Raw genomic sequence first — 72,089 nt, 5'->3', positions numbered from 1 at the left:
CTTGATTTTGAACTTCTGGCCTCCAGAACTGTGAGAGAATAAGTTTTTGTTAGTTAAGCTACACAGATTGTGGGACATTGTTACAGCAGCCCTAGGAAACGCACACAGCTATCTACTAGCAAATAGAATTTTCTCCTTTTTCCATGCGGGAGCTCCCTACTCTACCTGACAGGGTCAGCAGAAACTTTCCTGCCCTCTGAGGCAGCACCCTGCCCACTATCCCCCCAGTCCTCAAACTCTAACAGCTCCTTCTCTGCCATGTCCCTTCTCCTCCATGCCCTCCTCAAATGCAGTGTCTCCCCAGAGATCTGCTCCAGCTTATTAAGGTACACACCCCTGTGGTGACAGAAAACACACTGAGGGGTCTGGTCCCTTTGTTTATAAATAATCATTTTGCTCTTGTCACTATGTAGTGCCTCAGCAAATTTTTATTGAACACCTGCGATGTGACAATAGCTATTCTAGGCCCCTGGGGCTCAGCATGGACAGGAAGACTCACAGTGCTAGTGACTATGGTGAAGAAGGGGAGGTAGAAGAGGGCGCAGGTCAGAAACAGAAAACACACTAAAGAAACAAACAAATAAGATCATTTCTGGTTGTAAGAAATGCTATAAAAAAATTGGGGGTGGTAGAGAATGGTATGCATTAAGAGAGCTCTCTCTGTGGAACTTTAACCTTTGATGTGAATGGTGAGGCCTCCTGAGAGGTCCTCTGCAAGCAGAGATCAGTGTCATCAACACACTTGAGGGCAGAAACAGCACGATTCCATCAAGAAAAGAGACTGTCAATAGGCTGGAGTGAAGAGCCTGAGTGGAGAATTTGAGAACATGCATTTGAAAGGTAGGTATTTGTAGTTTTTTCTGTTATTTTATTTTATTTTTTAATTATGAAAACTAGACATACAAATTTAAAACTACTGTAGATCAGTGGTTCCCAAAGAATGGTCACTGGACCAGCAGCAATCAGCACCACCTAGCAAGTTATTAGAAATGTAGATTCTTGACCCAACCTCAGACCTACCAAATCAGAAACTCTAAGGATAGAGCCCTGTAATTTGTGTACTGTGTTAAAGATCCTACCCCCAGGTGATTCTTATGCATGCTGAAGTTTGAGAAGCACTATGATTGTTTCCACCTGGTCTCCGTTACCCGCACCTGGGTTGCACATTGATGGAGTCGGCTGGAGAAGCCAGGATTTTAAAAATACTTCTCAACTGAGGTTGAATGTTTATTGACCAATAGACTAGATGTAGGAAGAGATATATAGGCAAGACCACAGGAAACAGTCACAGCGAGACAGTAGAGCACAGAAAATGGATAAGACCCAGCAGACAGAATGCCAGGCAAAGATAGGAACCAGACCCTCATGCAGTTGGACAGCTGGCAGTCAGCATTAAGAAAGCTTATTATCAAGGCTCAGAGTCTAGCTGGGGGATGCTGTTTATGCAAATCTCAAACAAGGACCTTAGGAAAGGTGATATATCACTCCAGGGTATAAATACTCTGAAGAGCAGTAATCTTCCACAACGATATTCAGATGAAGAGAAAATGCAATAGCTCAATTATGAAAATTAAGGCACTCTTTGCCTTGGGCTAGACTAGCTACAAAGCCAGTGTTGGTCTCCTTTATGTTGGAAAGAATTTCTGACCTTCTTCCTGCCTTACTTCAGGGACTGTTCAGTCCCTTCAATATTCTGCAGTAAGGTGTTCTTTTTCTATTCTAAAATAGTAGCCATAGCCCTCTTTAAACAGAGCCCAACAAAGGCTCCCAATAGTCTTCACAGAATGACAATGACATGATTTGGAGTACTGACACTTGATTCATTGGATGTTTCCCTTGACTTTTAGCCACTGTTTTTATTGTAATTGTCCCATAGTTCTGATTGTCTCAAAGCTTCCAGTCAGCTTTGAATCAGAAAATCATACACATAGACTGCCAAATAAAAGAAATGGTTGACTAACCAAGGGCAAGAAAAGAAAAGGAAAAGCTAGAAAATCCAAGATTAAAAGTTCTCAGACTATATTATGTGGGAGAAAAAATATGTATAACATTCACTAGTGGAACTGTGTTATAGTGGTTTTTGAAAGCTCAAGATGAGGGCAGATTATAATCCATCTTCAAAAGGGTCTTAGGGATTTGAAGATGGGGACATGAAACATTGCATTGTGAGAAACTCAGTAAACCCTCTCAGCAAGTCAATCATTTAACTGGGGAAAGTTATACAAAACAATTATTTAAAGTCTCTAGGAATTGTCCTATGGGTGTACAGTAGATAGAGAAACATTTTTTCCAGAAAATCTACTAAATACCAGTAATAACAGTGAAAGTTTGTGACATTTGAGTCAAAACCACCTCCCATGCCACCCTTAGTTCAGTATGATGTGGAAGCTCTACCTTATGTGGGTGTGGTCAAGAAGGTGTGATTCCCTTTCCCTCCAGATCCCAGGTTAGGGCTGTAGTTTTAACCCAGGCTAGAGAGATTGTTGGGAAATATTATTCCCTTCCCTGGCTCTGTCCTGCAAAAGCTCTATTCTGAGCAGGCATGCCTAAGGGAACTGGAGCTCCAATCAAAAGGTTAAGAATGCAGGACCCTGATCACTCCTGCCCCAGATCACTTGCAGGGTGGAAGCTCAATGACAGGAGAGACAAGAGGAGAAAACCTTTCATTTGTAGAGCATAGATGTCTCATCAGGAGAAAAGGGCCATTGTCCCCACCCTCAGCTGTGGTTTTTATGGTACAGAGATTCTACCCAAGGGGAGAAGTGGGTTCCAAAAACAGAAAGATCCTCAGATCTCCCTAAAGGGACTGACATTACTTATAAGAGTTTGAACGGGTTATGCCTAAGAGCATAGTGATGAAACTAGTAGCAGCAAGAAAGATGGTATACCAGCTAAAAGTTCAGCAGAGAGAACTAGTAAAAGAGATGACTAAGAGCCCTCTTGGAGTCAGTGAAAGATATAAAGACAGGGAACACCATGCTCCTGGAAAGAAACATGACTTTAACTGGTTTCGACTATAAAGGATTATATAACAAAGTTTTTTTTAATTAACAATTAATGAAGGCTAATATTTGTGTGAGAGTCCAACAGAGCAAACCTGTTAGAAGCTTAACAGATAGATTAGGAAAAGAGATAGTCCAAGAGTACCTAACTAAACCACACATATCTCTGGAGGACAGGAAGACCGTTTGCCTTCCCAAGGCTGCACCCTCAGAGAAGAGACATCAGAGGTACCACACTGCAGGGAAATAGACTTCACTGAGCTAAGTGAAAGACAAAAAAAAGCAAATAAAACATCTTGAACACAGCGCAGAAAAAAAATGACTCGTCACATACAAGGGAACTCTAAGGTAACCTGACTTATCAGAAACAATGGAGGCTAGAAGACAGTGAGATTAAAAATACAGAAAGAAAGCAATTGTCAATCAAGAACTTTTTAACCAGAAAAACTATTTCACAAATGAGGGTTACATAAAGAAAATCATAAATAATGTTTTTAAGGTGATAGTATTCAATGTTAGAAGGTATTTCTTTTTTTTTTTTTTTTTTTTTTTAGAAGGTATTTCTTGAAAGAAATACTAAAGTAATTTCTCAAACCAAAAGCAGGTGACTTCAGGCAGTAATTCAAATCCTCACAATAAAACAAAGAGTGCCAGTAATGGTAATTATGTAGATAATTATAAAAGGCAGTATAATTACATATATTTTCTCCTTTTATGTCCTAGAAGATTTTTTAAAAATAATTGCTTAAAGAAATTTGTATATAATTGTATCATTGGGTCTATAACACATAGAAATGTAATGTATTTGAGAATACCAAAACAAAGGAGATCCATAGGAGGAAAACTGTGTGTAAAAGAATATGGCACCAAATGGTAACTTGAATCCACAGGGAGAAATGAAGAAAACCAAAAATGACAATTAAGAAGGTTAATAACCCAAACTCTGTAAATATATTTCTTGCTTTATTTTCTCTTCTCAGATTAATTAAAAGTATATAAAATTGTATAAAGTAATACATGTAACAATGTAGCCTGTGTTTATAACATATATAGATGTTATAATATGTATAATAACAGAAAAACGAGAAGAAAAAAGGGCTATATAGAAGGGCTATATAGAAGCAAAAGAGCTATATAGAAGCAAAATTCCTATATTTCACTGAAATTAAATTACTTTAAATCTGAATTATTTTTTTTTTGTCAGATTCTCACTGTCATCCATACTGGAGTGCAGTGGCATGAGCACAGCTACCACAGTCTTACTCTGCTGGGCTCAGGCAAGCCTTTCATCTCATCCTTCCAAGTAGCTGGGACTATAGGTGTGTGCCACCATGCTGGGTAATTTTTTTTTTTGAGTTGGAGTCTCACTCTGTTGCCCAGCCTCAACCTGCTGGGCTCCAGCAATCCTTCCACCTCAGCCTTCCAAGTAGCCGGAATTACAGGCACGCGCTACCACACCTGGCTAATTTTTTATTTATTGTAGAGATGAGGACTTACCAAGTTGCCCATGCAGGTCTTGAACCCGCGGGCTCAGGCAATTCACTCACCTCAGCCTCCCAAAGGCACGGGATTACAGGCTGAGTCACTGAGCCCGGCTGGTAATTTTTAACTTTTACTATAAAGATGAGGTCTTGCCATGTTGCCCAGGCTGGTCTCAAACTCCTGGACTCAGGCAATCCTCTCACCTTGGCCTCCCAAAGTACTGGGAACCAACACTGAATTAGATTCTGATAAGTTAAGATGCATATTGTAAGCACTGGATAAATCTGAATTAGAATCTGATGAGTTAAGATGTATATTGTAAGCACTAGAGCAACAGCTAAGAAAATAAGTTAAAATTGATATAAATCATATTAAATGAATAAAATGTTACAGTACAAATTATACATTTAATGCAAAACAAAGTAGTAAAGAAGAAAAGGAATAAAAGAAATGAGATAAAAAACAAAAAGTAAAATGGCAGATATAAGTTCAACCATATCAATAATAACATTAAATGGAAATACTTTATCAATCCAGTCAAAGTGCAGATATTTTAAGACTGGATGAAAAACAAGACCCACCCATATGTTAGTATAAGAATATAATACATATATAATATTTATAAAATACATATAATATATATAAAATATAATAAAATCATTTTAAGAAGCTAGCATCATATTGACACCCAAGCCACGTAAAGACCCAACAAAGAACGAGAACTACAGGCCAATATCTTTGATGAACATAGATGCTAAAATTCTCAACAAGATCCTAACAAACCAGATTCAACAATACATCTCAAAAATCATCCATCATGACCACGTAGGCTTTATCCCCAGGATGCAAGTCTCGTTCAACATTTGTAAGACCATAAATGTAATTAAATACATCAACAGATGTAAAAACAAAAACCATGTGATTATATCATTAGATGCAGAAAAAGTTTTTGATAAAATTCAGCACCACTTATTGATAATAACCCTTGAACATCTAGGCATACGGGGAACATACCTCAAAATAGTAAAAGCCATCTATGAGAATCCCACAGCAAGCATACTCTTAAATAGACAAAAATTGGAACAATTTCCCCTGAAAACTGGAACAAAACAAGGATACCCACTCTTGGCCCTCCTGTTCAACATAATTTTAGAAGTCCTGTCTAGAATAATCAGAGAAGAGGTGATCAGGGGTATCCAGACAGGAAAAGAGGAAGTCAAGTTATATCTCTTTGCCGATGACATGATTGCATACCTTGAAAACCCAAGAGAATCGCCAAAAAATCTCCTGGCACTGATAAAGGACTTTGGCAAAGTCTCAGGGTATAAAATAAATGTATGAAAGACAATTGCATTTCTATACACCAATAATAAACAAACAGAAACCCAAATAAAAAACACAATTCCATTTACAATAACCACAAAAAAAATGAAATACCTTGTTATCTTCCTAACCAGAGATGTAAAAGACCTTTACAATGAAAACTACAAAACACCGTACAAAGAAATCAAAGATGACAGAAACAAGTGGAAAAATATTCCATGTTCATGGATTGGAAGAACCAACATTGTTAGGATGTCCATTTTACCTAAGGCAATCTACAGATTTAATACAATATCCATCAAATTACCAGCAACATTCTTCTCAGACCTAGAAAAACAATACAGGAATTCACATGGAAACATAAATGACCAAGAATAGCAAAAACAATCCTAAGCAAAAACAAAAAATCAAAAAACAAAAAACAAAGCAAGAGGTATCACATTCCCAGACTTTAAACTATACTATAAAGCTACAATAATCAAAACAGCCTGGTATTGGCAAAAGAACAGGCATATCAACCAATGGCATAGAATTGAGATTCCAGAAGCAAAATATCAATTTCTCAACCAACTCATCTTCAGCAAAGCCTCCACCACCTACCAGTGGGGAGAGGAGAACCTATTCCATAAATGGTGCTGGGAAAACTAGTTGACCACATGCAGAAGATTGAAACAGGACTCCTACCTATCTTCATACACAAAAATTAACTCTAAATGGATCACAGACCTAAATGTAAAACCTCAAACTGTAAGAACCTTAGAAAATGCAAGAGACACTCTTATGGAAGTTGGAACTGGCAACCAACTCCTGATCAAAACTTGAAGTGTCCAGGCCATAAAAGATAAGATAGACAAACAGGACCTCATTAAACTGGCAAGCTTCTGCAAAGCCAAAGAAACCATCAAGAGAGCAGGGAGACAGTCCACAGTTTGGGAAAAAATATTTGCCAACTCCATGTCTGACAAAAACCTAACATCAAGGATCTACAAGGAACTCAAACGTGCGAGAAGAAAAAAACAATCAGCCCCATTACAAAATGGGCTAAAGATATGAATAGATACTTCTCAAAAGAAGACATATGAGCAGTCAACAGACACATGAAAAAATGTTCAGCCTCACTAGTCATCAAGGAGATGCAAATTAAAACCACACTGAGATACCACCTAACTCCAGTCAGAATGATCATCATCAAAAACTCAAAAAATAATATTGGATACTGGAGTGGATACTGGAGTGGATGTGGTAAAAAGGGAACACTTCTACACTGTTGGTGGGAGTGTAAACTAGTACAGCCTCTGTGGAAATCAGTGTGGCAATTCCTAAAAGTTCTAAAAATCGTCCTTCCATATGACCCTGCCATCCCCATACTGGGAATATACCCCTAAGAACTAAAGTCACCTGCACACATTGTTTATTGCAGCATTGTTCATAATAGCAAGAACAATAGCAAGAACATGGAACCAACAGTGCTGCCCATCAAAAGAGGACTGGATTTAAAAATGTGGTACATATATACAATGGACTATTATGCAGCCATAAAGAAGAACAAAATCATGAACTTTGCAGCAACCTGGTTGGAATTAGAGTTTATAATACTTAGTGATCTCTCACAGAAACAAAGAACTGAGTACCACATGTTCTCACTCATTGAAGAACTACCGTATTACTATAGGAAAGGTATTGAAAGTAGTGGGAGACTGCAGGAGGGATGGCGGGGGGTGGGGTGATGGGATTGATAGTAGTCAATATCTACCTGGAGAAGGGGGAGCACAACTCATCAATAAGGGTACCTGCACAATGTATATTTATTTATTTATTTATTTATTTATTTATTTATTTATTTATTTATTTATTTATTTTTGAGTTGGAGTATCACTCTGTCGCCCAGATAGGAGTGCCGTGGCCGCTCTCAGCCACTGCAGCCTCGACCTGCTGGGCTCTGGCGATCCTTCCGCCTCAGTCTTCCCAATAGCTGGAATTACAGGCATGCACTACCACATTGGGCTGAATTTTTTATTTATTGTAGAGATGTGGTCTCGCTGCCCAGGCGGGTCTCGAACCCGCGGGCTCAGGCAATCCACTCACCTCACCCTCCCAAAGGCGCGGGATTACAGGCTAAGCCACCGAGCCCGGCTCACAATGTATATTTATATACCTAACCCTGAATCTTACCCCATAATTTCAAAATAAAAATTAAAAGGAAAACAAAAAAAGAATATAAATGGAAATCACTCTTTCTGTTAAAAAAAAAAAAAGAAAAAAGAAAAGGAAAAAAACACCCATATGTTAATATAAGAGACATTTTAGATAAAAAAAGATATAAACTAGTTGAAAGTAAGAGCATATAAAGTCATACCATGCAAGCAGTAACAATAAGAGAGCTGGAATGACTATACAAATATCAGACAATAGAAACTTTACAGTAAAAAAAGTTACTAGGTAAGAGAAAAATTCTATAATAATAAAAGGGTCCATTCATCAGGATAATGCAACAATTGTAAACATAGGCACTTCACAGATGGGGGTAGTGAATACACTTAAAGCACAGACTTCTTCATCACTATACAATGCAACCATGTAAACAAAAATTATTGGAACCTCTAAAGCTATTAAAATAAAATATAATAAATAAATAATAAATAAAAAATTTAAAAAACTATAGGCACCTAACAACAGAGCTCCAACATAGATGAAGTAAAAACTAACAAAATTGAAGGATGAAATTAGCAATTTGATAATATCAACTGGAGACTCTAATACCCCACTTTCAGTGAAGAATAGAATAACTAGGAAGAAGATCAAAAAGCACATAGAGGACTAGAAAACAGTATAAATCAACTAGACCTAAGAGATATCGCAAGAATAATCCACCCAATAATAACAAAATATACATTCTTAAGTGTACATGGAACATTCTTCAGAATTTGCTCAGTCTAAAACAGAGATTAATAAATTTAAAGAGATTTAAATCTATAGAAAGTATTTCTCTGATCACAACAATATAAAATCAATTAGAAATAAATAGAAATAGCCGGGCTTGGTGGCTCAACCTGTAATCCCGCGCTTTGGGAGGCCAAGGTCACTGAATTGCCTCAGCCCGCGGGTTCGAGACCCGCCTGGGCAACTTGGCAAGACCTCATCTCTAAAATAAATCAAAAATTAACCGGGCATGGTAGTGCCTGCCTGTAGTTCCAGCTACTTGGAAGGCTGCATAAATACTTGAAATAAATGAAAATAAAAATACAACATAAAAATACTTATGGAATACAACTGAAGCAGTGCTTGGGAAAAGAGGGATTTATGATTCTAAATGATTATAATTTGAAAAAGAAGAAAGATCACAAATCATGAAACCTAGCATGACTGGTGGTCTAGTGGTTAGAATTCAACACTCTCAAATCATTAAACTAACATTCCATCTTACAGAACTAGAAACAACAAGAGAAACTAAACCCAAAAGAAAACAGAAGGGAGGAAATAAAAAAAATAGAGAAGAAATAAATAAAATAGAGACTAGAACAAACAAGAAAAATTTATGAAACCAAAAGTTAGTTCTTTGAAAAGATTGACAAAACTGACAAACTTTTAACTAGACTGACCAATTTAGAAAGACACAGATTCATATAACTAAAATAAAAAATAATGCAGAGAACATCACTACTATTATGGAAATAAAGATTACAATGGAATTCTATATACAATTGTATGCTGACAAATTAAATAACCTAGGTAAAATGAGCAAATACCTAGAAACGCACAAACTACTGAGACTGACTCAAGAAGAAACAGAAAACCTAAATAGACTTACATAAGTAGTGAGATCGAATTAGTAACTCAAAACTATTCACAAAGAAATGCTCAAGCCCAGGTAGCTTCAATGGGGAGTTCCATCAAACATTTAAAGAACATTTGACATCAATCCTTTACAAACTCTTCCAAATAAATAGAAGGGAACACTTCAACATATTTTATGAGATCAGTATTATTACCCTAACAACAAAACCAGACAAAGACATCACACACAAAAAGAGAACTACAGATAAATATCACTTACAAATATACATACAAAAATTGTTTATAAAGTAATAGCAAACCAAATCCAGAAAATCCATAAAAAGAATTATACTCTGTGACCAAATATAATCATTCCAGGAATGCAAGTTTCATTTAACATCTGAAAATCCATTTATATAGTAATTCATATTAATAAAGACACAAATCATATGTTTATCTTAATAAAAAAAGAAAAAACACTTGAAAAATTCAATATCTTTCATGATAAAAAAAAAAACCTCAGTAAACTAGGAGTAAAAGGGAATTTTCTCAACTTGATAAAGATCATCTACAAAAAACTCTCAACTGACATCACAGTTAGTTATGATAAATTAAGTGCTTTTTTCTTCTGACTACTTCTATTCAACAAGCAATGAGATGAAAGGAAGGAAGAAAAGATACTAAGATTGGAATGAAATAAGTGAAACTATCCCCATTTGCAGATGGCATATCTTGTATATAGAAAATTCTAAAGAATACACTCAAAAACTATTAGATCTAATAAATGAATACAATATATACAAACAATGAACCACACAAAAACAAAATTAGAAAATAATAATTTCATTTATGATAACATCAAAAAATGAAATACTTAGGAATAAAATTAACAAAAAAGGTACAAGTCTCATACACTGAAAACTGCAAAACACTAAAAAAAAGAAGACAAAAATAAATTGAAAGATCACTCAGTATTATAAACTCTAATTCCATCCAAGTTGCTGCGAAGTTCATGATTTTGTTCTTCTTTATGGCTGCATAATATTCCATTGTGTATATGTACCACAGTTTTTGTATCCAGTCCTCTTTTGATGGGCAGCATGGTTGGAACAAAGATTTGAGTATCACATGTTCTCACTCATAAGTGGACCTTGAACAACTACTATAACAAAAGGATTGACAGTAGTGAGAAACTGTTCGGGGTGGGCAGGGAGGTGGGATTAGCAGTAGTCAAGATCTGCCTGGGGTGGGGACACACCTCATCAACAAGGGTACCTGCACAATGAATATTTGTATACCTGACCCTGAATTGTATCCCACAATTTTAAATAAAATAAAATATAAAAAATAAATAAATAAATTGAGAAACACCCCATGTTCTTGAATTGAAAGTCGTAATATTAATAATATGACAGTACTTCTCAAACTGATCTACAGATTCAAGACAATCTCTATTAAAATACCAACTGACTTTGTTGTTGTTTTTCTTTCTTTCTTTTTCTTTTCTTTTTTGCAGAAATGGCAAACTGATCCTAAAATGTATGTGAAAAAGGAAGTGGCTCAGAAAAGCCAAAATAATCTTGAGAAACAAAAATCAACTTGGAGAATTAATATTTCCTGATTTTAAGGCTTATTACAAAGCTACAGTAATCAAGTCAATGTGGTACTCTTACAAGGATAGACATATAGATCAATGGAATAAAACTGAAAGTCTAAAAATAAGCCCCTACATTTATGACCAAGTGATTTTCAACAAGGGCCAAGATAATTCAATGAGAGAAAGAATAGTCTTTTCAACAAATAGTTCTCAGACAACTGGATACCAATGCAAAAGAATGAAATTGGGACCTTACTTTATACCATATAAAAAAGTTAACACAAAATGGTCATAAACTTAAATGTAAGAGTTAAAATTATAAAACTCTTAGAAGAAAATGTAGGAATACATCTTCAAAATCTTGGGTTAAGCAATAGCATCTTGGATATGACACCAAAAGCACAAGTAACAAAAGTGCCCAGAACTACTTGGACACTGATGTTGATGCTTAAAATTGGAGCACCCAACCTCAGCCCATTCTGAGTAGGTTGGTACAAATTTATATCTATGGGTGTGAACTTCACCAACACTAAAAGCCTTTGTGCTTCAATGGACGTAGCCAAAATTGTGAAAAGACAACTCAAAATGAGATAAAAATATTTGAAAATTATGTATCTGATAAGAGTCTTATATCTAAAATACATAAGGTGCACTTGCAAATCAGTAACAAAATAACAAAAGACAAACCAATTAAAATGGGCAAAGCATCTGAATACATATTTCAACAATGAAGATGTACAAATGACCACATGAAAAATTGTTCAACGTAATTAATCACTAGGAAACTGTAAACTAAAACCATAATGAGATGTCATTTTGCACCAGCAGGAATAAGCATAATAAAAGACAGTCAATAACAAGTGTTGACAAGAAAGTGGAGAAATGGAAATTTTCATGTATCACTGGTAAAATGTAAAATGATACAGTCACTTTGAAAAACATTATGGTAGTTTTTCAAATAGTTAAACATAGAGTTACCATATAATCCAGCAATACCACTCCTAGGTATACATCCAAGAGAAATGAAAACATAATCCACACAAAATCTTGTACATGAATGTTCATAGCATCACTAATCATAATAATCAAAATGTGGAAATAGCCCCAATGTCCATCAGCTGTTGAGTGGATAAATAGAACATGGTATATACATACAATGGAACATCATTTGAAAGCAAAAAATAAATAAATAAAAGAGGAATAAAGTACTAATGTGTACTACAAAATAAACAGACTTTGAAAACATTAAACCAAGGGAAACACGCCTATCACAAAAGACCGTATAATCTATGATTCATTTATATAAATTGTCCAAAAGAGGCAAATTTATGAAGACAGAAAGTAGATTAATAGTGTCCAGCATGTGGGAGTTAGGAAAGATTAAGAATGATTGGCAGTGAATACAGAGTTTCTTTAGGAGATGTCAAAAATGTTCTAAAATTAGATTGTGTTTATGGTTGAATAACTCTGGGAATATAACAAATTATTAAATGTACATTTCAAGGGAGTAAATTATATGGCATGTGGTTTATATATCAATAAACCACATTAAAAATATTAAAAATAAAGGTGTGACAGGCCAAGTACAATAGCCTGTAATCTCAATACTTTGGGAGGCCAAGGCAGGGGACTACCTGAAGCCTGGAGTACAAGACCAGCCTTGGGAGCATAGCAAGACCTCATCTCTACAAAAAAATAAGTAATTAGCCAGGTTATGCCTACAGTCCTAACTACCAGAAGGCTGAGGCAGGAAGATGGCAGCTACAATGGGCTGTGATTGCTCCATGGCACTCCAGCCTGGGCAACAGAGCAAAACCCTGTATGTCTTAGTCAGTCAATCAACAAAGATATAAAGATGCATACTTGTTTTAAGAGAGATTTTGAACTGAAGGAATAAAGAAGAGGTAGACCTCTTGCATTTTGGAAACTTGGCTTTGTAGAGCATCATTCCACCTGGGGAAACAGAACTAAATGGGTGAATGCAGAGTGCAAAGCAATGCAGAGCTCAGCAGCTGCATTTAAATCTCAGTTCAGATGCTTGCAGGTATTTCCTCTTAAGTGACTTAACTTCTCTGAGTCTGTATAAAGAAATTAGTATCTATTTCATAGAGTTGTTAGAAGTGTTAAAATAGGCCCATGCCTAAAGTGTTTAGCACAATACCTGATAAATAATAAGATATGATAACTGATAACCATTCAATAATATCATTGTTATTATCATCATTAGTTACAGGGGCCATATTGGAACATATAAAACCTTTGAACACCCAGTGGCTACACATAGGTTCCAATCACCCAGTTACTTAGGATGGGATCACTCATACTTTTATTTCATACTAATAGATTTTGTCCTAGATTTTCTGGGAAAAGCTGAATGTCATTTATTTATTAAATTCTCAGTGTCTACAGATATTTTTAAAGCACCTAAAACTCTAATCCTCAAAGCAATATTATAAAATTATGAGAAAACATATTGGAATTTACTTCTGGTCTTGTCAACAGGGGATCTTGGTAGACAAAGGCCAGTCATGCATCCAGTCAAAATGAGCAATTGGATTTCTGGTAGCTCTCAGGGTAAGTACAACTTTTCCATATGGTTATCTGATCCTTGAGTAGCAAAGTAATTTGCTGCCTTGCTATTGGGAACATCAGAATAGAGAACAGTAGGGATTTGAGTGAGACCACACAGTGGGAACCAGTGTCAGATCACCAAGTAACAGCAAAACCTACAGTGCAGGCTCCTTCATCCTTATTCTTGGCACAGCCAAGAAGCACCTCCTGGAACTGACAGTTGTTAATAATTTCACTGATATTTTTCTTTAAAAGAGCAAGTTTCTCCAGCAGCAAACCTCTTCGGTGCCAGAACCATATCTTAAATAATTCCACAATTACCTAGAACAGCCTGCCCGAGGGTGATGCATAGATTAAATCTTCGAAATGACAGTGATGAAGTTATCATTGACAAGAGGTTAGTCAGTTTGTGAATTTGATTAAAATGGTCACACACTTAATCCCATCTGCATATAACTGATGAGATAGCATGAGCCCTGTGTCTCCTCTGGGGAGTCAGACCATTGCAGGACATGGGAGATTTACTGAGAAAACAAGGGCTGCAATTACTTCTCCAGGTAAATGCATGGGGTGAGGAGGGTTAGTCAGTTGGAGCTGATTTCCTTGGGGTCCAGATTAATCCAGCACCTCAGCAAGGGGGAGAACAGAACCGTGCTTCTAAGCGCCAAAATGTTTTTCAGGAAGGATGTGTCATTCCTGACTGTGAGAATAATTTCTCCCCAACTGTATTTGTCAAGGGGTTTATGACTGGAAAGTGGAGAGGATCCCTGTGCAGGAAGACTGTTGCTAGTCTCCCCAGTGTGGAAGCAGACACACTTAAGGGAGGTGATAAATGATGGGCACTTTCTGGCTAACAGATGTCCTCCCATTAGGTCACTTAGTATGATTTTTACCTAATAGTGTTCTCAGTGTGGGTTCTCAGATGCTGGAAGCACTCGTTTTCTCTCTCTAATTCTCTCTCTCTCTCTCTCTCTCTCTCTCACACACACACACACACACACACACACACACACACACATACACACACACATGATTCTTTGAGCTAATTTACTTTCACTTTCCTAATTGGCTGTTGGACTAGGTTAAACCATCTATCACCTTTATGACTAGTGAGTGGTGGCCTAAGCCTCAGCGTGCTGGAATCTTTTACTAATATCACATCTCTGTACAAACAACCTCTCCTCTACCCTCAGATTCACAAACCATGGAGCATGAAGGTTGCCTAACTCAACCTGTCCATTTTCCAGTTGGCAAAACTTCAGTCAGGAGAAGGTAAGCGTCTTGCTCATCAGTACAGTACAGATGGGAATGAGGCCACAACCTGACCAAGGTGGGTCTCTTGTCTTCAAACCTGCCTACTTCCTCCTATGCCCACTGCCCCAACATGCATCTGCTCCCTAGCATCCCAGAAGTGTCTGTGGCAGCTTGATTAGCCATAAATACTCTTTTAATAAACTTATCCTGTAATGGGCTGTTTCTGTTAGGAGGAATTATTATTGCCACAACATAAATTTCCTAGAAAAGATATGGCCAGGTCATACACTGTAGCCTATTAGAGAACCAGGATAATAAAAGAGCCAGATAATTTATGTGTCTCTCTAGGTTTCTTATGCTTATCTACAAGAAAGTAGCCAAGATGTTGAGACAAACAGAGAAGTAGTGTGTGTGGCTGGAAATACTATGTTCAATTTGTCTGGTACCTTTTTGTAAAGGCACTTTTAGGATTAAAGCTTGACATTGCTAATGATGAGAACAGTTTCTCTGGGAAGGGGCCAGATGTTCTTTATCCTTACTGAGGACAAAAAAAAAAAAACAGGAATAAACTGCAACAGAAATCATGTCCACTTCCTAATGAGGTAGGATGACATCTGTGAAGGGTTTGGGGTTCAATGGCATTTTAGTGCGGCTAGTGAATCTGTGACCCTTTCTTTGTGCTTGGCAGATGCACACATGCCCCCACTGCAACTCAGATGATTGGGGAGTGTGGCAAGACCTAAGTGCTCTGATGCCCCTTTCCTCATGGGGCATTTACCATGGCAGATGTGGTTGCTGCCATTCCCCACCTCACACAAGACACTGCATCAAGACAAGGGGATTGAAGGAGCACGAAGGCAGCCACCCATCCTCACTTGTTTCCTCCTGCTGCTGCCTAACAAGCAAGGGTCATTTACTGAGACTGAGCATCATCCTGGGCCTGACTTCTGCTCATGGGCATCTTCCAGGACTGTGAGTTGCTTTCAAGGCCAGGACTCTCTGAAAGTGTTTTTTTTATGATCGAGAGGAAGATAAATATGTGCCAGGCTTAAAATAGGTGAACTGATGCTCTGCTTCAGTCAAAGCATCAGTCCTTCTTTGGGAACCTCAGGGCCCAAATCATGGTGACTTGGGAAAAAGGAAAAGCTTCCCTTCCTAAAGAAAAATGCCTCCAGCTGGGCAAGTTGGCTCAATCCTATAATCCCAGCTACTCAGTAGACTGAGGAGAGAGGTTTGCTTCAGGCCAGGAGTTCGAGACCAGCCTGAGAAACATAGTGAGACACCATTTCTAAAAACAAAATAGGAAAGTGCCTCCAAAGGCACATCGAATTTACCATAGTTCAACCAGAACCTTCTTGATTAACTGGGATTTAATTATTTCAGTTCATTTCTGGACAAAGAGAACTGTGATTATCCATAGAGTCAGAAGTGAGCAGCAGCACAGCACAGGAGGAGGCACAACCTCCCATACCCCATGTCCTTCCAGCTCCCCCCACCCAGTAACACCCCACACCCACCCAGCCTCAGCAGGGCAATAGGACTGACCAGGCATGGGTTGATGAGGCTATGGCAGCTCCTGCTCTGATATGACACTCATGTTTATCATTCTTTTAATTTAATGTCTCAAATTTGTGGTGGTATATATTGGCAGGAAAAATAGAAAGGTGATTTTCTTTCTCTAAGAATGAAGCTAGGTTCATGTTCTCTCCTACTGCAATGACAGAACAGCTACTCCTCCCCACTTCCCTATCCACGGAAAGAGGATTCTGGGTAATGCCATCCTCTGATACCATACCCCACACCTCTGCTGGGTGTTATGTGAACCAACTAATATTCTTGTTAGCATTTGGTTGCCTCAGAGTCTTTCCATAGAACGATGATTTTCAAACATGTAGAACAACCAGCATAATTGCCACCAAACTATACCACACAGACTCCACCCTCCACGATGTGGGATCACCTGGTGTCTCAGGGTTCATTTTAGGTCCACTTTGGTTTCTAAGTTTCATTCTAACTTTGTTCAGAAATACCATGGATGGAAGAAATTAGGGTGCTTCCACCTGAAGGAATCTCAGAAAGAAACATTCACCATTTGGAAAAAAGGGTCATGACCTTGCCTTGCGCTAATTGTGTAAAATCTATTGTGTAAGAGTCTAAAGAAGATAGCACAAGAAAAACTGATGAAAAATCAGCATTTGAAAGCGGCTTTGAAAGCAGCTCATGTCTTATAAGTGATAGCTTATTTCTTTCCATGAGACTAAAGATTCTTCTCCTTAATTCATATGCTCACCTGGAGGGGCTAAGAAGGACATGGCTAGACCACCTGACCATTCAGGATCCCTACTGGCCCTTGTGTCTCATCCAGAGTACCCCTGCTAAAAGGCACTGTTCTGGGAAAGTCTTAGCCTCCAGCAGGGAGGCATGGCAGCCCTGAACTATAGGACCTCTGCAAAGCTGCCCAGTCTATCAGGGCTCTCCTGAGCACTCCAAGCTCTCCCAGAGAGATTCAAAGCTCAAAGCTTTCAGAAATGCTAGTCTTCATGGAAAGTTGTGAGGGCTCCATGGTGATGGTGCCCCAGGACCCTGGTGGTTCGTGCATTGACAGGTGAGCCAGGACAACTGCAGCTATACCCTGCTTCCCACAGTTTCACCTTCTCTTTTTTTTCTTTATTTTAAAGATATGGGGTACAATTCAGGGTTAGGTATACAAAAGTTCATTATGCAGGTACTCTTGTTGATGAGGTGAGTTTCACGTTCTCCAATCTACTGGCATCTACATCTTTGGTCACTCCCCTACTCAGAATAGTTTTGTGGCTCCCATTGACTGGGAGCTCAGTGAGAACTCAGTCACCACTTTCTCCACACTGAGTATCAAACACTCCCTTTGGTGTTAATTCCCAGCAGCCCCCCTCACTCCATCCTCTATTCACCCTGTCTCATGGAATGTTACTACTTCTCTGCACACTTGGTGTGCAGTCCCACCTCTTTATCTTTGTCCAGTTTTCCCTGTGCGTAGAATTCCCTTTCCATTTTTTTTTACTTGAGGAGCTCCTAATAGTCCTTCCAGGCCAAGACTGCCTTCCCTGCTCCCTTCTCATTCCATTCTTCTATCTTATCAGTTCCAGAATTGACCAGTCATCTATCTGGTTCCATGGTGCTGTGCACATGCCTCTCTTAGGTCACTTATTGCAATAGCTTATGAATAATCTACCCCCTGAACTGTGAGGCATTCAAGGGAGTTACATCTGTTCCATCTTTGTACCCCACCTCCTAGGAAAGTCCCTGGCACCTTCTAGTAACTCTGTTAATTAATGGAGTGTGTGTTCCAATGAATGTTTCCAGATTCCCCAAGTGTTATCAGAGTAATACAAACATGTCAGATTTGGCTAAATGCTCAGTCCAAGTGAAGGTAGCATCATTGACCAAGTGGGGGAGGGTATTAGAAAGCTATATTAAGGAAGAGATACATGTCCCAATGCAGATGAGGCAGGCAACAGAGCTCTGATCTCCAAAAGTCAGTTTACTTTGGGTCTCTTTTGGAAATCAAAAATTAGGAAGTTTTCTGAAATGATAGGACAGGACCAATTGCAGTACACTGTTACCCAGACATCTGGAAGCCCAACAGTGCAGTTAGCATCACAGGATGCCCAGAAAAGCAGACTTCAGCAGCCTGCAACACTTGGGTCCACATATCTGTGCAAAATAAAATGCAATGAACAAGTCCTGGTAGGCTCTGACATCTAATTTTGGTCCATTGCAATGCAAAATACCAGCTGTAGTCTATATGAAGTCCCCAGTGCCTTGTTAATTCTGAACCATCAACACTTTCCACCTAACACAGCATCTTCAGCTGAGGTGTGCAGAGCACTTTATAAGCACAGTATCTTCATGCTTCCTTTATTGCCTCCCTGAGACATAGGGGAGAGAAGCCACGGTCCTGGTGCCCCACACTGCAGCAGAGGACATGAGGCCCAGGAAAGGGAAGCAGCACAACCTTCCTAATGTTCTGGCATTCACAAGAAAACCACTAACTTCCTGGTGGAAAGCTAGGCTTGGCCAAATCTGAGAACAAGTAAGAGAAGGGAACTCTCAACAGACTAATAAAATGGAAGATAAAACAACAACAAAAAATGGCAAAGCCATAACAATTTAGAAAAGGGAACTCAACAGACTGATAAGATGGAAGGTGAATCAACAACAACAAAAAAATGGTAAAGCCATAAATGCACAACAAACCACCTACCACAGGGAACTGTACGCATAAGGAAGCTACTTCCAGACACATGTGGCATTCTGAAAAGTTGAGAGTGTAGATTAAACATTTTATGTAGGAATAGAGGCTGGTGATTGGTGCTGAAATTCACAGTGGCTTATTGCAAGCCACACTGAGAAATCACCACAGATGGAAATTTAAAGAAGGAGAAAGAAAGTCAGACTCACTAATGATATCTTGTTATTGCTCACAGGCTAGAACTGAAGATCATTCAGTTCAGTTAAATGTTTAGCCTTTCACTCACTGATTCCACCCCTCACATTTACCTTTTTGCAAGTGATATCAGTTTGAAACCTTGGCTCTGGCAACTATTACACACACACACACACACACACACACACACACACACACACACACACACCATGAACTTCCACGTGACCTTGCTTAAAAACAGAACTATCTTTTATCATCCTTACTAAATCCATCTGTGTCCCCTGGCTCATCCCTGGAAAGCATCCAAATGACATTTATAGCCCTCCCAGCTGGCTAGTGAGTGTGTTAAGCCAGCCCTTGACTGCCAGCTCCCAGTCAGCTCCTTTGCAGTCTCTTCTCTTCTTTGCTCACACATGATAGCATATAACTTCCACATGCCGCTCTTTGCTGTCTCCTCATCAACAATAATATGCTCCTTCTTCTGGTCAAAATAAAACCCTGGAATTCCAATAAGATGGCGACGGCATAGGTGGAATTGTGAGATTCTCTGAACGTGAGTTCCCAAAAAGACTCTTACTTTTCTTCCCGCACCCCCCTGCCCACCGCCAGCCGAACCGGTCTGAGGCCCAGGGACCCTTGGTCCCACGCAGGGTGGGATATTGCGGCCCCTGGCTGCTGCTGTTCCACTATACGTGACCCCCGCCCATGCAGGGATCTTGGGTCTCGGCTCCCTCCCTAGCTACATCATTTCACCCAGCACTCAGCACCAAGCTGCCAGTCACCCAGGGAGGCTCTGGGTGCCTGCCCCTCAGAGATACCGGTTCCACTTTTGGCTGAAGTACCCTGTGAGGGGCCCAGGGCCACTCTCACCACTTACCACCTGCCCTTTGGAGCTTTGGAGCTCTGGAGCTCTGGGCTCACCCTGGCTGGGGCACCCAGCTCACGACCCCATGCTTGTGTAAGGGAACAGCATATCTTAAGGAGGTGCTGATCAGAGGCTCTCAGCTCCAGAGGACGGAACTCCTGACTCCCTCCTCCACCCCAGCCTGCTGGTGGCACCCCAGATCCAGTGCCCAGCTGTGCAGCTGATCCCCGATACCTCGTATGCCACCACAGCCCATCATAGTGGATAGCCCAGGGACCCAGATAAGCGGAGAGAAAGGATCCGCAAAAGAGGAGCTGCCACCTCAGCCATTCTCCAGGCAGAGAATTGCTTTGCCCTGCCCACCTACAAGCAGCCTTCATCCCAGTTCCTAAGGTAACGTCGGTAAACAGGAGACAAATCCCCTCCCCTACGCTGAATCAGACACAGGCAACTTGTGGAGGAATAATTTTGTTATTATTATGCTTACTTCCAGTAATCTTCAAGTCATTGAAAAATAACATCTCCCAACTAAACACGAAATTTCACAACTTCATATTAAAAAACAAAAAAGAGGGAGATGTTGGAAGCCAGCCTTGGAGGCCCACCTGATTGACAGGGTCCTGATGGGCCGAAGACCCCAGGCCACAGGGCGAACCCAGGAAACTGAGGCCCTTCTGTCTTCCACCTTTGCTGTTTGGTACAGCTGAAGAATTCTGTGCAGTCGTGGAAGAAGAAGATGGCATGTTTATGTGAAGTACTCACAGCTAACCTGGAAATGTCATGGTTCATTTTTCCATTTCCCACTATGCTGTTTGGCCTTTTCTAACATATACAATGGTTAGACTCTGAAGCACATCAAGAATGCTTTCTTTCAGCCGGGCTTGGTGGCTCAGCCAGTAATCCCGCGCCTTTGGGAGGCTGAGGTGAGTGGATTGCCTGAGCCCATGGGTTCGAGACCTGCCTGGGCAGCAAGACCTCATCTCTACAATAAATCAAAAAATCAGCTGGGCATGGTAGCACGCGCCTGTAATTCTGGCTACTTGGAAGGCTGAGGCTGAAGGATCACCAGAGCCCAGCAGGTCGAGGCTGTGGTGGCTGGGAGCGGCCACTGCACTCCAGTCTGGGCGACAGAGTGAGACTCCAACTCAAAAAAAAAAAAGAATGCTTTCTTTCACTTGGTTATAAGTTACTAGATATTGCTTGAGTAAAAAATGATATAAGTATATTCACTCCTTATTTTATTTAGAATTATATAGTTTAGTGTTTAGACATACAGTTTTTTAGAAGCACAAGTTTATAGTAAGTTCATTATGAATTCATTATAAGTTCTAACACTTATCTAGGAGTTATGTAGGTGATTTTTAACACTGTTTTCACAGATTTAGGATGAAGATTAATCATTAAGATTTTTACTTAATTCAATAGTTAAAATTCTAAGTTAATGTTTATAGAGTGGGTTTTCACTGAATTCATAATATACTAATTGGATACTTTTAAGATAAATTAACTAAATACAGAGAGCAACCTTGGGGGCCTGGGAAACATCACTAAAAGCTTCTTTTGAGTTTTCTTTAGAAATAAACACTGCAGGATAAGAGAAAAGTAATGAAGACACCTGGACAAGAGAGGCAATTACAAAGCTTTGAAGTTCATAGAAGCCCCAGAGAAAAAACTCCTGCTACATGGAGAAATGTGCACCTGGAAACTTTCTTGAGACATTTCAAGGACTATAATTTGGGACTTTGGACTAAAACTATCATTTAGCAGATAGTGTTCTTGGCTTGTTTCTTGCTTCTAGACCGCTAGATGGTGGTAACTTTTAAATAATAATGTACGTGAAGGAATTTTCTTTGTCTTGCCCCTTTAGGAATGGTATGAAAGCTTTCAGTTAATTAACATTAAATGTCATCTGCTCTGCAGGCATCTGGCCTGCAGGCAGGTGTCCAAAATGCATTCTTTCTCCTAGTCCATCTCTCCTTCAGGAAACCCCAGACACAGCAAGGGCAGGACCCCTGCAGCAACTAAGCATTGCAGACCTCTGCAGGCTAAATGAACAAACCCAAGCTGCAAGTAAATATAGCTGCCTGCAATGAAAGAAAAGAGGAGAGGCTGGAGATCAGAGCTGAAGAGACTTTAGACACTCAGGAACGATTCCAGAGGTAGTCTGATTTCCTATTTTGACTTTTGATTTTATCATTTTGACTGATTGTTTTGCTCACTTTTGTTTGCTTTTTGACTTACACTATCTGTTTGTGTTAGGGAAAATGCACCAAAAGTCATGATTTTATTGGTCTGTTTTGTGTAGCTACCAGTATTCTTTAGGAAATTTTGCTTGCGTGTTATTTTTTTTTGTTTCACTTCTCTCTGGCCTTGTGTCTCTTTTTCACCTGTTGGTTGGTATATATGTCTATTTTCCCTCTCACTCTCCTTTCTTTCTAACTTCCTATTAATCCCCCCTCCCCCCATTATTTTCCTGTTTTGTACATCCCTTTGATCCAGGGACCCAACCTACAGCCCACTGCACGGACAGATTGTAAGGCAGTGGGAAATAGGTTCCAGTGTGCTCACACACCTGTTGGTGGATGCTGGAATCAGCAGATAGATTGTGAATCACAGCTTCCCCCTCAATTAAACCTCAAAACTCCAAAAAGTACAGCCCACAGCCCACACTCCAACCTCAAAAGTGACCAAAGCCAGAGGACCCTCATAAGGAAGAACAGGAGATTGCAAAAGCAAAACAAAAGCAGCCCCACCTTCCCTGAAAAACAGAATTAAAGAAGGGGGGGAAGGGGAGAGAGATAAAAATCTACACAAATGAAGAAAAACCGAAAGAAGAATATGTGTCTCTCCCAGACCCCTGGGAGGGCAGACACTGAGAAAACTGACTTTGGAATGCAAACAATGAAGAGCCCCCAGAATGACTGGTCTCAAACTACAAACCTAGATATCAAGACATTAATGGAGAGATTAAAAAGAATTGAGGAGAGACAAGAAGAAACTAGGAAGGAGCTAAAAACAGAGATAACAGTAATTAAAAATACTGTGAATGAAATAAATAACAAACTGATAAGCATGGAAAGCAGAATTAGCCAAGCAGAAGAAAGAATCTCAGAGCTAGAGGACCAAAATATAGAACTAACCCAAACTATTAAAAACACAGAAGACACGCTTAAAAAGACAGAACAAAACCTTCAAGAGATGAGTGATTACTTTAAGAGACCAACTCTAAGAGTAACTGGCCTTCCTGAGGTAGAAAGAGAGACAGAGACCACACTAGAACAAACTTTCCATGAGATTATTCAAGAAAACTTTCCTTATCTAATCAGTGATGCAAAAATTCAAACACAAAAGATTCAGAGAACGCCTGCAAGACAACAAATGAGAAGACCAACTCCCAGACACATAATAATTTGCCTAAACAAAGTAGGCATAAAAGAAAAAATCCTAAAGGCAGCAAGAGAAAAAGACCAGATCATCTACCATAGAAGACCAATTAAAATAGCAACAGATTTATCTACAGAAACCCTGCAGGCTAGGAGAGCTTGGAGCCCTGTCTTCAAAGTCCTAAAAGATAAACAATTTCAACCAAGAATAACCTACCCAGCCAAGTCAAGCTTCATCAGCGAGGAGAATTAAAATCATTACCAGATATCCAATCCCTATGAACTTATGCTGCCACCAGACCACCTCTACATGAAACACTTAAAAAAGTACTAAACACAGAAGAAAAGGAAAGAAGAACAACGTTCTTCATAAGAGTACAGGAAAAAGAATAAAATACACATGAACCAAGCCAAAACCAAAAGAAACAAAAAAACCAAGTGGAAGAACAACTGTATAAGAGATCTATGATAGGGACGAACTCTCACATTTCAATAATTAGCCTGAATGTGATGGACTAAATGCAACCGCTGAAAAGACATAGAATGGCAAAATGGATAATATATCACCAGGCAACAATAAACTGGCTTCAAGAGACCCATCTCATTAGAAAGGACATGCACAGACTCAAAGTAAGAGGATGGGAAACAAATTTTCAGGCGAGTAGAACACAAAAGAAAGGAGGAGTTATGGTCCTAATTTCAGACAAAATACCATTTAAGCTACCAAAAATTAAAAAAGATACAGAGGGGCATTACATAATGATAAAGGTTCACTCCATCAACAAGATATATCTATCCTAAATATATATGCACCCAACATAGGAGCGCCAACTTTCATAAAGCAGCTTCTAGGAAAACTAAAGAAAGATATTGACTCTAACACCATCATAACTGGGGATTTTAATACCCTACTCACAATCCTAGACAGATCATCAGGACAAAAAAATCACCAATGAGATTCGGAACCTCAGTGTGACTCTTGACCAAATGGACTTAATTGATACATACAGAACACTCTATCCAAAGGCCACAGGATGCACATTCTACTCATCACTGCATGGAACGTATTCTAAGATCAACCACATAATTGGCCATAAATCAAGCATAAGCAAATTTAAAAGGACCAAAATTTTACCATGCACCTTCTCGGGCTACAGTGGAATAAAAATAAACATTAACACCAATAAGGTCCCCCCAAAACCCACAAAGACATGGACATTAAACAGCATGATGCCAAACAACTCCTGGGTCAATGATGAAATCAAAACAGAGATCAAAAGATACCTGAAAACAAATGAAAATGAAGAAACATCTTACCAAAATCTCTGGGACACCATGAAATCTGTAGTAAGAGGGGAATTTATCCCTACAAATGCACATGAAGAAAATGGAAGGACAACAAATTAACAGCCTAACAAGCCACCTAAGGAAGCTGGAAAAGCAAGACCACAAAAACCCTAATTTCAGCAGAAGAATCCAGATCACCAAAATAAAAGCCCATATCCAGTACATTGAAGACAAAAAGATAATACAAAAAATAAATGAAAGAAAACGCTGGTTCTTCCAAAGGATAAACAAGATCGATGGTTCCCTAACCAGACTGACCAAGAAAAAGAGAGAAACAACCCAAATAAGCACAATCAGAAACACAAAAGATAAAGTCACATCTGACCCTGAAGAAATACAAAAGATCATTAGAGACTACTATGTACACTTCTATGGAAACAAACTTAAAAGCCTTAAGGGAATGGAGGACTTTCTGTCATCTCACAACCTGCCTAGGTTGAAACAAGAAGAAATTCAGACCCTAAATAGACCAATAACAATCAAGGAAATTGACTATGTAATAAGAAAACTACCTACAAAAAATAGCCCTGGACCAGATGGCTTTCCAGCAGAATTCTATAAGACATTTAAGGAGGAGCTGATACCAATCCTACTGAAGGTATTCCAGTCAATTGAGAAAGATGGAACTCTCCCCAAATCATTTTACAAAGCTAACATCACATTGATACCCAAGCCAAGTAAAGACTCAACAAAGAAAGAGAACTTCAGGCCAATATCTTTGATGAACATAGATGCTAAAATTCTCAACAAGATCCTAGCAAACCAGATTCAACAACACATCTCAAAAATCATCCATCATGACCAAGTAGGCTTTATCCCCGGGATGCAAGGCTGATTCACCATTCATAAGACCATAAATGTAATTAAATACATCAACAGATGTCAAAACAAAAGCCACATGATTATATCACTAGTTACAGAAAAAGTTTTTGATAAAATCCAGCACCCCTTCTTGATAAAAACCCTCAAACATCTAGGCATATAGGGAACATACCTCAAAATAGTAAAAGCCATCTACGAGAAACCCACAGCCAGCATACTCCTAAATGGACAAAAATTGGAACCATTTTCCCTGAAAACTGGAACAAGACAAGATTGCCCACACTCACCCCTCCTGTTCAAAATAGTATTGGAAGTCCTAGCTAGAGGAATCAGAGAAAAGAAGCAATCAGGGATATCCAAATAGGAAAAGAGGAAGTCAAGTTATCTCTCTTTGCAGATGACATGATTGTGTACCTTGAAAACCCAAGAGAATCTGTCAAAAACCTCCTTACACTGATAAAGGACTTTAGCAAAGTCTCAGGATATAAAATAAATGTACAAAAGACAATCGCATTTCTTTACACCAATAATAGACAAACAGAAACCCAAATAAAAACACAACTCCATTCACAATAGCCACAAAAAATGAAATACCTTTGCATCTTCCTAACCAGAAACATGAAAGATCTTTACAATGAAAACTACAAAACACTGCTCAAGGAAATTAAAGATGACACAAACAAGTGGAAAAATATCCCATGCTCATGGATCGGAAGAATCAACATTGTGAAGACGCCCATCCTACCTAAGGCAATCTACAGATTTAATGCAATACCCATCAAATTACCAGCAACATTCTTCTCGGACCGAGAAAAAACAACACAGGAATTCATATGGAAACACAAACGGCCAAGAATAGCCAAAACAATCCTCAGCAAAAAAAAAAAACAAAGCAGGTGGTATCACATTACCAGACTTCAAACTTTACTATAAAGCTACAATAATCAAAACAGCTTGATATTGATACAGGAACAGGCATACAGACCAATGGAATGGAATTGAGATTCCAGAAGCAAAACCTCAATTTCTCAACCAACTCATCTTTGACAAAGCCTCCACCACCTACTACTGGGGAGAGGAGAACCTATTCAGTAAATGGTGCTGGGAAAACTGGCTGACCACATGCAGAAGATTGAAACAGGACCCCCTATCTTTCCCCCATACACAAAAATTAACCCTAAATGGATCAGAGACCTAAATGTAAAACCTCAAACCATAAGAACCTTAGAAAATGAAGGACATACCCTCATGGAAATTGGAACTGGCATCCAATTCCTGAACAAAACCTGAAACCCACAGGCCATAAGAGAGAAGACAGACAAGTGGGACTTCATTAAACTGACAAGCTTCTGCAAAGTCAAAGAAACCATCAAGTGAACAGGGACACAGCCTACAAACTGGGAAAAAGTATTTGCCAACTCCAGGTCTGACAAAGGCTTAACATCTTGGATCTACAAGGAACTCAAATGTGCTGCAAAGAAAAAAACAAACAACCCCATTATAAAATGGCCAAAAGATATGAACAGACACTTCTCAAAGGAAGACAACCGAGCAGCCAACAGACATATGAAAAAATGTTCAACCTCACTAATCATCAGGGAGATGCAAATCAAAGCCACACTGAGATACCACTCCAGTCAGAATGGCAGTTATCAATAACTTAAAAAATAACAGTTGCTGGAGAGGGTGTGGTGAAAAGGGAACGCTTCTACACTGTTGGTGGGAGTGTAAACTAGTGCAACCTCTGTGGAAAACAGTGTGGCGATTCCTAAAAGCTCTAAATATCACCCTCCCATATGACCCCGCAATTCCCCTACTGAGAATATACCCTGAAGATCAAATCACTCTATAAGAAAGATACCTGCACACGTATGTTTATCGCAGCATTGTTCACAATAGCAAGAACCTGGAGGCAACCAGGCTGTCCATCAAAAGAGGACTGGATGAAAAAATGTGGTACATATATACAATGGAATACTATGCAGCCATAAAAAAGAACAAAATCATAAATTTCACAGCAACCTGGATGGAACTAGAGTCTATAATACTGAGTGACCTCTCTCAGAAACAAAGATCTGAGTATCACATGTTCTCACTCATATAGTGGACCTTGATCATCCAACATAATACCATAAGAAAATCACTGACAGTGGTGGGAAACTATGGGGAGGGGAAGGGAGATGGAATTAATGGTAGTAAATATCTGTCCGGGGACGGGGAAACACCTCTTATCAACAAGGGTGCCTGAACAAAGCATATTTGTATACCTAACCCTTAACTGTACCCCACAATATCATAATAAAAAATATTGATTATAAAAAAAATAAAACCCTGCCTCAATCTCACATCTTTCTCCAATTGCTCTCATTCCTTCTCCTCCCATTCACTGGCAAATTTGTGCACAGATTGTCACCAGCTATATCCTCACCTCCCATCCATTCCTCAGCCAACAGTAATCTCTGCCTCCACCTCCACTGAAACTTCTCTGGACATAAGTTATCAAGGGTCTTATTAAGGGCCTCTGAGTCCCTAAAGCTAAGGGCACTTTTTCAGTCTTTCTCGTATATGACACCATGAACCATTATGTCTTCAGTAGAACTTACTAATCTCCTCTGATACCACACTCTCTCTTTTCTTCTGGCCACTGTGACTGCTATTGTTGAGCTTTTTCTTCTACCAAACCTGTGGAAGTGTGAGTTACTCAGAGAGTTCTGTCCTTCATTGACGCTTCCTCCCCTTTGGCTTCTCCCTGCCTGGCTACACAGCTGCCATCACTGTATTTGCCAGGGACCTGCCCCCCTCTCCCTCCAGTCCTGCCCTTCCTTAAGGTATCAGACCCCTGAAAAACTAGCTACCTATTTGTTGTTTTACCAGGCATTTCTCAATGTTGTTAAACTCAGCATTTTCAAAATGTCATTCTTCTGCTTTCCTTCAAACTTGTTTTCCTTATCTCCATGAATGCCACCCATATCCTCTCAGTGATTTAACCAGTTTCCTGTGAGTCATTGACTCTCTAGTTTTCCCTTGCACTAGTTATCAGATGAATGCCTTCAGAATCCAGATCCATTCTCTATTTCTTACTCAGTCAAAAAGAAGCTGTGAGCATATCTCATGTGTAACCAGCACCATGTTGAACTTTCAGTAGACTATGCCGGAGAAGCACCATGCCACAGGAGGAAGGGGTTCTTTTCCTGGTGCTCATTTATTCCTTCTCATACTGAGTGGTGTGGCATTAGGTATGCACATGTGGAGATGGGGGGCAGGGCCACCCAGTGGCACTCTGCCCAGTCACACATCTAGGTATGCCATCTTTGTGTAGCTCACAACTTTGGCCAGCCCAGTGACACCTTGCCACCTCCTTGCAGTGGGTGGAAACCACACCTTCTCCAATGAGGTCTTAAGCTCAGCCTTGGGGAGGGGCCCCCTTAAAAGTGTCCATCTTCCTTGGGTATTTTTCCTCAGATCCTAGGTATTTTTTAAAGTTAATTTTTTGTCCTTTATAATTACTCCTTTGTTATAGTTAAGAATTCTTTACATTAAACTTTTTTAGCACAAATTAGTGATTAGACCCTAACTGATACACTATCAAAGACCAAATCTTGTTTGCTCTCCCATCCAACTTTCTGTTGAGTCTCTAAGCCCTTCATTCTCTCTGCTTCTTTCCTTACTAAAGTCACCATCATTACTTCTGCAATCATTTCCTATCTAGTCTGACACCATCCAATCCATTTTCTCCTCCCCTAACCCATATATATTTACTATCTAGTTAAAAACTTCCAGAGGTTTCCCATTGTTTTAAAACAAAGTCCCAAATCTTCAACATATTTAATAGGTTAATCAAACTATAACCTACTTCTGGTTGATGTTCCAGTCTCAATGTCCTTCCTTCTCTCCTTTCTAATATATGGCTAACTGAGGAATAGGCAATAAGTGCTTTCTCTCATTATTTCTGTGCTTTCTCTCATTATTTCAATAATCTTTTTTAAAGAATGTACTAGCTATAACTTGTCTTTACCAAAGCTAGCTTTTGGTTTACACGTACACACGGACATATTCTACTTTATTAACATTTTTTTTCTTTTTATTATTTTTTTCTTCTTACTGTGGAATTATTTCATTTTTCTTATGTTAACTTTTTCAAATGACTATATAGCATACTTAAAGCTACCAGTATCCCTCAAGTATTACTTTAGCTATAATCCATGGTTTTTTATATGTAATATTTGCATTGTTATGAAGCTCTAAATATTTTGCAATATTCATAATAGCTTCTTTAGAACCATAAAAGTTTTAGAGCTGTTTTTAAGTTTCCTGTGTTTTGTTGTTGTTTGCTTAGTTTTTGTTTTGTTTTGTTTTTTGCCTTCAAGCTATTGGTATCTAATTTTATTTCCTTGTAGTGAGAAAATATGATCTATAAGATAGTGATGCATTGGTGTTTGCTGAGATGTCTATCTTTATAAATTTTCCAAGTGGTTGAAAATTTTATTTGTTTATTTGATGCAGAGCTCTCTCTATAGTCATTAGATTAAGCTAATTTAATTAACTCAACTCATCAATTATAACAGAGTGTGTGAAAACCTCCCACTATATTATAGGTTTATCAATCTCTGTGCAAAATTTTGAATAAATTTAACCAGATTCTATTTGATCTATTTGATCTTTTTGTTTTGTTTTGTTTTGAGAAATATGCATTTTTCATTATTTTGCCTTCCTGATCAACATTTTTTTCTTATTGAGTAATTATACTTTTCATTTCTATTAGTGCCTTCTGGCTTAAAAATATATTTAGTCTAATATGAATATTGATTTTTTAAAATAATGTTTGTATAAACACACTTCTCTTTACTTTCTTTTTATTATTATTATTATTTTTGACATCCAATGACCTCTGAATTTTTTATTGGCTTCCTGCTTCCCCGAAGGGCACCCTGCTCCCACCGCCTCAACACCTCATAACTTTTGTGTCATTGGTCTCAGACACCAATTTGCCGTCCACTATCCTGTGGGTGGTGGTCTTTTAGATGGTCTGAATGAAGCTGCTGCTGTCCAGGCCATCACTGAGACTGAAGTCCTCTCTGTCTTCTAACAGGGGGTGGTAGGTGGCGATCTCAGCCTCCAGTTTGACCTTGATGTTCAGCAGGGACTCGCACTCCTGGACCTGGCACTGACCCTCTGTCGGGGTCTGTGCCAGTTCAGACTCAGGTGCAGCATGGTGCCATTGAGCTACTCCATCTGAATGGTGTAGCGGGCTTCCACCTCTCTCAGGCTGTTCTCCAAGCCGGCCTTCAGGTCATGGAGTCCAGGTCAATCTCCAAGGACTGCACGGTTCGTTTCAGCTCCATGAGTGTCATCTCGGCAGCTCCAATCTCGACAGACTGCGTGGTGACCACTGTGATGCTCTCCTCTATCTGCTGGGACCATTACTTGTCCAGCTCCTCTTGGTTCTTCTGAGCCAGCTCATCATACTGGACCCGGATGTCTGCCATGATCTTGCTGAGGTCCTGAGATTTGGGACATCTACCTCCACGGTCAGCCCAGAGCTGGCAATTTGGGCTTGTAGGCCTTTTACTTCCTCCTCATGGTTCTTCATGAAGAGCAGCTCCTCCTTGAGAGACTCGATCTCTGTCTCCAGCTGCAGCCGGGTGACATTGGTGTCATCAATGACCTTGCAGAGCCCATGGATGTTGCTCTCCACCAACCGGCGCATGGCCAGCTCTGTCTCATACTTGACTGTACAGTCATCAGCAGCAAGAGAGATATTGTCAGTCTGCAGAACGATGCGGGCATTGTCCACAGAAGTTGCAAAGATCTGAGCCCTCAGGTCCTCAATGGTCTTGAAGTAATGTCCCCGGTCTCTGACCTGGGGTCCCTTCTTCTCCAGGTGTTCCCAGATTTTGCTCTCCAGCATCCAGTTCTCGGTCTCCAGAATCCTCACCCTCTCCAGGTAGGAGGCCAGGCAGTCGTTCAAGCTCTTGCATGGTCTCCTTCTCCCTCTGGATGCCCACCAGACTCCCGGCCATCCCTGTGGCCAGGCCCCGGATCCCCAGCTGCCCCAGAAACTGGTGGAGTGGGATACAGAGATCCAGGAGCTCAAGCCGCCGACACCTGCATAGACGCTGGCCGAGCTGCTGGTGGGCCAGAGGCTGGGTGGCTAGATGGAGCCCAGGGACCGGTAGTTGGTGGAGTAGGTGGTGGAGCGAGTGGTGAAGCGAGTGGTGGCAGAGGAGGAGAACCAGACTGTAGGACTCACGTTCACTCTCTTTACTTTCATTCTAGGCTTTAGGTTTAGGTAATATTCTTGTAAATATAGTATAATTCAATTTTTAAAATGTAATTTAGAAAAAGTTATTTTTTAGCTAATAACAATGTCTACCTTTATTGCAAATATTGATGTGTTTAGACTTATTTTACTGTTCTATTTTTATTTTTAAATTACTGTAATCTTTAATTTCTTTATTTCTTGTTTCTTACATGTCATTATATTTGTCCAGGCTTAATTCCTCCTCCTTTCTTGCTCTCTATTGGTTTAGAATTACACATTGTAGTCCTACTATTTTTATTAGCTATCATTACATTTTAATGTGCATATTAGACTTTTCAAAGTATAAAATTAATATTTATAACTTCCTTTCAAACAATACAAGAATTTTGGAATGGTTTTTAATCCCAATGCAGTTCCTCCTATCTGCCAACTTATTGTATTGTGTAGTGTTTGAGTTCTAACTTAAAACAACAAAAAAATCCTTTCTTAGTATTTTTAAATGGCCAAAAGATTTGCTTTTCCTCTCTGAACATTTTATTAGGAAACCTGCCTTCTGACTTCAAAATGTTCTTACTAAAGTATAGTTTTTGTTTTGTAGAATCCATCAAATCTTCTACATGGACCATCATGTCATCTGGGAATAAAGATCGTTTTAATTCTTCCTTTTCTACTCTGGATAACTTTTTATTTCTTGCACTAATTGTCTTGACAAGAACCTCCAGTACAATGTTGACTGGAAGTTGTGAAGGCAGACAACCTTATTCTGTTTCTGATTACAATGAGAAAACATTCAGTCTTTCAGCATTTAGTCAGAATGTTAACCTTTGGCTTTTTTTCCTAGCTTCCCTTTACCAAATCAGGAAAGCTCCTCTCCATTCTTAGTTTTTTGAGAGTTTATATCAAAAATAGATGATATTTGAGTTGTGTCAAATACCTTTTCTATATTCATTGAGATGATAATGTATCTTTTTTCTTTTTTTAGTTTGCTACATGGTGATTTGCAATGATTGATTTTCATATGTTGAATTAATCTTGCATTTCTAGAATAAATCATTTGGTGGTGATTCATTTTATATATGATTGGATTCAACTTACTAAAAAAATGTTTTGTCAACTTTTTGCATCTATTATGGAATGAATTCTATCACACCAAAATATTACATTGAAGTCAACCCCCAGTGTGACTATATTTGAAGACAGGGCCTTCAATAAGAAAAGAAAGGTTAAATGAGGTCATGAAAATGGGATCCTAATCCAATAAGACTGGTGTCCTTATAAGAGAAAGGATAGATACCAGGAGTTCATATGTATAGAGAAAAGGCCATGTAAGTACACTTCTGTCTATGAGCCAAGGAGAGAAGTCTCACCAGGAACCTGCTGGCCCCTTGATCTTAGACTTCCAACCGTGAGAAATTAATTTTTGTTGTTTAAGGCAATTAGTCTATTATATTTTGTTATGACAACCCAAGGAGACTAATACAGTACCTATGTTCACAAGGAATAGTTTCCTGTAATATTCTTTTTTATAGTCTTTAGTTTTAGTATTAGGATAAAGTTAACCTATAGAATGAATTGAGAAGTAATCACTTCTTACCAAGTTTCTGAAACAATGTCTGTAGACCAGGTATTATTCTTTGAAGGTTTGAAAGAAGCACCAGTGAAGCCATGTGGGCTTGAGGCTTTTTTGTGGGAAGATTTTTGTTGTTGTTGTTGTTTGTTTGTTTGTTTGTTTTTAATTTTTGAGGTGGAATCTCACTCTGTTGTCCAGGCTGGAGTACAGCAGCACACTCACAGTCACCCCAGCGTCAACCTGCTAGCGATCCTTTCACCTCAGTCTTTCAAGTAGCCAGAACTACAGGCATGTGCTACCACACCTGGCTAATTTTTTATTTATTGTAGAGATGCAGTCTCACCAAGTTGCATAGGCTGGTCTTGAACTCACAGGCTCATGCAATCCACTCACCTCAGCCTCCCAAAGTGCTGGGATTACAGGCTGAGCCACAAAGCCTGACCAGGAAGATTTTAATAACAAATTATTTTTTCTTTGATATGGAGCTAGTTTTACATGAGTGAGCTTTGGTACTTTGTATCTTTGAAGGATTTTATCAATTTTTCTTATAATTTTTTTATTTATTGGCATAAAATTTGTTCAAAATATTCCTTTATTACATTTTGATATCTATAGAATCTGTAGTGATATCACCTCTCTCATTCCTAATATTGGTAATTTTTTCCTAATCAGTCTAAAATAAAGTCTATCAGTTTTATTAATTTTCTCAAAGAGTCAACTCTTGATTTTATTAATTTTCTCTATTTTGTTTCTATTATAATTTTTATTAGTTTGTACTCTGATCTTTGTTATTCCTTCTTTTACCTAATTTGTGTTTAATTTGTTCTTTCTTCCCTAATTTCTTATGATGACTGAAATTAATCTAAGACCTTCTTTTCTGCAATAGAATTATAGTGCTATTATAGTGCTATCACCTCATCAACATAATGAACATTTGTATACCTAACCCTGAATTGTACCCCACATCTTCAAAATAAAAAAATAAGAGAATTATAGTGCTATAACTTTCCCTATAACTTTGGCTTCCCACAAATTTTGATATATAGTGCTTTCTTTTTCATGCAGTTAAAAAAAGTTTAGAAGTTTATTTTAGGTTCTTTTTTTTTTTTTTTTTTTTTGTCCATGGTTTACCTGGAAATGTATTTTTCAGTTTTCAAATATTTTGGAACTTTTCAGAAGCTTTCTATTGATTTCTAATTTAATATATTGTAGATAGAGAATATATTTGCATAACACAAATGAGCTTTTAAATTTGTAGCCACTTAATTAATGATTACAAATTTAAAACTTGGTAAATGTCCTAAGTGCACTTGAAGAGAACTAACTTGGTAAATGTCCTAAGTGCCCTTGAAGAGAATATGTATTCTGCTGTTGTTGGGATGTGTTAATTTGTTCAAGTTGGTTGATAGTATTGTTCAAATCTTCTATATTCTTATTGATTTTCTGTCTACAGAGTCTGTCAATTATTGAGAAAGAGATATTAAAATTTCCAACTATATGTTTGGATTTGTCTATTTCTCCTTGGAGTCTCCCAGTTTTTACTTCATTTATTTTGAAGTTCTCTTATTATTTGCATTAAAATTTTAGGATTATTATATCATCTCGATAAATTAATACCTCTTTCATTTTAAAATGACCTTTATAATTTCTTGTAGCATTTGCTGCTCTGAAATCTACTTTTCCTTATGTTAACGATATCCACTCCAGGTTTCTTTTGATTAATGTTAGAACAGTAATTTTATTCATTCTTATACTTTTTATTGTTTATATCTTTACATTTAATGTGGGTTTCATTTAGGCAGCATATAGTTAGTCTTTCTTTTATATCAGATTTTTATAAAATCTGATATTGATTTCTTTTTCATTGAGATACTTAACCCTTTTACATTTAATGTGGTTATTGATTTGGTTAAGAATAGACAACAAAGAAAAAATAGATAAATTCAACTTCATAAACATTTTAAAATTTCGTGTCTTTTCATCATTAGAAACTTTAGCAGAGTAAAAAGCAATGTGCAAAATGGGAGACTATATTTACAAATCATGTATCTGGTAAGGAATTAATAAACAACAATATAAAGAACTCCTTAAACAAAATGAAAACAAAAATAACAGCCCAACTCAAAAATGAGCAAAAGACTTGAATAGATGTTTCTCTAAAAGTATATACAGATGGCTAATAAGCACATTTAAAGACACTCAACATTACTAATTATTAGGGAAATGAACATCAAACAATGAGATGCCACCTCACACCATTAGGAGGGCTAATAGTAATTTAAATAGTAATTTAAAAAATTACAAATAACAAGTGTTAGCAAGAATGCAGAGAAATTGGCATCCTTGTTCACTGTTGGTGAAAATGTAAAATTGGTACAGCTGTTGTGGAAAACAGTATGGTTGTTCTTTAAAAAATTAAAAATAGAATTATCATATAAGTCAGCAATTCCACTTCAGGGTAAATACCCAAAAGAATTGCAAGCAAGGTATCCAAGAAATACTTGTAGCCCCATGTTCATAGAAGCATTATTCATAATAGATAAAATGAAGAAGCCACATAAATATCCATCTTCAGATGAATGGATAAGCAAAATGTATATCCATGCAACAGAATATCATTCAGCCTCTAAAATGAAGGAAATTCTGACACAGAGCTATAACATTGGTTGAACCTTGAGGACAGTAAGTGAAATAAGCTAAGCAAAAATGACAAATACTGTATGATTCTACTTGTATGAGATAACTACAATAATCAAATTTTTAGAAACAGAAAATAGAATGGTGGTTGCCAGAGGTAGGTGGGAGGTTGGAGGTTAGGAGAAATTGAGAGTTATTGTTAATGGCTACAGAGGTTCTGTTAGGGATGATGAAAAAGTTTTGAAGATGCATGGTGGTAATTGCTGCTCAACAGTGTGAATGTATTTAATGTCACTGGAATGAACACTTAAAAATGATTAAGATGGTAAACTTTATGTTATATGTATTTTACCACAAAAAAATAATTAGGAAAATAAAGGCATTCTTACTTCAGATACATTTATCTGAGTCAGGTTAGTGCTCTGGCTTCATTCTACATGCTGGTGCTCAAGTAATACCCAGGCACCCTCTACGCCACAAAAGTGGATAAGTGTTGTTTGTTCTTCCTATGCTGTAAATCAAAGCAGTCATGTCTGCCCCTTGGAGCCCTAGTGATTACCCAGAGGGAAATAGCAACCATACTGAACCTCTCTGAGAAACATTAGCCCCAGACAGGAAAATCTTATGACTGAATCCTCATCAGTTCCTTTCAGTCCTTAGAGAAGGAACTGATTACCCTGACCATATTCAAGGATGAGTCAGTTTTGTCCTGGAAATATCTAAAATTGCTAAGCATATATTCATTCAACAAATATTTATCAAATGACTACTATGTGTTAGGCATACTTACAACCATGAATGCAGAAATCCTGGCTAGTAATCTTTGCTCATGATAGCTAACATATTACTTGGTATTTTGGAAAAATTAATGTGCCAAAGGGACTTCTGTGTTCATGACCACTGAGTCAGGTGGTCTCTCTTTGCAGAATGTACTGGGATCAGTTTAGACACTTGAAACAAGTAGGCCCAGGCAAGAGAAAGCAAGAGTCCAAAAGAAGATCCACCAACATTGCAGAAAAGAGTAAAATAGAAGCTTATGTGTGTTAAATAAAGTTTAGCCCCAAGCTGTCCTCTTGCATATTTTGGGTTTGACCTATAGGTTTTGCTTTACACTTTCACATGGTAAACTGTAACCTAGCTGGATATATAAACAGACTGTAACCTACTCTTGTGCCAATCACCTAGTTTTGACCAATCAAAGGTTTGCAACTGTCCAAACAAGTTTCAATTAAAGTAAACACTGAGCTGTAACCAGTCCTGCTATTTCTGTTCCTTGCTTCTATTTTATAACATTAGTTGCCTTTTTCTGTCCATAAATCTTCTTCCACCACTTGACTGCACTGAAGTCTCTGAGCCTACCTGGTTCAGAAGGCTGCCCAATCTATGAAACCTTCTTTGTCCAATTAAGCTCCGTTAAATTTAATTTAACTTGGGTATTTTTTGTTTGTTTGTTTTGTTTTAACACCTAGAAGCTCAGGCAGAGCCCAGCAATTTCCTGACTCTCCTTTGTCATCCATTCATAGAGTAGTACTCTTTTGGGTGCTGATCTGGCACTCTCCTTCTTGTTCCCTATGCTCTCCCTGGGCAGACTCATCAGCATCTCTGGTGTAATGCACACCTGTGTGTAATACACACCTGCTAATTACTCCTACATCACACACCTGTCTCTGAGTCACCAAGTTGCCTACAGACATTCAGGGGATGTCTCATAAGGATCGTAGACAGCCTCTTCAATGTGGGACTCATACCCCTTCCCTTACCTGCAAACATGCTTTCCTGAAAGGATGTTCACCTCAGATGATAAGGCCCTCCACACAGATTCAGTCAGGGATCAGTGTTATCTTCCTCCCTTTCTCTCTTACCCTTCCCTAATCCCAGTCTCCCAGTCTCAGTTTCAAACTTATGTCATCACCCTCTCGCCACCACCCAGAATCAGGTCTCCTCATAGGTAAATTGCAAGTGCCAACTTTCCAAAACCCTTCATTCCCTCCTTCCCTCCCAGTGTAGAATCTGCTTTCCACTTTGCAGCCAGACTGTGAATCAAATGGTGCCACTTCTTTGCTTTTCAGTAGCTTCTGCCTTAAACTCTATCTTAAGTATGGAGCCAGCTCCTCCTCAGGATTCAGTCTCTGGACATCTCTCAGTCTCATCCTTCCCACTTTGCCAGCAAACTCTCTCAGGTCTTGATGAATCCTGCTTTATCTGCCAGGAAGGCTCAGCCATGGCCCATGCTATAATTCTACCATATTTTAGACTCACATTAACCCTCCCTCCTGAGCACCAAGACAGCCTAGGTACTACTTCTATCTCCCTCTGTGTAATTCTGTGCTTATCTCCTCCCATATGCACCACCTGCTTCTACCTAATTTGACAGAGCTTCATCTTCATATTGGGCTCCACACTTTCTGTGTTCTCTAAAAACAGAGACCACAGGGCTCTTCTGATGGCCTAGCATCACCATCAAAGGAACCGTGCTTAAACATTGTCAGACTCATATAGAGAACTGTTACTTTTCAAAATCATCAGGAAATTATACAGAGCTGCAGAATGTTTGTAAACTAAGGTCACACGGTAGTATGAACATGGGGAGCTAAAGGAGTACTTGTACTTGATGACTTGTAGCTATAACATGGAACATGGACTCTTAGAAGAGACTGGTGGAGCCAGCATCAGCTTTCTAGTTCAGCGGGAGTAAACAACAAGATGTAATTCCAAGTAATGTTGTTCTTGCTTACCCTGAGTGTCCATAGAGAAGCAAATGAACACAAGAAAGTCCCAGCAGTCAAGGATTCCTGGGGAAGCCAAGACTGGTGATGGAAGTTTCCACTATGAGTCTGTGCCAGAGGTTCCTAACCAAGGCTGCTCAGCAGTTGAGTCATCTGTTCAGCTCCTTTCAAAGGACACTCACTGAGGACCCCTTCAGAGACTGATAGGTCCAGGATAAGAACAGTGCAGATTGGCTACATAATTTGCATGATCCAGTAAATAATTTAAGTGTGAAACTCTTGGCTCAAAAATTGTCAATGATTTCAAGACTGCAGTTGTAGAGCATCAAGCCAAGCTCGAAGTTCTTCTGAGTGCAGGTCCTTGAAGCCAGCCCTGGGTCCATGATGTGCATTCTGCAGACTGTGGCTCCAACTACATAGATACTGTCCCCTGATGCCTATGAACCTCAGCTTGATGCCACAAAATGCCTCCATGTGAAGGACAAGGGAGCACATAGCTTAGAAATCTCAGGGCACAGCAGAACAATTCTGAAGTGTGTACCCACCTCCCTGCTCCCACTCCGTGTCTTTCCACTACATAGGATATATTTCATTATACTCTCCATATTTCAAAAAACTGTATGTTTAAGGAGTTCTAGAGACATCTGATATGTTTTTTTTTTTTAGAATTAATTTTCTCTTTACTGTTCCTCTAACAGGTCCCAAATCACCAGCTGGCAATGAGATTGAAAGGCAGAAAAAAAGTAAATTCATTCATTCATTCACCTCATCCCTAGAGCCCAAGATGGACACATGGGTAAATGGAAAATTTCCACAGTGATCCAGTCTCTGAGGAAAGATGCAAAATAAATGAAAGACTTAATTCCTCTAGTCAACAATGTTATATTTTAGTGAGTCCAGTATTACAAGCACAAATAAATCTGAAGAAAATAGGCTATAACTCTACTAATGAGCTCACGGGAGAGAAGGGGCCCAATGAGTAATGGGCACAAGTTGACTTCAGAATCTGGCAGCTTCACATTCAAAGGGATGTTTTGGAAGGAGAAAGTGTGGCCCATATGATGACAATCCTTGTCCAAAGACAACACCTGAGGAATCCACTTGTATTATGATCTCAAGCCCTGAAAATGCTATGCACAGATTCCATTCACTCTGCTTCATGTCCAGGTGTCTTTTAGGCTAGGGCTCTGGAACAAGCCTGTGGGAACGTCAACAGCACATATTCCCACCCCTGGAACATTCATGGAACTGCAATTTGTGCCAGACACTTTGAAGCACTTAGCTATTCCGTTCAAGTGTTGCAAAAAACTTGTGAGGTTGGTAATGTCACTATTTCTGCTCTACAGGCAAGGATGTTGAGATTTGGACAGTAATTTGACTTTTTTATGGGTTATATAGCCACAAGGCAGAACTGAGATAAAAGAAAGTAAAGGATCTCAGTATATGCCTCGTGCCACTTTGGTATACTGATAATCCTGAACTGAAGATGCTTGAAAAACTGCAAATGCAGGAAGAAGCTTTCTCTGGACTCCCCTTATCTGCCTAAAGACAGATACTCCAAAAAGAATTCAATTGTCGGGAATCCCCTCCCCAGAAGTTTTATCAACCAAAGAAGATTGACTCCCTTCACAGGAGAAAATAGAAATCACCACTATAACCAGATAATCTTTCATATATGAAACTCTCATATCTTCCATTTATTCTTCTGAGGGCCATTTATTCTCTCATAAGTAGCCTATTCCTCTTCTTTCCTTTCCCCTGTGAAGATGGTATATAAGCTCCCAAATTTCACCACCCTTGGGTATTCACTCTTTTTTTCTGTGATATTTCTGTGCACACAATAAGTGAATCTACTTTTTCTCTTGCTAATTTGTCTATTGTCAGTTTGTTTCATAGACCCAGTTATTGAACCTCAGAGTAAAACCCTTAAAATGGTTGCTAGAAATAGATGCCACCAGATACAGAAAGAGGAGAGACTTTTATGTGGCATTCTGGCAAGTATTTCTGGAGAAGGGATAAAAGAATGGTAAAGATACGTTGGGTCAACACAATATTGACCCATTACCAATTAATTACTCACTTAATTCTCACAACACCCCTGTTAGATAAGTACTGCTATTCACATTTTACAGATTAACAAGCTTTAAGCATATTATGTAAGAAAGATAAAATAATTTTTCAGAGGAGCCACACTCTTGAAGGCAGGGTCTGTGATTTTATCAGGCTCCACTGGCTTGGCCAGAAGCAGACAAAGGAAGACAGAAAGAAAAGGATAGAGTCACCAAGGAACAAAGGATACTTAGAGAAGGGATCAATTTTAATTTGTTTTCTAAATGTGCAAGAGCTCCCCCCTATTTTACACACTGCAATAACTCCCTTGCCAACTATACTTGAATTGGAGAAGAAAATAAGGATTGAATTAAAAAGAAGTTCTAACAACAATCACACTTTTTCTTCATCTCCTTAGCAGATACTCCCTTCATACTAGACTGGGGAACATCTGGCTCTCCACGCTGGGGACATATCCTGGAAGGACACAGCCTCACTTGAGCCATTTCTGTCCAAAGGAGGAGAAAACCCATCTCAGAAGGAGAGTGGTCTGACAGAGGGATGCAAGTTGAGCCAAGGGAAGACCCAAAGGGGAGGGGTCGCATGGGCAAAAGACCTGGGAGATGTCCCTGGAATGAGTCCCATGGGACAGACAATATGGGGAGAGAGTGTCCTGAGAGATGAAATACTGTCAGCATGATTGGGACATGGACACTAGATTTCTGAGTGAGCATTGTAGAATTTGAAGGGGACCAGAACTCATTGCAAAAACACAGAACAAGACATCTGGACCTGTCTTCAGTTCAGGACACTTGTTCCCCTGGGTAGCACCACAGCATATACCCACTTGTTCTGGACAGGGAAGATGTTGTGAAGGGCCTATGGCATCTGCCTTCCTTCTTTAAAGCCACTATGGTTGACTCCAACCTCACCTGTTCCAGCGATTTGCGACAATAGGCTCTTGTGATATCTCTCCATTTAAGGGCTTTAGAAATTGCATTCTAAAACTACACACAGAACATTTTATACCTCCTCTGTTAAAACTTAGATTATTTTCAGCTTTCATCTGGTCCAAAATACCCTTCTGGTCTCTGGGCCCAGGTGGAAGGAAGGACATGTGACTCCTGGTGGTTCTGAGCCCTGTCTCTGGGAAGGTAAGAAGAGGCGGGAGCACTGAGCCACCCATGCTGTCAATTTAGGGTCATTCCCAAGTCCATTTTCTGAGTCGGAGGTCAAGTGCTTATATTTTATTTTCCAGTTGCATTTGACTACCCTAAAGTGACACAAACAAAAAAATATGTTTCATGGAATCAGCACAAAAATTTCTGGTAGTAAGTAAAATTCATCAATATCTATTTGAGGAGGTCAGCTCTTTGCTCCCTTTGGGAAGGTGACAAAGGCAGGAGTTTGGTTTAGAATGGGAAATATTGCCTAGTGTTCCAGCATAAGCCAAGGTGGCATTCTTATGCAATATTCATTGAGGCCATTCGCATGTGATCATTTTTGGTCATTGCCATAGATTCTAAGACTACTAAAGTTGATTCAGTTTGGCCAGAATTCGATACTGTGCCCTTTTGTGTTTATTTGGTTTTTTGTTTGTGTGTGTGTGTGTTTTTTTTTAGTTAATAGTAATGTCTAAGGACATTTTGGGGGTCAGTATTTAGTGCCCAAGCCCTCTCCCAGCTCTGGCTTAGGTGGATGTACAGCTTCTCAGGGCCCTGGCATGATTAAGAACCCTCCCAAAGGCAAGGGTTACCTAGAATAAGGAAGAAAGCAAAAAGGAAAACCAATGAGGCTACAATACACCTCAGTTGCAGAGTTAGAGAACACAGGTCTGAGTTCTGTTTTCCACTTGTAAAAGTCGTGTTCCTGCTAATAAATCCTAAAAGCAGCAACAGGATAGACTGATATCAATGTGAGACTAGTTGGGTGATGAAAGGCTCATTATGAACTGAATTCTTTGTCTCTCCTCACCCCCAAATTCATGTGTGAAAATCCTGACTCACAGTTCAATGATATTTGGAGGTGGGGCCTTTGGGGGCTAAATAGGACATAAAGGTAGAGTCCTCACAAATACCCTCAGTGCTCTTAAAAGAGCTCCATCTCTCCTTCTGTCATTCCATGCATTGGTCTCCAGCGTCTGTGTCCCCAAGGGCTGTAACATCCACAGGGAGGAAATCACCTCTGACTTCACTATATCCCTGCTCCAGCAGAGAACCTCCTGGCTAGTAATCCTTCAGTACATATTCCCTAGTGAATGAATGACCCAAATCTTGCAGGATGAGTAGAAGTTAGCCAGCCTAGGAATGGAGACAATGTTCTAAGCAAAAAACATCGATATGCAGAGAAACGACATGCAGCCTTGAAGCATGGAGGCACTGAGCAAAGTCTCTTATGATGGAGGTTGGGATCAAAGGGAGGTGGGGGAGGAACTGGGTGCCTTGGCAAGGGACTTGGCTTTCCTTGTGCTGAAAGGCAATAGAGACACACTGGCATTAAGTTTTGTGTTGTTCGCATGTTTATTGCCCCACTATTCACAATAGCAAAAACATGGAACTAACTGTGCTGCCCTTCAAAACTGGACTGGATGAAAAATGTGGTACATATACACAATGGAATATACCTAACCCTGAATTGTACCCCACATCTTTAAAATAAAAAAATTTAAAAATAAATAAATCCATTTTACATATAGAAAAGTGTTTGTGTGTTTGTCTATTTCTTTTTATTTTCTGATGGTTGTTTTGGCAAAGAAGCAGCATATTTTTATTTGCATTTTAGTAAGAATCTACTGCAAGATGCCACTGAGTGTAAGGACAGAGAGGAAAATGAAAATTTCCTGTCCGTCTTTTAAAGGATAAAGGATGAGAGCCTGAAAGAAGCCCATGGGGGGAAGAACAGAGAGGAAGGCTTTCATCAGGGTCACATTCACCCCATTGCCAAGACAGGCCACCTTTCTGCTTGATGTCCTACATAATTATTAATTACTTTCACTTCAAAAGTGTTCTGATTTGATAGTAAATTATATGATTATCCTAGTCCTAGTGATAGCTGGGAGGAAGAAATTCACAGGACTTGGAGAGGTAGAATGAGAAAGGAGGGTTCAACAAAAAGGGTGCCGGAAGTAAAGGTAAGACTTCATTCTAGAAGTCAGTGGAATGGAAGAGAAGGAAGCAGCAGCTCAGTGGGGCTGGGGAAGTGTGTGATTTTCCAAACCCTCTTGTATTCATTTGCTCAGGCTGCCATGACAGTACCATGGACCAGGTGGCTTAAACAAGAGGAGTTCATTTCCTCATTCTGGAGGCCGGAAGGTCAAGATCAAGGTGTCAGCAGGTTTGGCTTCTTCTGAGGTCTCTCTCTTTGGCATGCAGATGGCCATCTTCTCCCTGTTTTCACATGGTCATCCTTCCATGTGTCTGTGTTCTAACCTCCTCTTCTTATAAAGTCTTCAGTCATATTGGATTAGAGTTCACCCTAATGGCCTCATTTAACTTAATTATCTTTTTAAAGACCCTATCTCCAAACACAACTACATTCTGAGGTACTGGTGATTAGGGCTTAAACATAGGAATTTTGAAGGAGACATCATTCATCCCATGGCACCCTTCCATGCTGTCATAACCTCCTCCCTGATCCAGGTTCAGCCCCACCTCCACCTGACCTCAAGCCCCTGCCTTTACCCTGAGCCCTCTGCCTCCAGTCTTTGCAGTTCTTGCTTCCTTGCCACAGTCAGCTGGGTGGAAAGGGTCAGACCCTGGTCAGTGTACTCTCAAAGAGCCAGGGGTCACCTCCCAATAGTTCCTCATAACCTGCTACTTTCTTACTGTCCCTGGAGAAGTCTTAGTGTTTGTCAGGTTATCTCAGATCATAAGGAAGTTATCTGATCACTTCTCTTACAAATACAGTCTCCTTTTCATCACTTAATGTCAGTCACCTGTAGCAGTCATGACCATGAACTTCACTGGCGTGAAGCTTGCCCCAGCTTGGCTCTGTCTCGGGCCGAAGCCTTACGAAGTTCTTCTCTGTCCATTCTCCCTGCTTTGCTAGCCATGGAGTATTCCTTTGTGTTTGGGGAGAGAAGGAGGAAAGGTGAAGGTAGCTAAGGTTTTTTTTGATAGGTATTGCCATCATCTGACACTGCTTGTCCCTGGGGTCTTTCAAGGTGATTTGTGAGCACCTCAGAAAACCTTAATTACTGGGATCCCCTCTTCCCCCAACCATAGCCGCTTCTGAGCTTTGGAAATTCATCCTACATAGCTGTTGGGCACCTCTGTCTTTTGAGATGGCTCTCTTGAGCAAAGTTCCTTGAAGATGTCTCCAGGACGACCTCTATGGTGGAGGGGACACCTCATAGGTCCTTTGTCAGGCCATTACTGAGGCAGTCTGGCATGGATGTGGCTCCAGGGCCACAGATTATAGAAGACTCAGAGTTAAGATCTCTGATTATTCTGCTCAAAGCTCCCTCCCTTCGCTGGGGGAAAGGGCAAACATGAAGAGAGAGGGGAAATGCAACCGATCACCAGTCTTTTCTCCTTTTTAATTCACTGCTTCTGTGAGGGTCATCTGGCATCTCTGTCTGGGATACAAGAGGCAGACAGGTCCCAGGATAGCAGTTTGTTCCACATTCCCAGCCCTTACCTGCAGACACTGCCCTTCACTCATGCAACCACTTGTGGGACTCTGGCTAAGTTCCCCCTCCCCTCTCCCCAGACCAACCCCAGCTTCAGAAAGTGCTGTGGTTTTAATGTGCTCCCTCTAAAGTTTAGATGCTGCCAATGTGATAGTATTAAAAGGTGAGGTCTTTATGGGGTAATTATGTGTGTTATATTGCCCATTTTACAGATGAAAAAACTGAGGTTTACAGTCACACTCACTCATAGAGCTGGTAGGTGATGGAGTCAGGGCTTGAAATGAGATATTTGGCTCTCTAGAGTCAGAGTTGGCAAACTGTAGCTTGAGGGCCTCATGTGCTTACCTCCTGTTTTTCAAATAAAGGTTTAATGGAGCATGCTTATTTGTTTATGTATTACCTATGACTGCTATGGCACTACAACAGCAGTGAGTAATTGCATATGGTTGCAAAGATGCAAATGAATGTCATGATCCTTTACGAAAATGTTTGCCAAGCCCTGCTATCGACTCAGTGCTCCCTCTTCACAAGCCTACTTCCTTAACAAATACATCTAGCTATGTGTTCCCATGAAGGGAGGAGTGGAGAAGGGAGAAAAGGCTTCGTATAAAATTTTTTTTTTTTAATTTACAAAGTGGGCAAAAGATCTGAGCAGACAGTTTTCAAAAGAAGACATATGAACAGCCAACAGATACATGAAAAAAAATGTTGAGCCTCACTAGTCAGCAAAGAAATGCAAATTAAAACTACACTGAGATACCACCTAACTCCAATCAGAATGGCCATCATCAATAACTCAAAAAATAACATGCTAGAGAGGATGTGGCGGAAAGGGAACACTTCTGCACTGTTGGCGGGAGTGTAAACTAGCACAACCTCTGTGGAAAACAGTGTGGCAAGTCCTAAAAGTTCTAAAAATCAACCTTCCATATGACCCGCAATCCCCCTACTGGGAATATACCTGGAAGAACTCAAATCACTCTATAAAAAAGATACCTGCACATGTATGTTTATCACAGCATTTTTCACAAATAGCAAGAACAAGGAACCAACCACGCCGCCCATTAGGAGGATTGGATAAAGAAAAGTGGTACATATACACAATGGATTATTACGCAACCATAAAGAAGAACAAAATCATGAACTTCGCAGCAGCCTGGATGAACTTAGAGTCTATAATACTGAGTAATCTTTCACAGAAACAAAGAACTGAGTATCACATGTTCTCACTCATAAGTGGACCATGAACAACCATCGTAATACTATTAGAAAAGGACTTACGGTGGTGAGAAACTGCGGGGGCGTGGGGGGTGGGGAGGTGGGATTAGCAGTAGTGGGAAACTGTCTGGGGAAGGGTGGGCACACCTCATCAACAAGGGTACCTGCACAATAAATATTTGTATACCTAACCCTGAATTGTACCCCACAATTTTAAAATAAAAAATTTAAAGGTGAAAAAAATTTTAATCAAGAGTTCTAAGTAAAACAAACAAGCAAAAAATAAATGTTAACAGGCTAGTCAAGTGAAGCAGTGGGAGTAGAGAAGGAACAAAGAAATCTGTAACTGGCTGTGATCAATTAGTTGTAAATACCACTGTACTGGGACCAGCCCAAAACTGTTTTGTTGCCAAAGTATTAAAGAGAAATGTTTTGTAAATAGATTTTCTGGAAGAGAAATTTTAATATCTTTTTTGTTGATATTGTTCTTGTTCATTCCAGACCACATAACTAAAATTACATGCATAAAAAGATATTAAGAAACATATTCAATAAGATCATGTCAGTTCAGCAGATGCAGCAATCTGCACAGGCAGCTCTGTTGTTGAACTCTGTGGCTTCAGAATAAGCACAAATGAACCTATTGATATTAACAAGGAAAACCAAACCTTCAATGTGTAACTTAAATGCAATTCTATATTTAATCAGTCAGGCTAACACATCCAAATTAATAAATATTTAAGACATCTTTCCAGTTTATCGAGTTTTTTTTTTTCATATATTTCTGGGAGAAAGCACCAAAAATAAGTCATAGTACATGTGAATGATTGGTACCTCAAAAAAAGTGACACCCCTGAATCATACAGGGAGCTTCACTTAGACTTAAATCTTTACTTTCAGAACGTTCTTCACTTCAACATAATGATGGTGGTTATGACTGTCAAGACTCAAGCTCAGAACCTTCCATGCTGTATGCCATTAAACAGTGCCCAAATGAACAGGAAGCAGAGGAGCACATGAAAGGTGGCCATCTTAAAACAGATGCTCCCATTCAGTCACACTCAGTGCGTATGTGCCCACTAAGTATGAAGCTATTAATTAGAATCTGGGTAAGAGCACACGGCTTCTCCAGGTCTCCCTATAAGGGCTACATGGGGTGCTGTCATCAGGTCAGTGGTGAGAAGCTGTTCCATTGCACACCTGATACTGAGGATGCAATGGCATCTGCACCAGTGAGTAGGCAGTGAAGAGCACAGGCTTTGGTGTGACACACCTCTAAGTGTCAAGTCCAGGCAACAGGCTTTTAAACAAGTTATCTCAGCTCTAAGCATCAATGTTTCCATCTGTAAAATGGTGCTAGCAGTTTCTTCTTCTGAGAATTACTGTGAATATTCAGTACTGTGTGAAAAGTGTCTAGCCAAAGAAAACAATTAATAATAGGTCAAGGGCCAGGCACAGTGACAGCCTGTAATCCCAGCAATTTGGCAGGCCGATGCAAGAGGATTGCCTGAGCTCAAGGGTTCGAGACCAGCCTGGGCAACTTGGTGAGACCTCGTCTCCACAACAAATCAAAAAACAAGCCAGGCCTGGTAGCATTGTACCTGTAGTTCCAGTTACTTGGAAGGCTGAGGTGGAAGGATCACCTAAGCCCAGCAGGTCGAGGCTGCAGTGGCTGTGAGCATGCCAGTACACTCTAGCCTGGGCAACAGAGTGAGACCCAAACTTAAAAATAGTAACAATAATAATAATAATAGGTCATTTTAAAAATTATTACCACTAATCTACTTCATTACATTAATGGTCTTTCAGTAATAAATAGCATGTTACATTAAAATATAAACTTATTTATTCATGTAGTAAATATTCATTAGGTGACTATTATGTGCCAAACCCTATGCCAGTTCTGAATTATAGAAAAATGTATGAGACCTAGGTCCTTTCTTTGAAGAGTTAGCAATGTAGGAGGAAAAATAGATGTGTACAATTACCTAAAATAATAATGAAAACAGCAACAATAATAATATGGGGCTTCAATATGTGCCAGTTTCTGTGGTATGTGGGCTATAGATTGCCTAGATTGTCTTTACATTGTATAGCATATTATATTAAATTTTATGATATTGCCAAGGGTCTTAATTGACTTGGGCTTCCATAATAAGACACCACAGTCTGGAGGACTTCAGCAACAGAAATGTGTTTTCTCACAGTTCTGGAGGCCGAAAATCCAAGATTAGGGTGTCAGCAAGGTTGATTTCATAAGGCCCCTCTCCTTGGCTTGCAGATGGCTTCTTGCTGTGTCTTCATGTGATAGAGAGAGCAAACTCTGGTATCTCTTCTTATGAAGGTACTAATACCATGATGAGGACCCTCCCTCATGACCTTACCTATTCACCTCCCATAGGCTCCATCTCCAAATACCATTACATTGGGAGTCCAGGCTTCAACATACATATGGGAGGAGCACAATTTAGTCCACAGCATGAAATTAATCACTACTATCCCTACCTTATAGTTGGGGACTCTGAGATTCTAAGGCCTCTCATAACATAGCAAGTATGGGACAGAACTGGAACTCCAATCCAGGATGTGTTTCTATAGGATAAGAGTCAAAAAAACTTATAGAGACCCAGGAGAAAGCAACTGATTATCCTGGAGACAAAAGCACTCCCAGCATTTTGAGGCAGAGCCCCTCATCCTGACCTTGAGGAATGAGTGAGGTTTGCCAGGTAGAGAGGGAGGAAAGGGAAGAACTGTTCAAGCCAGCAGCTTGTAGGGATCAGTGTTAGGGAAGCCGTGAGGAATGGATGAGGAGGGTGAGCATGGAAAGAGAGAGATGGGTTCAGGGCAGAAAAGGCAGGCAAAGGCCAGGGTCAGACCTGGACTGCAACCTTGGGCAGCCAGGAATCAGCCAAGGTTGCTAAGTAAGGCTGAGGTCATTAAATCTATACTCCACAAAATTACTGTAACAACAGAGAGAGAACCAGGAGGAGCTGGAAGAACCAAGAGGAGAAACCAGTTAGGAAGATATAACAATAGCCACATTGTAATGACGAGCATCGGGGTGATCTAGAACAGATAGCCATGGAGACAGAAAGGAGTGAGGTACTGATGACCCAAGGGGTGGTGGGCATTAATGTGGGACAAGTGTGCCAGTGATGTTGCCTTCAGGAAAGAAACGTGCAGGGCACAGAGCAGTGGTTTAGGGGCTGCAGGCCAGGTGCTATGGATTGAGTATTTGTGTCTTCTCACTATTCAAATACCCCTAATGTGCTGGTATGTGAAGATGAAATCTTTAGGAAATAACTAGGTTTAGATGAGGTCATGGGAGTGGAGCCCCATAATGGAATTAGTGCCCTTATAAAAGAGACCCCAGAGAGCTCTCATGAGCTTCCTGCCATGTAAGAACAGGGGAAAAAAACACCATCTAAGAACCAGGAAGCAGGCTTTCACCAGACACCAAATCTGCCAGTGCCTTGATCTTGGACCTCCCAGTCTCCAGAACTGTGGCAAATAAATTTCTGCGTTTATCCTTTTTTTCATTTTATGATATTCTGTTATAGTGGGCGGAGGAGTAATAAGAGCACAAAGCTTATGGACAGCCTGCTGTGGTTAAAGGTTTGTGTCCTCTCCAAAATTCATGTTGAAACTTAATCCCCAATGCAACATATTAAGAGGTGTGGCCACTTAGAGATGATTTAATCATAGGGCTCCACCCTCATGAATGGGATTAGCACTATTAAATAAATTTATAGAAGGCCTTTGATTTGAACTAGGCTCCTGTAATAAGCTCAACAGACTAAATCAATATGAAGTCATTCATGCTAAATGAAACTAATTAACTTAGAAATACTCTTGTGAATGGCTGAGCTTTAGTCAGCTGTGGCAGCTAAGCTTCAGTTAATCACAGAAGGCCAGCTGATTCAAATGATGTGTAATGTTGAGCCATAATTAATTAACCAATTAATCTGCAACCAATCTGCATACCTCACCTCTATCTGTGAATATTGTCTGATCAAGTTGTTGGCTGAAGTCCTCTTAGCCTGTTTTGTCCTGGGAGTTGCCCAATTTGTTAATAATTTTTGTTTCATTTTGCTTTTTCTGTAGTTTTTAATTACTCAAATAAACTCTTAAATTTAATTGGTCTAACAACACCCTTATCAAAGGGCTGGAGGCTGAGGGGAGCACTCTCTTGTCCTTCCACCTTCTACCACGTGAGGACACGGCAACAAGGCACCATCTTGGAAAAACAACACAGACCTCACCACAAAACAATGGCAGCACCTTGATATTGGACATCCCAGCCCTCCAGCACCATAAGAAATAAGTTCTGTTCTTTATAAATTACCCACTAAGGTATTTATTGGAGCAGCACAAATGGACAAGACAGGGCCACACTGCTGAACTTAAGAAATGGAATGATTTAATCCATTGAATCACACAGTTGTGCCTCTGTGCCTGCCCCCAGGGTGTCTCCCAAACCTGAATATCTCCTAAGCCCATGTGGCTCTGTGACTTGCAGGCTGAATGGCTCATGAGCAAATTAGTCCCAAGACCCCAAGTTGGCTGGTTCTAGCTGCTCAGGTCTTTCAAACTCTTCTCTCCAACAAGATTACTCAAAACTTAGAAACAAGAGAGGGACAGAAAGTGCATCTTCCCTAATATGGAAGAGACCCAGAAAGAAACCAATTTACGTTATCAGGGACTCTGTTGGGTGCTTTGGGCTGGTTTTTTAGGAAGATGACCCAGTAGGCAGGTGGCATTTGATTTGATGGGATAAGGTCAGAGAAGACGCTGTAAAATCACAGTTTGAGATCAGTCCAGTCAAAGTCCAGAGTATCACAGTGTTCTGGCTGCCATGAACAGAAGGGTCCCAGGAACACTCTCTGCAGGGTGTTCACTTCCTGTGTTTATGTGGTGCTATTTTTGAACTATTTTTTATTGGTAGTATAAAATATCTTTATATAGAAATCCTGGAAAATGCACAAAGTATGAAGAAAAATTTCACCAATAGGGAGATGATTAATCCTGCTACTTAGAGAAAGGTGTTTTCCTGTGTATGTTCTCACAGTCTAGTCCTGGTTCCTCATCTAGTCACCTATTGCTATGTTCTAGAATCCAAGCAGAAAGGATCAGCTTCTCCTCCGAACTGTGAAAGCAGAGGCTCTGAGAAATGAAGAAATTTGACTAGAGTCCCAGTCTTGGAATGATAGACTGGACCTCAGACATTATATTTGAAGTCCAGCCATACCATTGCCTATACGTGTGGGCTTTGCTGAATTCTCCTGTTCCTAGGCCCCTCTCTGAAAAGTGAGGAAACAGCTCAGGTCCAGTTGTCAGTGATGGTGAAAAGGGCTCATAGAAATAAAACAACACACCAACCTATAAAACCCTACACTGAGGGGCAGAAATGGAACCTGGATTGGGGTTCATTACAAAGCCTAGCACACATTAGAGAACATCTGGAAAATCTTCTCCTACCAGTTTAGGAAGAAAATTACAGACTAGGCAGTCCATAGGACTGTGACCTATGCAGCTTTATGAATGTCTCCCTTGTCCACGCCCCACCCGACAGAAACATAGATCCCAGTTCCCTTGCCATCCCTGAAAACGGGAAAAGGAAGAGCATAAATGTGGCCTCCTTAGTCCAGTGATGTGAACACACATAGTATCTTCTAGGGTATAAACCTCAATCTCTGCACACCTGCTCAGAAGGTGGATCCCCAGGGAGTAAAACCTCAGCCTGAGTACCCAGGAAAGTCAGACTGGGCCCAGAACTCAAGTTAGTCTCAGCTGGGCCACCTCAGCCTAGAGGAGTTTTCTAGGCTAAAATATTGAAATGTTTGCCCACCTGGGGAAGATGCAGCTCAGCCTCTCTAGGGTCATTTTGAGGAGTCTCATTCATCAAATTTGCTTCATGTTATCATTTAGTGGAAGGAGTCAATCTTGTTTTTTATGGAGGACTAAACAATGTCCATTTGGTACTCCAGAAAATCATGTTGCTAATGGTGCTGTAACAACAACCCAGGAGAAAGCCTCCCTCAGAGTGAATCCAGAAAAGGGTCTGCTGTGTTTAAGTGCTGGCTCTTCGTGACTCACCATAGGCTTAACAAGAGCCACGCAGTGTTTTCTGAGTCTCATCTGTCCAGCTATGGTTCTGTGCTTATAAGATGGATTTCTGGAATCTAATTTTAGACTCTTCTATTTACTTCTGAAAGTTTAACCTTGTTGGTCTTGGTTCAATTTATCATTTTTTCAAGTTTATTTCCACTCATAATTTTATTTTCCACTTCATAAGGGCCTTTATATTTTAAGTTATTGTAATGTTAGATAAATATGTCTTCCCTGATGTCATTCAACCCACTGATTAAAATACTAAAGAGGATATGCTCAATGACAAAGCTCTTTGGCCATCCACTAGAGATGATCCTAGCTAGACAAAAGAACCAATATTTAACATTCTTATATATAATTGTCCTCTAATCAGCTGTAGCTAAACTAAAAATCCAGTACAATAGGAGTATTTCCAAAGAGGCCCAGAAAGCTACACCTACAAGCTCCTGTCTTCATCCCAGAGTTTCCATGCCCATCACTATAGCCCATGGGTTTTCATCCTTAGATTTCAGATGCACTGCCCTAGGCCAGTCCTTACTCTGCTGATCAGAGCCAAATCCAACTCCCAGTTCAGCCTGTGAGCTCTGGGGACTGAAGCCCTGACCAGCTCCTGCCAGGCACAGCTTTCTAAAGCAGGAGTTTTTGATTACTGTTGTTGTTTTTAATCTTGCTATAAGAAGCACACCATTTCTTGCCAGTTCCTCCTGGCAGACACTTGGGAAAGTGTGTGTGTGTGTGTGTGTGTGTGTGTGTGTGTGTGTGTGTGTGTGTGTGTGTGTGTGTGTGTGTGTGTGTGTAAGCTGTGTGAAGCCAGAAGGCCTAAATTCCCCCACTACCAGGGCTCCTCCCATCCTTCTTTTCATAGCTAATTTAGTTAAGTGTTTAAACAATGTAAATCTGGCAGCTCTCCTTCGTTAAAGCTGTGAGATTGAAGGCAGCTGCTGCCCAGCTACCAGCTCTCAAATACAGCCTCAGAATGTCCTGAAATAGCAAGGCTCGGCTTCCTTCCGTGCTTCCCCTGGATAACCCCCAGGGGAAGGATACTCCATTTCCTATGCCCAGACCACTTTATTTATGACCATCCAATGAGTCCATATTTGGAGAAAAAAAATACCACCACCATGTGGAATGAAATCATGTAGTGGTAAATAACTGATGTAAGTGTTTAAATTAAAAAGAGCTCACAATAAGATTGTGTATATGTGTAAATAGGTATAAACTTCTCAGAGAGTACATGAACTGAACTCTGTTTTCTGATAGGCAGGGTGACCCAGAACAGGGCAAATGGGACTTTGACAACTTCAGGGACCTTATGGCTAAGGAGCTTTTCAATGCCATTCTTCTTGGTCAGATTCTACTAGCCTGGCCAAGGATAGCCAAGGAGTTCAGCTGATTAAAAACACAAAGCCACTGCCAGGTCAGTGATTAGAATGGAGCCCATGCCACATACTAAAGGAAATATTTTCATGGTTTTTCTCAATTACCTACTTATTAAAAACAACCTACTAAATTTACATCAGATGACTTTTTCTTTAAGCACATATCACTCCCGTTAAGGAGAGACATGTAGTCTCTTCATTTTATACCCTGTTGGCATCCATGCTAAGGTAGCCAATGATTTTTTCCTTGTAGGTACACATTGGATGCACCTCGTGCAAAAGAGAATGCATTCTAGAGAATCAAATTAAAATCTAATTTAATTTGCAATGTAACAGTGTTCAGTATTTAAGATTCCTTTAGTCAGTTTATGTAATGAATGATCACTTTTATAAACCATCATATAGTCTTGCAATGCTGCTTAAAATGAGAAATGCCTACCTAGGTTACACAACTTGTATTTCCAGAGAAACTTCGGTTTCACGATGAGCATTGATCCTTCTAAAACACAACCCCTCTAGGGCAAGTTGCTTACACCCCACAGCAGCAGCCCTCTGAAGCTTAGATATCTGAAGTTCACGGGAGTAGTGAGAATTAGTGAAGGTCACTGTCCTCCTATTGGAAATAGAAACTATTTACTCCAGAGACACTAACTAGATTTTGGTTCTTTCATTGGTTGAAGGCTCAACAATTGCCAGCTGGATGGAGAACCAAAGTTCAGCGGTGAGGAGATGGTACATATTCACAACTGACCAAAACCTGGTTTATTTTCTTTTCTTTCGAATGTGTCACAGTGACCTCCATTAACCTCCCTGTCTATGGAATACTGCAGGGGGAAGTGAGCATCGCAGGTCTAGGTCAATATTTTATGATAACAATAGCCATCAATGTAAGAATCTTTAGCACTAGGTATTCTATAACACAACCAAAAACTAGGCACCAGTGGGAATTTTAAGTGCTAGTAGGAGATTTTTGTTTGTTTGTTTAGATAGAAAGCAGGATTTATTGAGAGGACAGAAAAGCTCCCACAGTGGGAGGGGACCCAAGGACGTTGCCCCTAGCTGGGGAATTTGTTAAGATGTTCTTTGTGATCAATTTGTAGGTCAACATTCTAAATATGTTTGGAAAAGTTGTACATGTTTTCACTTGTGCAATACAAATATATGACTTTGTTTGAACCCTCCACATATTTGTTGATTGTTCACATGATCTGTTGCAACACAAATTTGTGGGTTTTTGGTTTTTGTTGTTTTTTTGGTTTTTTTTTTGAGTTGGAGTCTCACTCTGTTGCCCAGACTGAAGTGCAGTGGCCGCTCTCGGCCACCACAGCCTCAACCTGCTGGGCTCCGGCGATCCTTCCTCCTCAGCCTTCCTAGTAGCCAGAATTACAGGCATGCACTACCACGCCCGGCTGATATTTTTTATTTATTGTAGAGATGAGGTCTTGCTGCCCAGGCGGGTCTCAAACCCGCGGGCTCAGGCAATCCACTCACCTCAGCCTCCCAAAGGCACGGAATTACAGGCTGAGCCACAGAGCCCGGCTCACAAGTTTGTTGACATCACCTATTTTAACAGCTTCTCTCATTTTCTGTTTATATCGCTAAAACTGTTGTTGACTATATTTGATACTTTTCTGTTCACCATTGAAGTGTGCAAAATTCTTATACTTTCATTGTGGATTTTTTTCTTTTAGCAGAATAAATTAGCACTATTATCGTATTGATTGTTTCACCCTTGAGTTCCACCTTGCTTCCTGCTCTTGTTCACATTCTTGCTCTTTTTTTTGTTTGGATTCATCTTTGGCCATTGCCTCATTTTCAATATTTTTTTATTAACTGGATTCACTAATGCGATATTCAGATTTTATTTTTAATCTGAGACTATTTTTCAAAATGAGAGTTTATCCTGACCATTTTATGATATGATTATATATTTAGTTTTATTTCTACTATTGTTTTATAGTTATATTCAACAGATCTTTTTATATTGAGGTTACTGTTAACTTGACTTTTCCCTTGTGATTTTAGAAATCATATCTACTATTTCCTTATCTTCTGGCCGCCTTATTCCCTGTTTTTTTTGTTTTTGTTTGTTTAATTTTTTATTTTTAATATGTGGGGTACAATTCAGGGTTATTCCTGTTTTTAATGATAGTAGTTAGTAATTTGAACTAGACCATTATTACTAAATTAACATTTTTAGTCACGTGTCTTGATAATTATTTTTGTCATACTCATTGTGTTTTAATATCAGATTGAGAGTTACATTATTTTTGTTTTACAGGTTTTTTTGTTTGGGGGGAAACAAAAAACTATTTTTATTAGTCTTTTATGTCATGAATTATCCCTTCTTGAATTTTATCTTTTTATTCCTCACTCAGTTGGCTTAAAAATGATTCATGTAAGATATTTTTTGCTTGTGTTTTTTTTCATTGTTATTCCAGACAGTCACATGGGGTCTGAGTTTTTGAATTCACATATACAAGAGAATGTCATTCTGCTGACTAGAATCTCAATGTCAGGTTGGTAGGCACAAGAGCTAAGAGTATGAGCATTCAGGACAGATACTTAAATTTGAATTTCAGATCAATATTAAGTAACTCTCTTGATATAAATATGCCTGGGTGTTGCCTGAACTTGTTGCATTTTTATCTGGCAACACCATGTGGCTCACCATCTTTTCTTAATTGCAATTCTGCATAAATTGATCACTGTATTCTTCGTGTTGCAAAGAAGTGGGAGCCAAGCTTTTTCTGTGTGGACCCTCACAGAATTTGTTTTTATTCTTAAAATTAAAATAAATTATCAGGACAAGTCTACATAATGAAAACTCTTCATTAATTTTGTCTAGATTTCAGAAAATTCTAATCTTTCTGTAACCCCGGAAAATCTCCCCCAAAGAGTTCTTTAGTGATAGCTCCACTTTTGTTGGTTCTTTTCTTCTTAAATCCTAATATTTACAAATTAACTACATCTCCATCCATGCCTATCATGTGTTTCCCCCCACTATCTCTTTATTCTTTCCTCTGAGATCTGTGATGTCAAAGCTGACGTCTGCTCAAACCTATTTTCTGAAAGATCCCTTTTGCTCTTCATTTCCTCCAATTCCACTTTAACCTATTTTTAAAATCTCCTTGCTGCCTTCCCTAATTTGTTTGATCTTCTCTTTATGGTTCTCTGCTCAAATTTCATAGGAAAAATATCAATTTGAAGTTTGTTGGAAATAAAAATCAGAAGTACTCTCAAAATATTCCCCTGTCTCTTGCAGAAACTATATTTCATAGGAAAATATTTTCTCTGATTCCTCAGAGTGGTCCCTTCTTTTGATCTGCACTGTCTTTTCATTTGCCTGGTACTGTTTCTCTGTGTGCTCGCCATTACAAAAGGAGTTCAATGTTTGTCCAGAACTGGTAGTTGAGATCCCAGTCTGAATCATTCTGACCCAAGGGAAGGGAAAAGGAAGAAAAGATAAGGTTAGACTTATGAATGTTTTATTGTGCTGATTCAGCAGTCTGGGGAGCTAGGGGGTGAGTCAGTCTGAGATGGGCCTGCATGGAGCATCTCTGCTCTAGTTTCTTTTCTCAATTTGGAAGGCATTGGGAGCTCCTGGAAGAATCCTTATCCTCTGCTGAGCACTGGTCAAGGTTCACTCTTGTTGTAGGCCTGGCCTCAAAGTCCTTGACAAGTGTCAGCTAAGAGTTGCCACCCTGGTTTTGTGAAAGGCAGAATTTCTATCTACTGAGCCCTAATCACCTCCTCCTTCCCCTCTGGGTCTCTCCCTCACCCACACACCAGAAAAATCTATACGGCATTGTCTTCTTCTAGTCTCATCCCAGACTTTTTATTCCCAAGCACAGTGTTTCTCCTTTACATGTAAGGAAATAATCTCAGGGAAACTCCTCAACATTTCAGTCTCGTGGCTGTCACCTTTCCCTTCCCTCACAGCTGATTCACATTTCCCCCTCTTCATATAATAATAGAACATGTCAGTGTGGAGGTTACTTACAATAATTTCTCATATTTCACATTATAAATATTTTGCTAAATTTTTTCCTTTAACAAAATGTGTCCATTTTCCCTTCCTTTGGAACAACTGGTATGTAAAATGCTGTTATTAACCCCATTTTAATTTGGATACTGTTCATGGAATATATTGTCCAACTTAACAATAGGTCCCATTGTCAAATGTATTCTCAATATAAAGGCCAGCCATAGATTATCAAAACCTGCAAGTCAGTCAGCATTTTGTAGGTTTCTGGTGAGATGTTTTGCAGATAACATTTTGTGTAGGAAGTAATCGCAGCTTCATTCTATGATAGGCAAGATGCCAGGAAATACTAAATCAAGTAGCAATAGAGTCCCTAAAGAAAGTTGTTCCTGATTTATGATGATTGTTCCAACAATACTGCTGAACTTTTTACACATCGAAAGGACCAATGAGTTATGTTTTACATTATAGCAGAGAACAACCATCCTGCCAGACACAGCATAGCAGCTGGAATGCAGAATCCCCCATTCTATTAACTACCAAAATCTGCGAAAAATGATTTCTTATTCCCCAAATCTAAGTATCTGTGTGTTTTCCCCCAGCACATCTCATGCCCTGAATCTCTGGTGGCACTTAAAAACTGAGAAACAGCCTAAACTGGGTTTGAGGTGAGGACAGAAACACGAAGAACAATAGAGACAGTAATAGCAGGGGATCCCCAATAGCCAGAGAGAAAGTCTGCATTATTTTTTACTCATCACAGTCTTAAGAGACTTACTTTCAGCAGACTTGTCTTCTAGCTACTGGAGTTGCCTGAAACCTTCTACAGTGTGTGTGAGTGTGTTTTCTTTTGTGTTCTTACATTTTGCCAATAGAGCTTTAAGAAGAACCTAGACAAAAGCCAGGCACAGTGGCTCAAACCTGTAATCCCAGCACTATGGGAGGCTGAGGCGGAAGGATTGCCTGACCCCAGGGGTTCAAGACCAGCCTGGGCAACTTGGCAAGACCTCGACTCTACGATAAATCAAAAAATTAGCTGGGTGAGGTGGTGTGCACCTGTAGTTCCATTTACTTGAAAGACTGAGGCAGAAGGATTACCTGAGTCTAGCAAGTCGAGGCTGCAGTGGCCATGAGCATTCCACTGCATTCCAGCCTGGGTGACAGTAAGACACTGACTCAAAAAAAAAAAAAAAAACAAGAAGAAGAAGAAGTAGACTAGCTTTGTCTAACAGTGTGATACAAACCACATGTTTAATGCCCAATTTGCTAGTAGCCATATTAAAAAAGAGTTTAAAAAAAGAGTAAAATTATTTAACCTAGTAAAACTAAAATATTATCATTTCAGCATGTAACCTACATACCACTTATTAGCCGGATTGGTTACTTTCTTCATGCCAGGTCTTTTGAACTCCAGTGTGTGTCTGGTGTGTATTCCACACTTAGGAGTATGGGCTGGCCACACTCCTAAGTCTCAATAACTGCATGTACTGTCAGCTGGGATAAAGCAAGCTGGACAGTAAAGAATAAACATCCCCTTGGTTCTAGCTCATTCAGCTCTGCTCAAATGTTCACACTTCTCTGAATTTGAAGCTTGCCCTTCTCTGGAGACCCCAGAACACATCTCTCAAATGCACCACCCTGCCAGCTTCTTACAGAATAATGCATGAATCATCCATCTTTTGGCTTTTCTACCATCCTGCCTCACTCAGTAGGTCATGTAGAACTTTATGATTAAAAACCCTAGACCCTGGAAAATATGTGTGTAAGAGCTCGCAGACATATTAGCACTGCATTCGAGCTTCAGGGGAAGCCCACTATTTTTCCCTTGGTCTTTGCCGTTCCCCTTCCAATCTTTGTCTCACCACCATTTCTACACAAATATTCTCCCTCCCTCCGCCCCCACTGTTCTCACTCTCCAGATTGAGCAGTATGGTAGTGCTGCTGCTGGGGGCGGGGGGGGAATAAGTTTGCAAAGGGGAGAAAGGAAGGGGCAGGGTCAGCTTTCAATGTACTATCAGTCCTGCAGCAGAAAGTCTGCAGCTGGACCACTGCATCTGAATGGAACAAAGAGGGGAGGCTATAGGCACTCTCCATGATGATGCATGAGGATCTACAGAGAGTTCACAGATGCCCCCAGCCCAGGCAGGTGATGTACGTGAGTAAAGCTATCCAGGTATAAGATGAGATTGGTGGGAACTGGAAAACACAAGCCCCATCCATAGCATTTAAACTGACTTTTTAACCTAGTACAAGCCAGGAAAAACTGGTCAGAGCCCAAAAGTCATTTGCTTGTGGCTCCCAAGAGAGGTGACCTGGGAACTCACATCACAGCTGGCATTAGGTATCTGACTGGTCACTGCCTCATCTCCTGCCCCACCCTTTTCAGGATCTGCTTTCTATCAAGAGCCTGACTTTAAGTACTTGGCACATCATCTTTGTGTTCATGGATGTCAACAACCACATCACTGACCCTACAGTCAACCTGACCTTACCTGTCCTCAGTCCTTGCCTCTAATCGCCCTAAGTTAAATTCAGAATTGGACCCTCAAATGGAATGAAATGTAACATGTAACTTGGGATCATGTGGCAGTTTGTCTCCTCTGAATCACCATCTGGCACTAACTTTCTCTGCAGCCCTAAGCTGTAGGCACATGGCAGCCCAAGTATTTGCAGGCTTAAATCTGTCACCCGGAAGAGTAGACCCTGCCCATTATGTCCCATGGCCCAAGGTGGGCCTGGACACCCTCACAGCCTCTGTGCTGTCAGAGTCTTCCCCAGCTCAGTTTTTTTATTTATATTCAGTCCACCCACTGGACCTGAATCCCTACTCAGAAGTGCAGGTGGAAATACTGATGCCCTATCCAGTCTTTCCCAGACTTTTTCAAGAGGCAAGGTGCTGAACAGTTCAAGCGAATAAGACTGTTGTTGCCTTCCTATTCCACCCACATTTACTGGACATTTCTGTCATTGCTCAACTACGGGAATAGATTTCCCCCTTGGAAACTGATCCTGGCTTGGATCTTGCCTGCTTCTGCCACACCTATTTCCGGTTTCCTTATCCCCTGCCCTGCTCCTGAAGTCCCAACAAGCTGTCTGCCATGTCGCATAGCTAATGACAATGCAGGCTTCTTAAGACATTCAATTTTTTAATGTTTTCCTTCTTGAGAGATAATGAGTCCAAAAAACTTGGTTTTGAATCTTGGCTCCAAAATTTAATAATTCCATGATCCTTGGGCTAATTACTTAACATCTTTAGCCTCAATTTTTTCACCATTATAATATAATCAATCCTACTTCATAAGGTTGTCTGGATAATCAAAAAATATAGTGCAGGTAAGATATTTAACACATATAAAACATGTTATGCTTGGTTATGCTTTGGTTATTGTTTGACTGAACTAGCACTTTGCCCACATTTTAACTTTTTAACTTCCCTGTTCTCAATTGCCATAGGAAACTCTGACTCCATTTGATTCTGTTCACAGCCTGAATCCCATGAATTGTTATGTTTCCGATGGCTTGTGTAGACTGAATAGCAATACCTTTATGCATCCACAGTTGCTTTGTCATATCCTCTGCTTGTGACCAGGACTCCCTTGAATCTTTTGCATGTACCTCCCTACCTTCTTCTAGAAAGCCACATCCAATGTTCTGGACATCTGGATTAGGGAGCCACATTAGGCTCAATCATCATGAGAGCCAGAAGAAAATGAGGAAAGAGTCTCAAAGACTTATGACAATGGCATAACCACTACGGGGTTGAAAAGGCAATTTCTAAATATAGGCTGGGTAGATGTGGTAACAACTCAGTATCATGGATGGTGTTTCCAGGGGTGCATCTTAATGGATACAATGTTAATTGACACCCTATCTGAGCTGTCTGCTCCTGTTACTGTTGGATGTTATTCCCTTGCCTGGAGGTCATTCAAAAGCTCAGCCCAACCGGGCTCGGTGGCTCAGCCTGTGATCCCACGCCTTTGGGAGGCTGAGATGAGTGGATTGCCTGAGCCCGCGGGTTCGAGACCCGCCTGGGCAGCGAGACCTCATCTCTACAATAAATAAAAAAATCATCCAGTCATGGTAGCACATGCCTGTAATTCCAGCTACTTGGAAGGCTGAGGCGGAAAGATCACCGGAGCTCAGCAGATCGAGGCTGCGGTGGCCGGGAGCGGCCACTGCACTCCAGTCTGGGCGACAGAGTGAGACTCAAACTCAAAAAAAAAAAAAAAACTCAGCCCTTTTAGGATATAGGTGAATGTCTCAGAATGATTGACACTAGCTTCTATGACTAACCCAAATATCACAGTCATTTAATATACCAAGTTTTATTTCTCACACCATATTTGATGTGGGCCAGGTAACCTCCTTCACCTTGCCCTATGTGACCTAGGACCATGGCCTGCAAGGTCCAAGCAGTGGAGATAGTGGAGGCTCCCTGGCTCTCACCTGCACTTCCTGGAGGTGACCCTTCTCACAGCCGCTCACAGTCATTGGGCAGAACATCTGACCTGACTGCAAGGGAGGCTGGGAAATGTAGGAAGCACATGGAATACTGATGAGCAGGGCTGTCGGACCTTGTGTGTGCACTTATGTAGGTGGAGTGTGGGGAGGAGAAGAGGATGTTTATGGGCTGCTGGTACATGAGTCGTATGTGGTGCTATGCCTTTTATGTACCTAAAGTGCCTAGCGCTGCTCCTCTACTGTTTCTCTATTCCTCCAAAATCCTTGTGGTGGTCCAATACCCCAATGTCTTGTACAAAGTAGGTGCTCTATAAGGTCACTTGAGTATAATTCACTCAGCTTCTAATAAATGTCTCTTATAAGAAGAAAAAACATAGAAACAGGTGTCATTTATCAACTCCTCAGAGTTTTAGGTGCTGCACTAATAAGCACTTTGCATGTATTATTTCATTTAATTGTGTAAGCTGCTCTGTGAAATAGTTGCTATTTTTTGCCCTTATTTCACAGATGAAGATACGGGCTTAGAAAGAAGATACAACTTCCCACGGTCAAAATCAAATGCAGGGGTTCTTGAGCATCTCGGATCTCAGAGGCCTCTGCTTTTCTCTCATAGAGAGAAAAGGTCAGCAAGACAGGATGAAGATGGGAGTGACCTTCAGGCTTACAAGTGAAATGATTTCTGTGTATTTCTCATTCACTTCGAAAACCCAAATTTAGAGAAATATGGGGATAGTTTGCGAGCATGAGAAGTTCGCCTTTCATAATGTATTTTTTTCTTGCAATGCAATAAATAATATTTCCATTGAGACATCAGCAAACATCCTTTCCCCTAACTGTACCATGGAGCTTTGCATGCAAACTGAGATTTCAGTACAAGACAAATAAAGCTGTCCTTTCTTAAAATATTTGCAATGCTATTGAATTTATTTAGATAAACTCTATTTTTATATCAGCTTTAGAATTGTTATTCATTTTAAAAGGTAATAATATGCCACTAATTTTGTTCCTAATCTTTTACAAATTTATTTTTCCTCACTATTTTCACTTTTTCATGATTCTCTCCAGAAGTCTATAAGTCAATTTGGGGAAAAATAGATATACTACCCTAAAGTTCATGACACTTAAGTGCTCATGAAAACAACATTTTTGATTCAGGCCAGACTTGATGTCAGCAGCCCAAATATACAAGGCCCAGTCTTTGGAGGAAGGATGTTTTTATTTTTGCTCTCAGCCCTCACTCATTGGATAGTCAATTTCAAATACCTGTATGAGTCTACCTGTGTGCTTTTATATTTCCACATTACTCTGGTATTGTTCCTATATATTTGATTTTTTTTCTAATATCTAAGTTTTGTTTTAAATAAATAACTCTAGTCCTAGGACTGCTGGATTTTCTACTAGGGACCAAAAAAAAACACTCAGCACACTGGCAATAAAAGTTGTTTTGAGGTTGCATTCTGTAAGCCATGCTTGTTTAGTGACCAGGGATGAAGCTACATTTCTAGTTATTTCCCTCTACCATATCCAGGAGGAAAGTTTAGATTTCCAGCACGCTATTGCTCCCAGAAAACCAGCATGCAGAGGAGTAGCTTGACCTCCTTCCCATCTTCCACCTGGGTACAGCCCTGTAACAACAGTGTAGATGAGACCAGACAGAACTCACCCTTGAAGCCAAACACCCAAGATTTGCTCCTGGAGCCTCTTCCTGTGACATTGTCTTTACCCTGTTGTGATGCTCCAGTCATCATTCCAAGATATCCATACACCTGGCAATCTGCTCCCAAGTCAAGTGGCTAACTCTAGGGTACACCTTCTACTCAAGGAGAAATGATACCTTGGGAAAATCTGATCCATCATAGACCAAGCTTCCAGGCCAAAATAGCATGCTGGTACTTAAGGCATCTGGATGAGACCTTGCCTCCTTCTCAAAGGTCTGCTTAAAGGGCATGGACCTCACAGTCTTCTTCATGGAATGAGCAGACTCTGTGTGCAGTAACAGGAGCTCATAAAGTACTTGTCTATTTTTCTATCAAAGATGAGTTGGGTTAGCACTTGGATAGTTGTAGTCACACCTAAGAGAACTACCAAACAACTAGACCTTAGAAATACTCTACTTCTCCCTTCAATTGTTCATCCCAGGTCACCAGCTATGACTTAGAGGACAGGTTCACCTGGATGAGAGCAAGCCCTTGTTGTTTGCTTAATTTCCAGTATTTTTTTGTCCTTGAGCTCCATCTGTGGCAGCTATAACTTATTCCTTTCTTCTCTCTCAACCCTCTCAAACAAACACACACACACACACACACACACACACAAATGCAATGAGACATCTACAACAGGATAATAATATCAGTCATTTAATATTTGAACAATACAGTTTACAAAGTGCTTCCTGTACATTTTCTCATTTGACCATCATAATAGCACCATAAGGAATATAGGGAAGACATTAATAGTTTCATTCTTCAGATGGAAACAAATGAATTGGTCCTTGAGAACCCTAATACAGAAAAATCACAATTTGATCTTTTAGAAACACAAAATGCAATGTTCTCTGATTTGAAAGCATGGCCAGATTCTACTTACATTCAGAAGAAATACATGGGTCACAAGCTGGGAAATAACTTCCACAGAGGTTTTGCTCACTGTGAAGTTCATAAGGTCCAGTAGTCTGGATTGTGCTGGTATACTTCCTCTCAGGTGAAGGACATGTTGTACCTTGTACTTCCCACCACTAAGACAGCATCTGACTTTTACTAGTCCTACACCACATGCATCACACTTAGAAGTACTGATCTGATCTATTTATCAGATGGCCCAGTAAACTACCAAATCTGAGTGCCACTCAGAGCAAGAAAACACTCCACTACAATCCCAGGCTATGCACAAGCTTCCCTAAGCCCCAGACAACACCACATCTGGAAGAGTTGGTCTGTGCTTGGAATCTCTGAGAGCCCCAATAGCAAAGCTGCATCACAGATCACTAGGATTACAGGTAGGGCCACCCCTTCTGTGGTAGAAAACCATTCATTATTTGAAGAGCAGCTCCAGGTATGTCATTGGACCCCTGTCAAAATGCACTCTTAAGCAGAGGAGGCCAATTACCACAAAGCTGAGCAATATGCTATCAGATGTCCTATGTGCCATGGGTTTAGGTGAGCATGGGAAAAATCCTTTCACAAAGGAACTACAACCAGATTCCAGAGAGGGGGAGAACTAGGCCTGAGCTGTACTGGGGACAGCATGATGTGTTGCTGCCAACAAGTCAAAGTAGACCACTGCACACTCCAGCTCACTCAGAGGTCCCGGGAGGATAAGAGTAAAAGAAAATCCTCCCTGTGGGCAGAGATGCAAGCAGCACATGAGGTTAATAAATTTGTATGTAAGCATGATTGTTGCAGCTCTATTCATAATAGCAAAAATATGGAACCAACCATGCTGCCCATCAAAGCTGGACTGTATAAAAAAAAATGTGGTACGTATGCACAATGGAATATTATACAGCCATAAAGAAGTACAAACATATGAACTTCGCATCCAACTTGGATGGATTTAGTGTCAATCACACTTGGTGATCTAGCACAGAAACATAGAGCAAAGTACATACATTCTCACTCATAAGTGGACCTTGAACTATTATCATAACACTGTAAGAAAGAGATTGGCAGTATTAGGAAACTGCCAGGGGAGAGGGGTAGGATTGGCAGTTGAAGCAAACTGCCAGAGGAAGGAGGGGCACACCTCGTCAACAAGGGTACATGCATAATGAACATTTGTGTACCTAACTCTCAATTGTACCCCACATCTTTAAATTTTTAAAAAAAGAAATTAAAATGTGATGGAACAACAAAAAAATGTGTGTGTAAAGTTGTCTGAGATTTGCAAGGAAGAACCAAATGGCTCAGTTGATGGGTCAGGAGCCTAGAAGGAGATTAGAAAGGTGAGTGAGTCAAGCATGGTATGGAAGTAAGACTAGCTCCTCTCACCACACTCCTTAGTGACACTCTTATGGAATTTGTACTTTCCACCACAGCAGCCTTGGACTTGGATGGATCAGAGACCCTGGATCAGGGGGTGGCAGGGTGATGGTCTGCTGAGAAGATTGTACCTAAGTGAATATAACAAGGATTCTACTCAACTTGGAGTTGCAATCTCACCTTGTCACCTTTGAGCTATGGATGCTAGTGAACCAGCAGGCAAAAAGAGGAGTTATGGGTGAGAGTATTGAATACTGGTTGCTATAAAGATCTAGGGCTGCTACTATGCAATAGATTCAAAGAGTAGTCTGTATGGAACCCAGATGATTTACTGTTCTATTTCTTGGGGCTTCCATCCCCAGTGAGGATAGTGAAGAAGCAATTGCAACAACTACAAGTACAAGACAATAAAAGACTGAGATGTTCTGGATAAGAAGGTCAAAGTAGCCACACCATGTAAGCAATCCAAACCAGCCCAAGTACTGGCTGAGGGTGAGGGATGTGTAGACTAGATAGTGGAGGAAGTAGTCCATGAATACTTGTCATTACCACATAGTCAGCTGCACTGTGGGGACAGCAGCTTGTTTCACTAATACTTTTGAATTAACTGCTTGCAGAGATTGTAGCCAGCTACTACCTTGAAGTTGATATGGTGACAGATTGGATTCAGTAGATGACAAGAGTGGGCAGGACTAGTCCATGCATTGAACGCTTATGGGGCATCTCCAAATGCTCTCAGCCTCACCTTCCTCTTATTTAGCCACTGTGGAGTAAATAGTACTCTGTGTGAACTGACATCGTTCACACAGGTGCAACCTGGAAGGAGCCATCCTTAGCTCCACACTGTATGCCTCTGGTTTTCTACCCCAGTGTTTCCACCCTGTGAACATGTTTAGTGCCCATAAATGCACAACCTAGAAGTTTGGGGGGGAATGACACCCTATGGGAGGTTCTTTAGCCAATGGAGTTTGGAAGCTGATCTATATATACTTCCCTTTTTGTCTTCCATAAAGAAGATCCTGGGATCTCTGTCACATGGTTCTTTAAACTGTCCCTGGGATCAAGCAAATGACTGCAGCAGAGACCAACACAGTGACAAATATTTGCATGGCTTTTTCTTGTTCCTTGCTTTGTTCCCCTAGCCTTTGTTCCTGCCCCCTTGATCCCATGCTCCAATAAAGCACATTCACACGTCTCTGTTTCAGGTTGTGCTTTCTAGTGAAACCAAGTACAATAGTTTAATTTTACACACCAACTTGACTGGACTAAAGGATGCCCAGATAGTTGGAAAACATTATTTCTGGGGGTGTCTATGAGGGTGTTTTCAGAAGAGATTAGCATTTGAATTGGTAGATTAAGTAAAGAAGATCCATCCTCACCAGTGTAGGCAGGTATTATCTGCTCAATCTACGTCATCTACCATCTACTTGAAAGCTCAAATCAACAAAAAAGTGAAGAAAGGGTATATTTACTTACTGTTTGAGCTGGGATATCCATCTTCCCCTGCCCTCAGACATCAGTGCTTCAGGTTCCCAGACATTTGGACTCATACTGAATTATACTATAAGTTTTCCTGGCTCTTCAACTTGCACGTGGCAGATCATGGTACTTCTCAGCCCCCATAGTCACATGAGCTAACTTCCATAATAAATGTCCTTATATCTATACATATCTCTTGAGTTCTGTTTCTTTGAAGAACCCAACTACTACACCATGCTAAGACATGTTACCCATTTCAGCAATCACCTTTTTCTTCTGTCACCTCCCATGCACCACACCACCCTTGCATCACACCATGCCTGCACCATGCTATCTGTGTACCACACCACCCATGTTTGACACTGTTCCTACAACATGCCACCTATGCTCAACTCCATCTCTGTACCACACCAGCCATGCATCACACTATTCCTGTACCATACCACCTGTTACTCCCAGTTACTCTCTCTCCTCCAAGTCCTGGCATCACCCTGGTGACTTTAACATTCAAGTCCTTCACCTATAGTTCTTAATCCCTTGATCACCTCACTTCTAGTGATCTCCATCTCTCTTCCACTCTGTTAACTTGCTTTTATTGCCTCCCAGAACACTGTCATCACCAATTACTGCTATATTCATAAGCTCAAATTTCAATATCACTCTCTCTCTCTCAATCTTCCTTCAGTCTCTCTTTCACTCAGTAACACCCACTGCACCAATGTTTTGACATCATTGACACTTCCTGAGTCAAGAACCATCTACTTTCTTATCATCTAGCTGCCTGCTCTTCTCTTCTATTTTTTTTAATTCAGTTAAGATTCCAGAGAATAATATTTCTATCACACTGGCCAATTTCCACAACTTCATTATTCTCCCATCTCACTTCTTGACAAAAATCCCCTCAGAATTAATGCTTCTGCCAACTGTTTTGTGCTTACACCTCAGGTGCTAATCACAGTAGAGAAAAACCACAAAGCTGAACAGTTTGGTGCCATTAGAATAGTTGGCAATGTTTATTGAGGGTGTAATCCTTGCCAAGCATTATTCAAAGCACATTACATAGATTATCTCATCTTACTTCCCATATCATGCTGGAAAGCTGCCCAGAAACCCTGTCCTCAAATCTCTGAAATATACTCTCATCAGAAAACTTTCTCTCCTGCTGCTCACAGAATATAGAAGTTATTAATTAAGAACTTGGTAGACATCTTCCTTCACATTTCAGTATAATTTAATAGAAATGATTCCTTCTTTCTAATCCAAACACTCTCTTTGGCTTCTTTAGCCCTACGTTTTGCTAATTTTTTTTCTACCTCTTTGTCACCTTTTCCATTATCTCCCATAGTCCTTTACTCATGTTTTCCTTTAAATTTTGATTGTAATGCTATTGAGGAAAAAACTCAGTCTATACTATTATACTCTCACTTTTCAGAATTCCTCTGATGCCAGATGTGTGGTGGGTTTTCCCCTCACATCAGGCAAGTGATCAGTTCTGCAGTAGTGGACACCAGATGAGTTCCTAATTCCATTCTAACAATTATCTGACCTGGAGGTAGCATGAGATTCCACAGACTGAGAGCTCAGTCCCACAAGACTGCCCCCACTTCTGATGCTGATCAAAAGCCCCAAAGTTTTTCACCTGTGCTTCTGACCAACCAGTTATAAATCAGGGTCTTCACGATCCCTTCCTGGTGTTGGATTAATTTGCTAGAGTAGCACACAGAACTCAGGGACACTCTTATGCTTACCTATTTGTCACAAAAAATATTTTAAAAGATATAGATGAAAAGATGCATAGGACAAAGCAAGTGAGAAGATGAGGCACTTTCATGCCTTCCCCAGGGACACCACCCTTCAGAAACCTTTCTGTGTTCAGCTGTCCAGAAGCTCTCTGATTCCTGTCCTTTTGGGTTTCTGTGGGAGCTTAGTCACACAGGTGTGACTGAGAACATAATTGGCCATTGATGATCTACTTAACCTTCAGCCTCTTTCCCTTTCTCAAAGGTTTAGGGGTTGGGGCTGGAAGTCCCAAACCTCTCATCATGCCGTGGTCTTTCTGGTGATCAGACCCATCCTGAAGCAATCTAGAGGCTGTGAGTCACAGTCATCATATTAGCATACAAAAAGACATCACTTTAGAGATTCCAAGGGTTTCAGGAACTGTATTTTAGAAAATCCATATATATTACACAATATAATAGTGATCTTTAGGATATTCCTTTCTTTTCTGAATTACTCTTTCTGGTGATCTTTTCCAATTGTATAGGTTCCGTTTACCATCTCTTAATAAAATTATTCTCCAATATTTCAATAAACACAGAAGAAAACACAGAAACAAAAAGAAAGAAAATGATTCTACAATTAGATGCTCAACCCAGATATTTCTCCAAAGTTCTGACTTACTCAACATTTTCACTTGGATCTAACCAATCCATAACAGAAAACAGAACCATTCTTCTCATATAAAGTACTTTACCTCTATCACCATCTGCCAAGCCCTTCAAGTCAGCAATGTAGGCTGCACTTTGATTCTCCCTCACCTTCCCATCTACTCCCATACTTTCAAATCATTTTCTTCTCTAGCTTCGCCTTCTTAAATATCTCTGCAAACTGGTAACCTTCTGTTCATATTATCACACCTATAATCTAGATCATTATCTTCCACCGGCATGACCTCTAAAAACTTTTGATTAATCTACTTACCTTCATATATGCCTGTTTTAAATTTAAGTTACTCCTTCAGTCTCATGCCCACAAGTTTTTTCTCATGTTTATCAATACATATTGATATATGTGGTTAGGTTGACTCACCACCCCTGAACTCCATGGGAATAAACACCTATCTTGGCCTCCCCCATGGTGCCCTGCCATGAGGTTTTTCTTAATAACCTTTTGTTGAACAGATGAATTACCACTAAATAAATTGAAGACTTAATCCATCAATGAATAAGTAAATCAATGTTGTTTAATTCAAACTCTGTGAGACTGACATATTTTGCTCACCTCCCATAACATTAAGCATTTACTTGAAATGATAATCATGATTAAGTTTATTAGATTAGTGTATACATTTCAGTCCCAGGAAATAATTATGAAATATTTAGACACACTTTGGGACATATTGAACTAGAAGGATCTATGATCAAATTTGTTGGCAGACATCCTGCATGTCTCCATCTTCATTTTGTTTCTATAACTTGAGTCTTATCACCTACAAAGAAGGTGAAGACCTGAATACACTGAGACATTTAGTTTATAGGTCTGGATTCTGGGAATGGTAGCTAAGCTTTGTCATAGACAAAATACAAGGACATGGTCTAGAAGGCATGGTCAGCAACCGGGACTGATTACAGCATTCTTTAGACTCTTAAGTCCAGAGGCCTAGATGTGAAGGGATGAGAGTGAAGAGGTATAGTAGAAATGAGAGGATCTTGGAGTAGAAGTTGAAAACTGCAGGTGTAGAGGACACAGGTCTTAGATCTAGAGTTATACCCTAAGATGACTGTACTTCTCTCTCCACTCAGGTTTTCATAGTCCTGAAAAAAAGACTGTGATTGGCTGAGCTTGGATGAGGTTTCTTTCCCTAAAATAAAACCACTGTGGCCTGGGGCAGGGTAGATAGCACAATTTCAGTGATGTAAATCTCACATCTATTATTTGGAAAATAATAACTTGAGGGTCCCCTCTCTCTTGATGTATTTAGTCCTCAAAAACACAAGCTCATGGGCCAGATAAAGCAGTAGCAAGTGAATACTAATA

At 40.0% G+C, this 72,089-nt stretch overlaps 1 pseudogene; it reads right to left on the bottom strand.

Annotated features, from left to right (window-relative positions):
• Positions 1 to 30,788: 30,788 nt before the first annotated feature.
• On the bottom strand, positions 30,789 to 64,619 carry LOC110595269 (annotated as a pseudogene).
• Positions 64,620 to 72,089: the final 7,470 nt, after the last annotated feature.

This window comes from Carlito syrichta, unplaced genomic scaffold, assembly GCF_000164805.1.
Source record: "Carlito syrichta isolate Samal-C Ts95f unplaced genomic scaffold, Tarsius_syrichta-2.0.1 Scaffold288815, whole genome shotgun sequence".
NCBI lineage: Eukaryota > Metazoa > Chordata > Mammalia > Primates > Tarsiidae > Carlito > Carlito syrichta.
This window is presented reverse-complemented; position numbering and strand designations above follow the sequence as displayed.